Source organism: Mytilus edulis, chromosome 13 (genome assembly GCF_963676685.1).
Source record: "Mytilus edulis chromosome 13, xbMytEdul2.2, whole genome shotgun sequence".
Lineage (NCBI taxonomy): Eukaryota > Metazoa > Mollusca > Bivalvia > Mytilida > Mytilidae > Mytilus > Mytilus edulis.
This window is the reverse complement of record NC_092356.1, coordinates 43,203,707-43,275,795: the sequence shown is the minus strand read 5'-3', so window position 1 is coordinate 43,275,795 and position 72,089 is coordinate 43,203,707. Positions and strand designations below refer to the sequence as shown.

General features: G+C 31.6%; 3 protein-coding genes across 3 annotated transcripts; 2 read left to right on the top strand and 1 right to left on the bottom strand.

The window, feature by feature from the left end:
• The first annotated feature begins 16,007 nt into the window (after positions 1-16,007).
• Positions 16,008-29,419, top strand: LOC139501200 (uncharacterized). The gene is made up of 8 exons (XM_071290194.1): positions 16,008-16,164; positions 18,235-19,279; positions 20,287-20,579; positions 22,095-22,232; positions 22,985-23,083; positions 24,419-24,510; positions 26,685-26,800; positions 29,209-29,419. The coding sequence occupies exons 1-7, from the start codon at positions 16,017-16,019 to the stop codon at positions 26,790-26,792; spliced, it is 1,923 nt and encodes a 640-aa protein (XP_071146295.1). The 5' UTR covers positions 16,008-16,016; the 3' UTR covers positions 26,793-26,800; positions 29,209-29,419.
• A 4,970-nt stretch (positions 29,420-34,389) lies between these two features.
• LOC139500928 (uncharacterized) lies at positions 34,390-41,697 on the bottom strand. Its single transcript, XM_071289827.1, has 3 exons — positions 40,796-41,697; positions 39,565-39,643; positions 34,390-35,104 (listed from the first exon to the last, which is right to left on the bottom strand). The coding sequence occupies exons 1-3, from the start codon at positions 41,584-41,586 to the stop codon at positions 34,649-34,651; spliced, it is 1,326 nt and encodes a 441-aa protein (XP_071145928.1). The 5' UTR covers positions 41,587-41,697; the 3' UTR covers positions 34,390-34,648.
• A 10,738-nt stretch (positions 41,698-52,435) lies between these two features.
• Positions 52,436-62,100, top strand: LOC139500342 (uncharacterized). Its single transcript, XM_071289085.1, has 8 exons — positions 52,436-52,601; positions 54,794-55,838; positions 56,448-56,740; positions 57,733-57,870; positions 58,553-58,651; positions 60,210-60,301; positions 61,125-61,272; positions 61,978-62,100. The coding sequence occupies exons 1-8, from the start codon at positions 52,436-52,438 to the stop codon at positions 62,001-62,003; spliced, it is 2,007 nt and encodes a 668-aa protein (XP_071145186.1). The 3' UTR covers positions 62,004-62,100.
• Positions 62,101-72,089: the final 9,989 nt, after the last annotated feature.

Genomic DNA, 72,089 nt, shown 5'->3' with positions numbered 1-72,089 from the left:
AATATGTACCTAGTGTTCTGCTATACAATTATTCCTAATGTTATGCTATTAAAATTGACCTAGTGTAAAGCTCTTATAATGTACCTAGTGTTCTGCTATACAATTAGACTTAATGCTTTGCTATGAAAATGTACCCATTGGTTCGCTATTAAGCTTTGAGTAAGAATACACCTTCTCATACATGTGATTAAGAAGGGATACATCATATGTGTCTGTATGGCTTAGGGTGAAGCTTTCTCATACATCTGCTAGAGATCCCAAGCTTGTCTCATATGCATCTGTTTGAGTAAGGGCATAGCTTTGCAAACATATCAGAATATGGTTCCAGTCTAATCTAAATTTTATTGAGTAATTGTAAAGCTTCTCATTCACATGATTGAGTCCTAGTACTTAAAAAGTATTTCGATAATTGATCCCATGTATAATTGTAGTAATGTTCATAGTGGTCTGGTTTAAATAATGGACCTATTGATATGCAATAAGAATGGACGACTTAGTGTTCTGCTATAAGAATCAGCATAATACTTTGCTTTAAGAATGAACCTAGTGTATTGCTATACTAATGGACCTAGTCTTTGGCTATGGAAATGGACCTAATGCTATGCTATAAGAATGGACTTTCTTAGTGTTGTGCTATAAGAATGGACTTAACTTTATGCTTTAAAATTGGCTTTAATGTTTCACTCTAAATATGTACCCAGTGTTCTGCTATACAATTATTCCTAATGTTATGCTATTAAAATTGACCTAGTGTAAAGCTCTTATAATGTACCTAGTGTTCTGTTATACCATTAGACTTAATGCTTTGCTATAAGAATGGACCTAGTTTATTGCTATCAAAATGTACCCATTGGTTTGCTATTAAGCTTTGAGTAAGAATACACCTTCTGATACATGTGATTAAGAAGGGATACATCATATGTGTCTGTATGGCTTAGGGTGAAGCTTTCTCATACAACTGCTAGAGATCCCAAGCTTGTCTCATATGCATCTGTTTGAGTAAGGGCACAGCTTTGCAAACATATCAGAATATGGTTCCAGTCTAACCTACATTTTATTGAGTAATTGTACAGCTTCTCATTCACCTGATTGAGTCCTAGTACTTAAAAAGTATTTCGATAATTAATCCTATGTATAATGGTAGTAATGTTCATAGTGGTCTGGTTTAAATAATGAACCTATTGATATGCAATAAGAATGGACGACTTAGTGTTCGGCTATAAGAATCAGCATAATGCTTTGCTTTAAGAATGAACCTAGTGTATTGCTATACTAATGGACCTAGTCATTGGCTATGGGAATGGACCTAATGCTATGCTATAAGAATGGACTTAACTTTATGCTTTAAAATTGGCTTGAGTCTTTCACTCTAAATATTTACCTAGTGTTCTGCTATACAATTATTCCTAATGTAATGCTATTAAAATTGACCTAGTGTAAAGTTCTTATAATGTACCTAGTGTTCTGCTATAAAATTGGACTTAATGCTTTGCTATAAGAAGGTCCGAGGAGGTCGTAGTGCATTTCTTTTAGAACATAAATGAATATTAAAAAAATCCCACCTGCGCTTTCTCAATGAAATTTTTACAGTGTGTTGTACTACTTTTGGGACAAATTATATTAAAATTATAGAATATTTTATCGGCTCTAACTCAAAATATGGACAATTTTATGTTTAGGGCGTCTTGAAATCTTTTGACAGCTTCCGAAGTGCTAATTTTTAACCTTTTTTAGCTGTACCAAATCACTACTTTCCTTTAAAATTCAGGACCCAAATTTACAGTGTAATTTCACCCCCCGCCCCCTCCCCCCCCTACTTGCAATTTGAGGCATAAAACATGGAGAAATAAATTTGGAAGAGGTATAAAAACATTGGCAAGTAACCTTCTCATACATGTGATTAAGAAGGGATACATCAGCATAAATATGAAGCTAGTGTATTGCTGTTATAATATATCTAGTGGTCTGCTATTTAGAATGAACCTAATTATATGCTATAACAATAAAACTAGTGTATTGTTTTACTTATATACCTAGTGTATGGTTTTAATAATGTACTTAGTGTCTGGTATCATACATTTAGTAACAATTTACCTTCACATATAAGTGATTGAGAATATATGCATCATATTTGTCAATATGGCTTAGGGTACAGCTTTTCATACATCATTACCAATGAGGCTATTCTCCACTAGAGACCAAATGATGACGTTAAAAATAATTTACTGTACAGCTTTGAAAAATGAGACAAACCTAAACCAAAAGACCTTGAAATAACAGATGTAAAATAATAAAGCTATTTTAAATAATGGAATAAATGTAAAATCCAATGGATCTATGCAGAATCTCATTGGAATATCCAGAATCCAATAAGAATATGCAAAATCAAATGTTTGTTTTAATTCAAATTCCATATCAACTTTACAGTCTAGAGAATTAAGACTATGTATTTAATGAATCCTAATTTATTGTGCACATTTTGGTTATTCATATAACCGCTTGTCTTAAAGAAAAGGCAGCGACGGATTGCAAGTGAGTGGTTTGCAAACTAAAATGTCCAGTGCAAAACCACAAAAACAAGAAATATGAATGTGGGTCAAGGTCAAATGAAACCGGCCAGATAGATACGATACAATATTTCCATATACCAAATATGGTTGCTTAATTGCTTAAGTATCTGAGATATATAACACAAACATGTGACATGTCATCATGTTATTCAAATTAAAGGATTTTATTTCATTGACTACAAATAAAATCATTCAAACATTTTTATCATAGTTTAATCTACATTACTAGTAACTATTTTATAAACTTATAACAGTTAACTCGCATACATAATTGATTTTAACATACACATAACTGTATATCTATAATTTGAACTCCATTGGATTTTATTTTGTTCCATGGAACCATCCATGGATTTTTATTCGAAGCATATAATTTATTTGTCCCATGGTTTTTTTTTCTGTTCATGGGATAAATCAAATCACATGGGACTACACATATCACTTTGCCATGATATCGTATGGGATGATGTAAATTCAAATGGAATTATACAAAATCCCATGTTTTTTTAATACAAATTCCATATCAACTGTTTAGTCTAGAGATGTAAAACTTCGTGTTTATACGGGGCGCCGAATGGGACTCTTGTGTTTTTGTACTCAAAATTCAATTTTGTACGGACAAAAGTGACTTTTGTTCAACAAAAATAAGTTCAGTTTAACAAAATTTGCATCATACTACAAATTTAAAATTTTGTCATACAAAATTATCTATCAGCGGACAAAAGTCACTTTTGTCATGACAAAATTCATTTTTGTTACACAGACTTGAATTTTCTTACCTAATTTGAAAATTGGGCGACAAAAGTCAATTTTGTATTCAAATTAGTTTAGTTTGGTTTCTGTGAACTAATTTGCATACAAAATCGACTTTTGTTACACAAAATTGACAAAAATGAATTTTGTCTCAACAAAATTGACAAAATTGACTTTTGTCTCAACAAAATTGAATTTTGTCTCAACAAAATTGACAAAATTGACTTTTGTCTCAACAAAATTGACAAAATTGACTTTTGTGAGACAAAATTGACTTTTGTCTCAACAAAATTGACAAAACTGACTTTTGTCTCAACAAAATTGACAAAATTTAATTTTGTCTCAACAAAATTGATTTTTGTCTCACGAAAGTCAATTTTGTCTCACGAAAGTCAATTTTGTCGTCACAAAAATGAATTTTGTCGTCACAAAATTGACTTTTGTCTCAACAAAATTGACAAAATTGACATTTGTCTCAACAAAATTAACAAAATTGACTTTTGTCTCAACAAAATTAACAAAATTGACTTTTGTCTCAACAAAATTAACAAAATTGACTTTTGTCTCAACAAAATTGACTTTTGTCTCAACAAAATTGACTTTTGTCTCAACAAAATTGACTTTTGTCTCAACAAAATTGATTTTTGTCTCAACAAAATTGACAGAATTGACTTTTGTCTCAACAAAATTAACAAAATTGACTTTTGTCTCAACAAAATTGACAAAATTGAATTTTGTCTCACAAAAGTCAATTTTGTCTCACAAAAGTTAATTTTGTCTCACAAAAGTCAATTTTGTCTCACAAAAGTTAATTTTGTCTCACAAAAGTCAATTTTGTCTCACAAAATTGAATCTTACCTCACACAATTAACTTTTGTGATGTAATTTCCATATCAGGTAACAACAGTCAATTTTGTATGCAAATATGTTTATATTTGCATATGTTTATATTTGCATACCTTTTAGACAAAATTGACTTTTGTCATGACAAATATGAATTTTGTCTACAAAAATGAATTTTGTCTACAAAAATGAATTTTGTCTACAAAAATGAATTTTGTCTACAAAAATGAATTTTGTCATCACAAAATTGAAGTTCTCACAAAACAAGTCTGTAGCACATAGTTTTGTAAGACAAAAATGATTTTGTTATGACAGAATTGAATTTTGTACAAAACCACAAGAGTCCCATTCGGCGCCCCGTAGTTTAATGAATCCCATTTTATTGTGCACATTTTGGTTATTTATATAATCCCGTATATTTAGGTAAGGACGGCGGCGGATTTGCAAATGATTATTTTGCAAATAAGAGTGTCCAGTGTAATATAAAACCACATAGACAAAACATTGTTCAATGGAATATGAAATAGAGGTCAAGGTCAAATGAAACTGGCCAGATAAATACGATACAATATTGCCATACACCATATATGGATAACTTATTGCTTATAGTATCTGAGATATATAACACATGCATGTGACATGTCAGCATTTTATTCAAATTAAAGGATTTTACTTCATTGACTGCAAATAAAACATTTCAAAACTTTTTATAATAGTTTAAGGATGTTCGCTGGTCATAATTTTGAATTTTTGTCAGATTTTCGGAATCCTCTGGGGTTTTATCCATCTGAATGCCTTAAAAATTTGCCCGTTGACCCCCATTTTTCTTTTTATAAATCTTTTATAGGTATAATGATAAGCCATCTGTGAAGTCTTATAGAATTATCTATTTTTTAATAGTTGTTGAGAGCTTAAACCTGTCAATGATAAAGCTATAAGTCAAGAGAGAACATTTTACCGCCAACATTTCAATGGCTTATATCTCGAAAACAAACACATTGACCGATATATATTTTTTTTTTGCTCTTTTGATTCCTTTGTTTATCCCCTATCAATATAAACTAGTGGTTTGAAAAACTAATTAATTTGAAACTGATAAGCAAACTACCTTAATCTACATTGACTATTTTATAAACTTATAACAGTTAACTCGCATACATAATTCATTTTAACATACACATAAATGTATATTTATAATTTGAATCCCATTGGATTTGATTTTGTTCCATGGGATTTTATTTGTGTCATTCATTGATTTTTATTCGACGAATATAATTTGATTTATCCCATGCGCTTTTTTTTTTATCCCATGGGATAAATTAAATCCCATGGAACTACAAATATCACATAGCCATGATATCCTATGGGATGATGTAAAAACAAATGGGATTATGCAACATCCCATGATTTTAAGACAAATTCCATATCAACTTTTTAGTCTAAAGATTTAAAAGTTTGCATTTAATGACTCCAATTTTATTGTGCACATTTTGGTTATTTATATAGTGTTGTGCAAATTAAAGTGTCCAGTGTATAACCACAAAGAAAAAAAAATAGGGAATAGGAGTCAAGGTCAAATGAAACCGGCCAAATAGATACGATAAAAATTTTCATACACCTTATATGGTTGACTTATTGCTTATAGATTAGTGTATGAGATATATAACACATGCATGTGACATGTCATCATTTTATTCAAATTAAAGGACTTTATTTCATTGACTACAAATAAAATCCTTCAAACCTTTTTTTATATTGTAGTTTAATATACTTTAACTATTTGATAAACTTATAACAGTTTACTCGCACACATAATTCATTTAAACATATATACACATATTTGTTTTTTTTTATAATTGAATCCCATTGGATTTCATTTTGTTCCATGGGTCTTTATTTGTGCCATCCATGGATTTTTATTCGACGCATATAACTTAATTTGTCCCATGGGATAAATTAAATCCCATTGGATAAATTAAATCCCATGGGAGTTTAAATATCACATGGCCATGGTATCCTATAGGATGATGTAAAATACAATGGGATTATGCAAAATCACATGAATCCATGGGATAATAAAAAATCCGATGGGAAAATGCAAAATCCCATATTTTTTTTTAAATACAAATTCCATATCAACTTTTTATTCTAGAGATTAAAAACTTTGCATTTAATGAATCCCATTTAAATGTGCACATTTTGGTTATGTTTATGACCCCGTATCCTCAAGTAAGGGCGGCGTCAGATTTGCAAATGAGTGTTTTGCAAATTAAAGTGTCCAATGTTAAACCACAAAAACAACACAAATATGTCATGCATGCTAAGGAACAGAACACACAAAAAACATATGGACTTCCTGGGATTGGGGACTGCAAAATGAGTGTATATTGGATAGGGACAACCAAACGGACACCCCTCTATTGCAAAGGTGACCATATTTCTCTTCCCTCTTCATCCTTGAGAGTTCGACTATTTATAAAACAATAAACTTTTATTTATTAAAAAAAGAAAGAATAAAAACATTTCCTTACCTTTCCTTTTCAAAGTTTGCTTCTGTTTTGTGAGATTATACAAATTCTCGATATAAACGAATATTCGTCTGTTTTAGATCCTGAATGCTGTTTTCCTTGTCTTTCTTCCTGTCCTTTTGGTCGAGAGCTGAAAAAAATAATACTGACGTAAAAACATGAGCTCTATAATGCTTTGTCTATCGATGCTTAAGGATGTACTTAGGTGAACTTAAAATGAAATATAATTTAAAATTGATACTATAGGTAAGGGGAGGGTTGGAATCCCGCTAACATGTCTACTCTCGCCACCTTATGTATGTATGTGCCTGTCCCAAGTCAGGAGGAGCCTGTAATTCATTGTTTGTCGTTTGATACATATTTGTTTTTCGTTCATTTTTTGTACATAAATTAGGTCGTCAGTTCTTTCGTTTGAATAGTTTTGAATTATCATTTCGAGGTCTTTATAACTGACTATGCGGTATGGGTTTTTTCATTGTTGAAGGCCGTACGATGACCTATTGTTGTTAATTTCTGTGTCATTGTGGTCTCTTGTGGACAGTTGTCTCATCCACAATCTACGACATCTTCTTTTTTTATACTATCAGAAGAGCATTAGTTTAAAAACAAAATAAGCTACAAATATTAATAGGGTATGGAGCTCCTTTTCGAAATAGTATTTTCAAATGACAGGAAAAATCAGACTCAGTAATGTACCTTATATGTGCGTTGGTATTATTTGGGTCTCAGATCGAAAGAAAAGAAATCTAGATTGATATAAAAAGATGTGGAATGAGTGCCAATGAGACAGCTCTCCATCCAAGTCACAATTTGTAAAAGTAAACTATTAGAATCTGCTTAAATTTTAGTAAATTTACTTTCAGAGCTATTGCAGTCTTATATGAAAAAATAATGTGTGATAATGGTCAAAATATACACATGTATACAGTATCCTAAGAAAAAAACAAGAACTTAGAATAAGTGAATGCGCTGGGACGTTAAACAAAATCTTACTCTACAAGCATTAGGAAATTTGCTCCAAAACTTCATTAATGACCAGTATCATATTGATTGATTATTTTTTGCTTGACTTTCTGTCACGTCAGACACTTATTTTCGGACCTTTTGGATTATAGCTTTTTTATATAAGCTTTGGATTTCAAATATGTTGGCCACGAGCATCACTGAAGAGACATTGATTGTCGAACTGTGCATCTGGTGTAGGAAAATTGGTACCGTTAATGTTATTACTACCACTGGGTCGATGCCTGTGCTGGTGAACTGTTAGTCCACGAGAGTATCACCAGCCCAACAGACAATACTTCGGTACTGGCATGAAACTGCGGACTTTTGTGTTATTAAAATTTGCTGTTACAAAATGCTAGAAATTATTATAAATTAAGGAACGTATCTCCCTCATGCAAATCTCAGATTCCTTTCACGGATCTGGCTATACTTTTTGGACCTTTTGGATCATAGCTCTTCATCTTTTATAAGCTTTGGATTTTAAATATTTTGGCCACGAGCATCACTGAAGAGACAAATTGTGTAGAAAATTGGTACCGTTAATGTTGTTGTTAATACTTCATATATATTCAGGACGATCAAATAAATTGAAAAAAGTCTTAAAATCTAGAAACTTGACGAACAATTTGACAAAATGGGGGTTTAGGGCAGGTAAATCTAGTATGAACCACTCTGAGAGATAGTTGGTAACCAGTAGTTTTGAATACTGGCAACCAGTATTAGATACAGGATTTTCAAAACGGGGGCTCAGAGTAGGCAAAGATTGATAATGTAATAAAATTTAAGGCACTCTCTGGCAATTAATGTAACCTTTGCTCTTATTTCGTCACCTCCTCTCTGTTTTTGTTTTTCGATTTTCTTCTATTTCGGAAAGAGGTATGCTATCTTTATAAATGAATAAAATTGAGAATGGAAATGGGGAATGTGTCAAAGAGACAACAACCCGCCCAAATAAAAAACAACAGCAGAGGGTCACCAACAGGTCTTCAATGTAGCGAGAAATTCCCGCACCCGGAGGCGTCCTTCAGCTGGCCCCTAAACAAATATATACCAGTCCAGTGATAATGAACGCCATACTAATTTCCAAATTGTACACAAGAAACTAAAATTAAAATAATACAAGACTCACAAAGGCCAGAGGCTCCTGACTTGGGACAGGCGCAAAAATGCGCATTGTTCAGTTAGTGCCACTTTAAAAATAGCGATATACTTGTTATAACAAAGTTAAGTTGACAGCTTTGGCTCAGAATAATAAAAGTATAAAAGTGTTTCCTTAATATACATGTAGGCTATTGGCTTTTTTTTTTTTAAATATTTTACCGGAAGAGCTACAGCGGGTTTAAAAAAAAAGCCAATAACCTATTTATCTATTCAAGGTGCTTCTAATCGCCAGACCACCATGAAACGTCCATAATTGTATACGTGTGTTGAGACTGATACACTTAGAATTATTGTAAAATTCTCAAATGACATGTACTATTCTTGAAATGCTTTATTGAGTAATAAATAACTTATGTTAACCACCTCCTCAGCAGAGAATAGATATATACATTATCATTATTATGATTTTTAACCCCCTCCTCAACAGAGAATAGATATATATATATATAGATATTATGATCATTTTCTTTTTCTTATACTGGGAATAAATACTACATATATTCATTGTTTGTAAATGGGGTCAGATATATATTTGTATGTTTATGGACCCTCCTTTATGTATAGCCAATGTTTATTGTCTTGGTAACAATCCTATAATTTTAGATTTAAAACAAATGTACAATTAAAACTGATCTGATCTTTTTTTAAGAAAAAAAAAGTTAAGGAGGGGGGCGGGGGGGTTCATCCCGGTTTAACACGAGCACTTCAAAAATTCTTATTAGAAAATGAAAAAGATTTCAAAAGACACGTTTTGATCACTAACTAACTTAAAAGAAAATTTGAAATGATAACTTTATAGAGGAAAGGGGCGGATCCAGCCATTTGATAAAAAAAGGGGGTCCCAATCAAGGAGAAAAGGGGAAGGTTGGGGGTTCCAACTTAATATCCACATTCATATGCATTGATCGTTCCAAAAAGTGGGTCCCAATCCCCAGGACCCGTCCCCTGGATACGCCACTGGAGGAGGTATGTTGTCAAAAATAATTGTAGTAAATATTAACGTTTTCTTTTTCCCAATGCTGCATGTATTGTTTATTCTCGTAACAGTTATATCATTGTTTGGATTTTAAACTAACACAATTCTTATTCTTATTCATAAAACTATTATAATGATCTCGAGAAATATGAAGAGTAAATATCTACCTTGTACATGTGGTCTTTAGAACAGTTTCAAATGTAACATCATATATTTTGCTTCTTTAAAATTGTCCGACGGGAAGTAATTTTCTGGTCAAAATTTTGGAAAAGCATTCATTAAACCAATGAAAACCCACAAACAGGACACACCCTCGGACCTTAAATACTACTCACTATATTCATTTGACCACAGACATAATAATTGTTGATCAATTAACTTTCACCAATTCGAGAAAAAATCTAGCCTACGGACAAGTTATAGGTAAAAACGAACATTTAATTTAAATTGTCAAATTGAACTATTGTTTTTAAAGGATATTTTTTACAACATATATATACCAATGAAAATCTTAAATACGACCTAACCGGCGAAATAACCTTTAACGGGTGTACACCTGATATATAGAGTTTAACAATTTCCGGATTTGAATCTAATTATCATTTAGATATTTCCTGGCGCAAGGGGAAAGGTTTAAACTTTATACTGTGAAGACACAATTCCGACAGAGATAGACCAACATCTCAGCCCTGCATCAAATGACCTACAATATACGTATCATTTTGTTCCTTTCTAGAATGTGCATGTAATATTTGCAACTGGACGACTTCCAAATCGTATAATTATTTGATCAGCATATCTAAATGAAATGGTGGGAAAAAACGAAGCAAATCATTTACATAAAGCTATACCATAACCGGCAAATGTAACCGTGATATTTTTTTTAAAAGATAAACTGTAATGTTTTTCCTATTCTTTAACTTTTGCAGTAATTGCTTATAATTAACCACCCTATTATTCTCTCTATATATTTTTTTTTATCTTTCTTGTTCTTTTTTCGCTTTACTCTATTTTTCTCCTCATTATTCTCTATTTTATTCTGTAAACCCAATCCACACCCTCGTTAATCATATGGTTTAACCAGCTTATTTTACACTTTTAATATAGGGTTACGGGAGCCTGTAACTCAGTGGTTATAGTTTGTTGTTGTACATATCATATTTGATTTACTCATTGTTTTGTACATCAATCATGCTGCTAGTTTTCTTGTTTAATTGTTTTGCATTATACAACCGTATTGGTTGTGCTCATTGTTGAAGTCCGTACGCTGACCTATAGTTGTAAAACGTCTATGTCACCTAGCCCTTGGTGGAGTCTGGATAATTGTCTAATTGACAATCACACTACATTTTCGTATTGGAAATTCACAGACATGTTTAATCCGCCACATTCGGTGTGTGTCTGTCCTACATCAGGATTCTGTAGTTCAGTGGTGGTAATTAGTTCAGACATGTTCGTTATTAAAAAATTTCGTAAATTTTCAAAAATTAGGCCGTTAGTTTAGTCGTTTGAATTGTTTCATATTTTTCTCGTCGGCTTCTTATATAGCCGACTATACTATGTTGGTTGTTCTCATGGTTAAAGTCCGTATGGTTGTCTATAATATTGCTTACATTCACTTAATTATTTTGATCTCTAGTAGATACTAGATGTAAAACGTTAGCAAGAAAAAAGAAAAAAAATGTTCCCTTTTATTGTTCGGGATGTCGGAATAGGGTGGCTAAATCTGGTGTTCCATGTAAGGTGAATAACACGTTTATAATACTGAAAGTTAAAAAATCCTTGCCGTTACTACCAATTTTTATTTTCCGCGGTTAATTATTCAATTTTTCTACCTTTATCTACTATACAGTATACTTCACATCTAAAGGGATGGTCGAAATTACCAGTCTTAGTGTCGAGATGTATCATAGTCTGAATTTTACCCTTGTGTTTATATAAATATTTTTATTTCTGTAATCTTTATTTTTCTGACCATTTTCTCTATTCTTTATAATCCCCCCCATCAATCTCTTATCTTTTATAATTAAGCCCCCCCCCCCCCCCCACTTTAATCTCTTTTGTTCATTTTATGTCCATTATATGAGTTAAAGAAATTGAAGAATAAAGGTGGAAACAACTAGACACAAAATTATTTCTATATGAAAATTATAGAAACTGGTTGCTTCAGGCGGAAACAACTACAACTACTCTATCCTTTGAGGACAGCTGAAAGAAAAATTATAATAATTTGCTTTGATGTCCTCAATAAAGTGGATCTTGATCAAACTCCCCGGCAGTTCCAGTTCCGATCCGCATACGGGTCCGAATACTACTCTACACTAATGGACCGGAAACGATCACTGTCCGGAGTTAGGGTCTGGATGGGAGTTGTTCTTCATATCTGTATTATTTTTTTCCGGCTATTTTCCTCTATTCTTTATTTCCAGTTATTCTCTATCTTTGAAAATTTAGCCCTCTCCCCCAATCATTCTTTTTTGTTTGTTTCAAATTATATAAATTAAAGAAAATTGGAGACAAAGGCGGGCATAACTTGACACCACTTTACTAATATATGAAAATTATAGAAACAGGTTAAGTCACTGTTTAAAGTTAATATAAGAAAACATGAGCACTGTCAATAATATCGATAACGGACACTTCTTCTATCGATTGTAGAAATCTCTGCAATTTTTTTTCAACGTGACGAACACAAGTCTTAGAGAAAAAAGTTAATTCATCATTTTTTAATTCATATGACGTATTGCAAGAGAGAATTGTTGTTGTGAATTCATGTAGTTTGGTTAAAGTCATATGCAACAAGTGACTTGTGATAAATATAATGTTTATCCAATTCTTGAACCAATGCATGTAGATATCATAAACTAAGCTTAAGTCTTCTGTGCACGATTTTATCATTTTTTATGCAAAAATATCGTATAATCTCATTTTTTTCTCTCTCTGTCTGATCTGAAATAAAACTATTTGTAGCTCATTAAGTGTCGTTTTGAAGCCGTACTTCACCGATTGTCATCTTATAGTAAACAATCAACAAAGAAGCATGGATATTGAGCACGTGTATAACATGTACAATCAGATAATAGTTTATTTCAGTGACAGATCCATGCGTATTGCGATCAAAGGGCCACGCTAAGGGCACTTTGTATACGGAAAATATGTCGGCGAATTGCTTTCTGGAAACAAGCAATTAAAAAAAGTAAACTCCTTCTAAATGTGGACATATAAAAGAATTTTCTTCAGGAAAAAGTATATGTACATAAGTTGAATAATGACAAATATCCATTTTGTTATAAAAAAAACATATTCATCAATTTTTTTTTAATTTGAGGTTTCATATGACTTTATTAATAAGTTTATTTTAGATTAGATATTGAGTTAAATAAATATTTCTTCGTAAACGATTTTCATACTGTAGAATAAATATAATATCGGATGTTGAGGTGCATTTTGTAATTTTGTAATATATTTACGAAGATTTGATATTTGGCAAGTGGATTTATGGTATGTCACAATAACTGATTTATACACCGACACTTGTATTTGAACAAAATTACCTATATGCATATAGATAAATTTTATCGTACCTCCTGTACATTTCTAGAAATATGATTGGTTAAAAGCAACACTTTTCTTAAATTTCTTGCATATTCCTTGTGCATATCAAAATAAAATTTGTTTTGATTTGCCTTAGTGTCACAAGGGTAAAGCAATTATTGCATATCGCTTATTATATTTTCTAAACTTGTCTGCTCTTGATCTTGGAATTAAATATGTCATACCGACAATGTTCCTATGTCATATACAGTCACTAGAAAAACACATAGAGGTTGGTCCGATATGATCAGAAGTGGTTTATTTGATATCATCATACGGAGTACACTAAGATCTGTACTTAGTGTCTTTTTGTTGTTGGGATGTACAAGTACCCGGCCACCTCCACTTGTATGTGTACTATTTGTATTTTTATTGCTCTGATGAGTTAAACCTTTTTCAACTGATTTTTATAGTTCGTTCTTATGATGAACTGTTACATCTGTCTCAGGTTAGGAGAGGGTTGTGATCCCGCGAACTTGTTTCACCCCACCACATTCTTATGAATGTGACTGTCCCAAGTCAGGAGCCTGTAATTCAGTGGTCGTCGTTTGTTTATGTGTTACATATTTGTTTCCGTTCATTTTTATTACTTAAATAAGGCCGTTAGTTTCTCGTTTGAATTGTTTTACATTGTCATTTCGGGGCTTTTATAGCTGACTATGTGGTATGATCTTTGCTCATTATTGAAGGCCATAGGGTGACCTATAGTTGTTAATTTGTGTCATTTGGTCTCTTGTGGAGAGTTGTCTCATTGGCAATCATACCACATCTTAGAACAGTACAGATTGAAAGTTAACAATTGGGAAGTTCAAATAATCTTTCTTGTCGTAAATTGTTTTCTTAAGATAACCTCATTGTCAATTTTATATATTTAGGAAAAGGTAGAAAACTCAATTACCTGTATCTAAGGAATCATAAATTTCATTGTTTAACATTCTATGATGTAAATCACAAAACAAAATTACTCAAGTATTATTACTATGACATCATCTTCCAAACGGACCGTGCAGGACCATGAAGTAATGGGATATTATGAAAAAAGTGTTAGCTTTATTTTTCAAGAAAGAACCTGAAATTGTTAAAGATATATTACATACGTATCAAATAACAAAACATAAATAATCACACAGCGTTACTTATTTTTTCACGCGCATATTATTCTTCAAATCTCTATCTTAAACTAAGTATATTTAATTCTATTTACACATCATACATTTAATTGATTTTATATTATTTGTTTCACACATTGAGGAGAAGTGGATCTGACTTGATATTATCATTGACGTCACAGTACAGAAAACAAAATACCCTGCTGATAATATGTATTTTTTTTAAGAAACATCACTAAATATACAACCTGAAAAAGCAACGTACATGTAAGTAATCTTTTTTGTATGATTTTTGTTCAAGCATGATAGCGTTTTCATTTGTTTTCCAAATCGCTGTTATATATTAGTTGTAAAATAATTCCCATAACCGAATACCTTTCCTGTATAAAATGCAGTTTACATTTAGATTCATCAAAAACATATTTCATTGTTGTGAAATTTAAATAAATATTTCGGGTACATGTTGTATAATCGGAGTAGGATATAATCAGTAACATGACAGCTAGGACGACCATTTTGATATCGCAAGATATCAGAGCAGTGAAAATGGCGCTTGCTAGTTGTGACACATATATATCGCATCTGTCAACAGTTTGAAGATGGTGAACGCATTTGGGTAGTGTTGATTGGAATCATTGTACCCAATAACTTTGTTGGAGCAGTATTTTATGTAAGGAGCAAATAACTGCATATACGAGTTGGTATTATATGCATTTACGATGGAAATTTTGGTTTTTCCTTTCGGGATTTTGGAACTGAAGTGCTCTTCATCTTCGTAATTTATTTGACCTTTATAATTTTTGTGAATCGAGCGTCATAAAGTCTTTTATGTGTTTGGAAAAAAGATTATTTGATATGAAAATGAAAGGTTTCTGCTAAGCGTGTAGAATAGTAATAAAACATAGATGCATTTATGTTTATACGTGATTGGAATGTTTCACGAATATGACCTACCAAATTAGACTATATACCGGGTTTGTAATAACTGTGCAACACGACGGATGCAACTTGTGGAGCAGGATCTTATTTCCCTTCCGGATCACATGAGATCACTCTAAGGTTTTGGTGGGATTCCTGTTGCTTAGTCTTTAGTTTTCTATGTTGTGTTTTGTGTGCTATTATTTGTCTGTTTGTCTTTTTCTTTTTTTTTAACCGTGGCGTTGTCAGTTTATTTTTGATCTATGAGTTTGACTGTCCTTATATTATCTTTCGCCCCTCTTTTATTCTAGGAGGATATTTTCTAACACATTTGAAACTTCCCTGGCAATTTAAAAGCAGAGATATCTCTGTCAGCTGTCCTGGACTACTTTACCAGATGGTTTGAAATAAAAGGTGTTATTTGTCATAGCAAAATCTATTACAACGCCATTTGTGTTAAATACAAACGTGTAGAGGAAAATGTGACGCGAGGTTATTGTCAGTGAAATATTCAACTATTTAAACTAATTTATTGTTGCATTACAGCTTTTAGATCAGAATGAAACAGAAAACAAGAATTTATCCCAGACATGGTTCATCAGAAGTACAAGAGAATGCAGGAACGATTTCACCAATACTAGATCGGGATATCATCGATATGATCAATGTTAGACGTCGGTTGAACAGATGTGATACTTTGTGTAGAGGTATAATATTTTCTTTTCTTTACTACGTATAACATAATAAAATGAAGCTAAGTTTTCAGCATTCCATTACTTTTCTAATCGATGATGTAGTAGAGAATTGATAAGAAGTAGTGGATTCGAAAACCGTATAATCAACGAGCGAATTTTACGGTCGCGAGTAAAGTCGCGAGTTGATTATCGTTTTCGAATCCACTACTTCTTATCAATTCTCTAGCTTAACCCATTTCTAGTAAAACGACTATCTGTTTCATAATCTGACAACGAATCAACTGAATTTCTTGAAAATAATTTCGTATTTTGTCTTTTTTATTGTCTATTAGCTGGAACTGACTAGATCCACACGGTTCACATTTATATTTAACTTAATATACGTTCAATTTAACTTAAATGTGTTGTTATCTTCCCTTTTTATTACCAGATTTTGTATTTGTAAATGATTATTTCATTCAAGTTTGAATCATTACAAATAATGTATATCGTTTAAATTTTAGTATCTATAATTCATTCAAAAAGACATAATTAATATGGAATTTTTTAAATCCTTTTTGGAAAGTTAAAAAAAAATTTAATTACCAACATTTGGAAACCTTTAATATTTACATATATCGTATTTATCAACCTAATGAGTAAATTACCGACCGTGCAAGGGCTGTATAGCCAGTCAAGGTCGTTAAAAACTTCCATTTGAGCAAATCAATTGCGTTTATATCTCCCATTTGATTGAATGTACAACACATATTCAAAATGACTATAAACATTTTAAAACTAAATGAAGTGTGAAATTCACAATAACACCACTTCACTAAACATCAGTTGATGATAAAATAGATACAATGATTGGTCTTAATTGAAAAATTATATATAAATTTTGTTTAAACTGGTTCCCTTTCATTTTGTTTTGATTTTTGTTAACGTTATTGCATTTGACATCCATTGTCAATCAGTTAATGAACTAGTATTATTTGTGGTACGCATTCTGAAACCCAAGCAGAATTGCTTTTGCTTCAAATGCACAATATATAATTATGTCTATTTTGCCATTGATCATGTAAGCTGTTCATAGCCGTGATCGTCTAGTCGTTGGAACCGAAAGAAATTACTGTGATATTAACAGTGCCAAGTTCAAGCCTAGTACTCAGAATGATTTTTTTTGTGTAATGTTTTTCTCTACCAAAATATTGTTTTTAATCTAAGAGGTTACCTATCTATATTTCATTTTTACTATATAGTTGACGATTTTGTTTCTGGTTTCACCGTCAAAGAAGTAGTTTTACAGTGGTAGCTTATCACACTTTACTCACATACGAGATAGTTAAATGTTGATGTATATTAGGACCATTTATATTAAACAAAGAAAAACTAAGTGATCATAGTATGGTATCATTATAATCTAAACCAAAAGATGACGAAAAGGGAAAGGCCTTGTACATTAAAAGTGATAAGTGTAATGTGTACATGGATGTTTATTTTATCAAGGAATTGTACTAGTAAGTAATATCTACAATTCCTTGATTTTATAGTGCTTATATATTTCATTAGATAACAAAAAGACAGAAATACAGTTTATTGACATGCATTGACAGATATATCTATAAGAGTGATATTTAAATAATAATTTCTATCAGCACTCGTGGTCTTGTGGTATCATGCATAGACTACAGACTTTACTGTCAAATATATGCGCCAGTTCGATCCTATATTAGTCACTCGTTTTTTGAGAGGATAGAATATTATAAAAAGTTATGATATAAGTTATCTTACGTTAACATGGTGGTCACTGCATGGATTCTTGAAAAATAATCCACTGTTAGAACAATAGACTGACGTCAGAGAAATGGGTTAATTTTCTTTGAAACCTTTTATATTCGAGTACTGAACACATTGTTTAGACGCCTTTATGTTGTTCCAGATCATAGATTAAATACTTGACATTTATTTGGTCGTTTATTCAGTGTCTGACTCTCACTATCCTGTACATAAGAATAATTATCCCATGGGTCAAACATTTCATGACTGTTTTTCAATGAATAATATTTGTTTTATTTATCCTAATGCTTTTAAATTTCACAGGCAACCCTATTACTGACGCTGGAAAACGAACACAATTGGTAAAGATGTTGTCTGTCGTCATGATTCCAGTACTCGTAATAACAGGAATGACTGGAAATAATTTCGCTTCATCTATTGGTAATTACATCAGTTCAGCAAGTGTTCGAGATGTTCTCTACTTTAGCATAGAACTTGGAGCACTTTTGCGTATTATCCAGTTTGAACGTGATATGAGTGCGCTTTATGTAAGCAATATCAAACCGGAAACTAAGGACTTCCTTCTACAGCGATATCCGGACACTGACCTAGCTATCCAAAACTTATCATACTGGCCTCAAGGGGAAAATCTCATACCTGAAATGGAAACTCGAGAAAAGTTTTTATCTTATTTGAATAAGCATCGTTATCAGCTGGATGTCTTTGACCAATCAGTCGAAGCCGAACTCAATTTTTACTCTGGTAGTATTGATGTTCTATTGAGATGGCTTTATGACAGTGTCAGTGAATCAGGCACAGGTTCAATTTGGAAAGATGTCGTCGCATATCAAGAAATTATTGTAGCAAGTGAATTATTTGGAAGAGAAAGAGCTTTGGGTGTTTCATTTTATGCAACTGGCGGTTTTGAGACGCGCGAAGAATACTTGCTGTTTGTTGAAAAACAGAACAGGGCTAATGTAACATTTGAATCTGCAAGATTTTACTCAAAAATAGCATTTGATTTATATAATGTTGAATTAGCCAAAAATCCAAACGTAAGCGAGAGTATAGAAGACTTTCGAAACAGAATAAAATCTAATAACTATTCAAAAGAATCAGCCTCAATTGCTGAGGCAGAGATGTGGTTCGGTAACATGACTATTTATCAAGGTGTTCTAACCCGTACTCAGAAAGCTCTTGCCCTGAATATAGATGAAAATCTTGTCAAAGCGTCTCAAGACGGACTGAAAAGTGTCATAACAATTTGTATAATATTCGGCTTTATTCTAATTGTATGTCCACTTCTTGTGTTTGCTGTTTACACGTTGACGTCTGATATACAGAAGTATTCTATTTTGATAGCCGACAGGTAATTTATTTATCCATAGTTGTCAAATATTTGATTTCAATTTACGAGATGATCCACATTTGAAAATGCCTGTACCAAGTCAGGAATATGACAGTTCTTGTCCATTCGTTTTTGATGCGTTTTGTTATTTGATTTTGCCAAGTGATTATGGACTTTCCGAATTGATTTTCCTCTAAGTTCAGTATTTTTGTGATTTTACTTTCCACTACAAGGGTAAACAGTCCTTAAGGTGGTATGGGTGTCTTTCGCCATCTTGGATTGTAAATCACAGAGAACCTTAAGTCCAGATTTTCAAATTTTGATGCAGGAATGCAGATAACTTATGAGAATTTTCATTTTAAAGAACATCAGATAAAAACTTATAAATATTTATGTTTTTAAAAGTGAAGATTATTTTTGCTTCCTTTTTAAATGTTTTTAAATTGGCATTTAAAGGGGAGGTAACTCTCAAAAAGTACATATTCTGAAGGAGTCTACATGGAATTTTCCTATTTTGTATTTTAGCCGAAAAAAACCCTACGGTGACCCAATCTTTTCTTTTAATATTCTCAAAGCATTTTCAAAAAGGTATTTGTTTTATTTTACAGTTTATTTTAGGTTCTGATCACATTACTATGTTTTTTCCGGTTTAATCCATACAAAACCTGTAGCTCGAGAAAATGTGTGGTAACCTATCATTTTTATCATATTTAGTTTGATCATATATCAATATTTAATACGTTTTGGCAAAGTATGAACACATTCTATCATTTTTAATTTATACTCCAATAACTTGAGCTTGGGCCAATTAAAAAAGTTAACCACCCTCAATAAACTGATTTATGTACAGTTTAGGACACTTTATTATTTTTATATTAAATACGTATGAACCCTAATTATTTTTTATTAGTGTGAAATAAACAGCTAAGAATACACAACAAGTCTGAATTGTAATCGATCAAAATAAAAACTTATTTCAAACCTATTCAATAGTCCAAAAGACGTTTCTTATATATAAATTTTTACAGGACTCGCAAATTGAAGAAAGAAAAGAAACGTACAGAGCTGCTGCTCTATAAAATGCTACCGAAGTCAGTGGCTCAACAGCTGAGACAAGATAAGGATGTGGATCCAGAAAAGTATTATGATTCCACTATATGTTTCAGTAGCATTGTAGACTTTGAAAACATTTCATCGCATAGCACACCACTTCAAGTTGTGAAAACCTTGACAGACTTGTACAAAGATTTTGATCATAGAATCGCTATGTATGATGTGTACAAAGTTTATACTATTACAGATGCTTATATGGTAGTTTCAGGTTTGTCATTATTTTTAAACGAAGTCGTCTTCAATGGAGTAGTATTGATGTATTGCATACATTCTAGATATCTGTCATGATTGTATATAACACTGTTGATTACCCTTTAAAATAAGAAGATGAGGCATTATTGTTAGTGAGACAACTATCCACAAGAGAACTATAAATTTATAAAGCAGTCATATATTCCTATATAAACTATTGGATGCCGTTAATGCAACTAAAACAGTTTTTCCTGGATGATCCTGGATGGGGAGTTGTCCCTTTGGCATTCATTCCACATCTTTATATTTCTATAAAACAAACATGGTCCGAATAAACACTTAATCAGTAGTGCATTTATTTTAGACAGAAAATGCAAATTTCAAAAACGTACCTGTTCTATCATGAAAAGATGTTAACAGTGTAGTGTGCTACTATTAGGACACCTTATATCAAAATTATAGAAAAACTGTTGGCTGTAAATAAGAAAAGGGCACTATAATGTAAAGGGGGTAAAGCATACTTGTGTTTTTTTTTTATACAGATTGCAACAAGTTATTCTCTCAAATGCACCTTGAACTAAATGCACATTTCTATATCATGTTAGTGACCTCAGTCATGAAGTTGAGGAACATCATTTTCTAATAATTGATCAATGATAGTGGTTATGAAACGTATTTGTTGTATTAAAAAAAAAATCTTAAATTGTTCATTAGTATATACAGTTACTAGTAAACATGGTTAATAAATAATTAATACCTCAACAAAATCTGACAGAGTCGTATGTTATTTATAGATTATTACATGGCATTTTCCATATGGCCCTGGTATCAGCCCTAGACTCCCATATCAAGCCAGAGGGCTTTAGCCCGAGGGCTTGATATGGGTCGTGGGCTGATACCATGGACCATATGGAAAATGACATGTTATAATCTATTTATCACATATTTTCAAGCAGGAGAAAACAAATAGCTTACAACAAATTATGTTTGATATTTCATCAAAAATCAAAAGATATTCAACTAAAAAAATAAATAAATGTATCAATGTGAGTTAATAAAAAGTATCACAGTAGGTTAACAACGTTTTGTGAAAAGTTTCAGAAATAATTAACAATAAACATATTAATTCTAAGAATTGCAAATATTATGCAACTTTAAAGTGTTAAATTACAAATGTTAAAAAATGCTTAGGAAGAATCCTATATCGATACTCATTCCAGTGTAGCGTCGTATATTTTCTAAATTCTTCATGACGTCAAAATTTTACGGGAACTTTTGTGATTTCTACTTTTTTCTTCTACAGCACATTTGTAACTTTTTAAATTTCTTTTCATTGTGTTCAACTTGTTTACAAATAGCCTTTGATTGACAGATTACCGGAAGTTAAACTCGGGGGCTTGATATGGATTTTGAGGGCTGATATCGATATCGGCCCCGAGGGCTGATAACCAACCTTGACTTCCGGCTATTATTGGCCATGCAAAAACGTACATATCAGTACAAAATATGTGATAATTCATTTTATGTTTAGGTATTCCAAAGAGGAATGGCATTCGACACGCTTCACAAATAGGAACAATGGCATTAGACATTCTTGATCATATTCAAAACTGGGTGGTACCGCATTTACCTGGAGTAAGATTGGAAATCAGGATAGGCATTCACTCAGGTTTGTACAAACGCTGATGACTCATTTCTTGATAAATAATATTATTTTGAGGGTTCAAAATATCTTTAATATCTTTGTTTGTTTTTATGCTATATTTCAATAATATATCCATATAAAGATAAACAATCAAACGTAAAACATAAAAAAAAATACCGAACTCCTAGGAAAATACAAAACGGAAAGTCCGTAATCAAATGGCAAAATCAAAAACTCAAACACATCAAACAAATTGATAACAAGTTCAACTGTCATATTCCTGGCATGGTACTGGCATATTTTGATGTAGTAAATGGTGGAATAAACATGGTTTTATAGCAAGCTAAACCTCTGACTTGTAAGACAGTCACATAAAATTCCAATGTATTGATTACTTTGTGACAACAAACATACACAATAGGTAAAACAAAATAAGGGTACAGGAGTTAATGTTGTGTTATAATCTTAATCAATAGAAAAACAAACAAATATGTAACAAAGAAACACAAAAATACAAAGCACACTATTAAAAACGAAGACAAGAATCCAAGGGATGTATAACTACAAAGCAACCTCATATGTAACAAAGAAACACTAAAAGTCATAAAGATAAAGCACATAAGCAAAAATTTAAGACAAGAATACACACATTTACCATAAAACAATATAACAATGACATAGAAAAGACATACAAAATATACAACCGTAATAATGACTACCAAATATGTACCATACCTGCTTGTTTATGAAGTATAGTATTGTCTATTCTAATGCAGGACCCGTTATTGCTGGAATATTTGAAATAAAAATGCCAAGGTATTGTTTGTTTGGTGATACTGTGAATGTTGCATTAAAAATGGAAACATTGGGAGCTGGTAAGTAGATATACCAATGTTACATGACATAATTAAGGGTTGACATCAAAAGATCGATGTAGGATAAAAAACTTAAATCAAATAGTTTGGGGGTGGGGGGGGGGGGGGGGGGGGCAACATTGCTGCAAGTTTTGTTTATCTAAAATCGATTTTACATATATCCCTATTGGTCAATCAATGTTTCCCAAATTAAGTTAAGAGGGGGGTGTGGGGGTCAGTGAAAAAACTATGTGAATTAAGTTTTTTTTATCCTTCATTGAACTTTTGATGTCGTCCCTAAATCCTTAAACATTTAAATACCTCATAAAGAAAGATAAATTAAGTCAAATCACATAACGCACTCTTGTATACCGACAGCGAATTCCTTTCATTTCAACTTTATTTTCGTTTTTTTTCTTCTGTGAAACTAATGGATTTAATGACTAAATTATGTGAAAATAAGTAGATTGATATATGACATTTAATGGTTTGAACATTTACTGCAAGTATTTATTTAAATCAATTTAGTCGTATTAAAAAATGTGCCAATGTTATATGTTATTGAATAAGATTACATTATAACAGCACCTACTTTCGCTCCATTCGGATTTCTAGTTTATTTTGTGTGTTACTAAGATTGTTTTTTTTAAATCCATAAATGAGATTTGAACATTAGCAAACTTCTACTTCCATAATAGATAAACATCTAAATTAAAAATGTCTGACAAATGCTATGTCATTTAGTACGGAGAGAAGAGTTGAGCGCTCACAACTACGTTTAACCCGCCAAATTCTTTATGTATGTGACATTCCGTAATAAAGAGCCTTTAGTACCATGTTTATCGTTAGTTCACGTCTGTCCTATTTGTTTTATAATTAATTAGGCCGTAAGTGTTTTCGTTTATAAATTGGTTCAATTTTTTCATGTCTTTTATAGCCGAATAAATGGCATGGCTTTCTCATTGTTGATGGACGTACGGTGCCTAAAATTACTTAATATCACTTCATGTTAGCTCCGGTGGATGTCTTATTGGCAATCATAAAAGAGTTATCAAAGGAACCAGGATTATAATTTAAAACACCAGACGCGCGTTTCGTCTACATAAGACTCATCAGTCACGCTTAGATCGAAATATTTATAAAGCCAAACAAGTACAAAGTTGAAGAGCATTGAGGATCCAAAATTCCAAAACCTTGTGCCAAATACGCTAAAGTAATCTATTCCTGGGATAAGAAAATCCTTAGTTTTCGAAAATTCAAAGTTTAGTAACCAGGAAATTTATAAAAATCCCACATATCAATTTTATATCATTAAAGCTTTAAAACCAATCATAATTACTTTTACATTTTATTCAGTAAACAGAATACACATAAGCCAGACAACAAGAGACTATCTTTTGGCAACTGATGGATATGATATGGAGGAAAGGGATGATGATGTAGTCAAGGTTTGTTGTTTTTCTAACTTGGAATTTTGATGAAATATTTTTATTTTTTCAAGCTTTAATTCAAATATAGAATTCGAACCGGAAATCTGTTTAAGGTAGTGAGAATATTGTGTCAGGTTCGCAAACTATGGTTTTTTTTTATAGTTAGCCTCTTTGTTTTAAAACAAGAAAAACTTTTCCTCAAGGAAAATCCGTTTTAATATATTACACTACAAGTAAGCACAAGGCATGTATAGATATGTACATCTTAAAGATTATAGAAGTTAAAGGTTGCACTTTGGAAATACAGCAGTTTCTCAAACCTCGCTTCTTTTGAGAAGATATAATATTCATAGATAATTAATTCTGTTTACGTACTGGTTCCCAGATATGATCTCTATGTTTCATCTCGTAGAGACATTAACTTTGAAATGTTACCAGTAAATATGCATATGCATTTTGGTCAAATTGAAATCTGTCAAAGTCAAGATTGGGGTAGTTAAGAGTTTTAGTGTATGTTTAAACTCGTTGAAGTTGGGGGCATATACACGTTGAAAATATGCCAGACAGCCCTATATTTTGACCTTTGAACAAAAAAGTAATGCATATCAACTTTCCATTCTAGGATATATTTTTTTTCAAAACTTGATAGTAAAAGTGGTGCAGTTTTAGCCGTAAAAGGAGTTCATATGGGAAATTGCATTGTACATATTTACAGAAATTTATCCTAAAGTACGCAAGAAAGTATTTTTGAAATTTAATCATTTTCTCTTTCATTATAAATTTTTACTTTACTAATCGAATGATTTGAAAGAAATATTGATGCAGGACATGGAAAAGATCGATTACTCGAATAAATAAGGATTCATATTTAAATCAAAACTTAAAATACATGAGAAAGCAAGATTACATAAACAATAATTGTCTGTTTTTTGTCGAGCCTGCGACTTTTGGCAGAAAGCTCGACATAGGGATAGTGATCCGGCGGCGGCGTTAATTAACTTCTTTAAAGCTTTATATTTTAGAAGTTGGAATACCTGGATGCTTCATACTTTGTATATGGATGTCTCATATTACGAAGTTCCCGTCAGTCACATGTCCACTGTCCTTGACCTCATTTTCATGGTTCAGTGACTACTTGAAAAAAAAAGTTAAGATTTTTTGTAATGTTAAATTCTCTCTTATTATAATTAATAGGATAACTATATTTGGTATGTGCGTTCCTTGCAAGGTCATCATGCCCGTCAGATAGTTTTCACTTGACCTCGACCTCATTTCATGGATCAGTGAACAAGGTTAAGTTTTGGTGGTCAAGTCCATATCTCAGATATTATAAGAAATAGGTCTAGTATATTCGGTGTACGGAAAGACTGTAAGGTGTACATGTCAAACTGGTAGGTGTCATCTGACCTTGACCTCATTTTCATGGTTCAGTGGTTATAGTTAAGTTTTTGAGTTTTGGTCTATTTTTCTGATACTTTATGCAATATGTCTACTATATTTGGTGTATGGAATGATTGTAAGGTGTACATGTCTAGCTGGCAGGTGTCATCTGACCTTGACCTCATTTTCATGGTTCAGTGGTCAAAGATAAGTTTTTGAGTTTTGGTCTTTTTTCTAATATTATATGCAATACGTCAACCATATTTGGTGTATAGAAAGAAATATTCTAGGATCTATATGTCAGTCACGTAGGTTTTATTTGACCTTTACCTCATTTTCACGGTTCATGACTCAATATTAAGTTCTTGTGTTTTGTTTTGATTTTCTAAAACTATAAGCAATAGGTCAACTATATTTGTACATGCCTGACTGACATGGTTCGTCTGACCTTGACCTCATTTTCATGGTTTCTTTAGTCAATGTTTAGTATTCTTGGTTAATGTTAAGTTTATGTGACAGTTGTAATAAAGCTTTATATTTCGGACTATCAATATAATATCAATGATTAGTAAAGAAGATGAGACATATCAGAGTGTGCACTCTTGTTAAAGTGACACCTATTTCTGTCTTGAAGTGATTTATGTATTTTTCTTGAGGCTGCATAACTTTATATTTGAGGACCTGCAAACAAACCAAGAAAGAAAAGAGAATGTGATAATTTTAATTCGTAATATGCTTATACCCCAGAAATTGAAAAGTATTTCAACTCCTCAAGATATATTAGCAATAATTTATTTTTGTTTTTAATTCAGAAGGACAAGGAAGTGTGTGAGATCTACAAAGGAATTTTTCGTACCTACTGGTTGAATAATTCGGACGACTTCATGCCGGCGAAGAAAATATGTGAGATAGAAACGTAAAAACAGAAGTAAGCATAGTATATTTTTTTTAATGATAAACACACGAAAGAATTTGACCAAAACACATAAATCAAGGTAAAAATAAACGAAATAGTTATGATTTACATGAACTGCAAAAGAAGAAATGAGATCAGATGCGTCGACAAAGATCACAATAGGTAAATTTACAAATCAGACGACTAATCTGGTATTTGAAGACCTATGAAAAACATGTTGCTGCTAGCATTGTATCGATGGTCAGGAAAAACAGCAAATATTTAATAACAAAACCAATCGGTTGTATTTGAAAATACTCATTTTCCGGCTTGTTTCTTTGTCGAGTCATGTTTTTAATCACGTGTTTGATAGTCGGTGTTGTGTAAGTTTAAGCCTAATCGATTTATTTTTCCTAACAAACCTCTATATTCCAATTAACAGTTCCAAAACACGTTGAAAATCACTACCATTTTCCGACGTTAAGGAGACATTCTGTTGATAGTTATTAGTCAAAACAATTATTATGTTTTAAATAAACTTGCCGAAGTTTAATGTCAAAATGATTACACAGATAGTTGTTCTAATCATATTAATGAGGTTGCAGACAGCATGTAATGTTTATATGGTATACGTTGAAAAAGTAGTTCGTAATGTAATACTGAAAGATTTTAGATTTGATGACATTTCAAATCACTAAGGTGGTCCAGTTTTGTTTTTCACACTTAAGACCCAGTTCGACATTGACTTTATATGAACCTTTTAAACTGGTAATGATTTGATATTTTCATTTTTGTCTCTTTTTAAAGTATGAGGTAATACACAATAAAAAACGGGTATTTTGTTTTGACATCTTTTTAGTAATTTCACCACATCTCAGTATTTATATATTAATTTTTATCATATACTTAGCATTGATATGATAGCTTTTGCATATGTGTAATGAGCGGAAGTACACAAGCCATAATTTCCCACCCGGGCTGATAACCCATATCAGGTGCATCTCGTGCACAAAACCCATAATAGTGCCTCTCGTGCAAGTTACTTCCGGTGTTTTCGGTATCGGTTGTTTATTTTTCCATAGTGACGTCAGATATTTTTTATGACGACGTCAAAATTTACGGGAATTTTTGTGGGGATAGTTTAGTACTTGTTGACAAATGCCATTGACAATTATAAATCATTTTATAGTACAACAAACATGGAGTAATAATGATCATAAAACTCTTTCAAATTTTCAATGTTTCAAAATGCCTCTATAGGAAATGTTACCATTAATATATATGAAGGTAGTGATGCTGTTGTTGGACAATTATAGTATATTTGATTCATAATTTAACTTCTTTATAAAGTTTTTGACTGTTTTAGTTATTGTATTTGTTTATTTGCCTTACATAAAACTATTGTCGGAAGTATATGATAAAGCGATTAATACATGGCCTTTTCCATGTCAGCCTGGGTATCATCCCTCGACCCATATCAGCACCTCGACTCCGTTTCGGGCTGATATGGGGGTCTCGGGATGATACCCAGGCTGATATGGAAAAGGCCATGTATTAATCTCTATATATCAAATAATTAAAAAATTAGTCTTGATAACGTAGTTCAAAGTTAACTGAATCGTCAAGTAAATTATTACTGGATTCAAAAAGAGGTGCTCAAACCAATAATGTGACGCGCGTATTCGGTTACAAAAATTGTATCATAATGTAAAATAAAAAAAAAAAAAAAAATACGAAAACATTTGTCAAGTAAATAACAAATGAAGAAACAAAAATATCAAACTTCTAGGAAAATTAAAAACGAAATGTATGAATAGGTATTTCAAAATTTTACTTTCATTTTTGAATAGATATAGGATGATGTGGTGTGAGTGCCAATGAGACAACTCTCCATCCAAATAACAATTCATAAAAGTAAACCATTATAGGTCAATGTACGGCCTTCAACACGGAGCCTTGGCTCACACCGAACGACAAGATATAAAGGGCCCCAAAATTACTAATGTAAAACCATTCAAACGGGAAAACCAACGGTCTAATCTATATAAAAACGAGAAACGAGAAACACGTATAAATTACATAAACAAACGACAACTACTGTACATCAGATTCCTGACTTAGGACAGGTGCAAACATTTGCAGCGAGATAAAACGTTTTAATGGTACCAAACCTTCTCCCTTTTTCTGAAACAATAGTATAACATCACAACATAGACAAACACACGAAAAAAATATCATTTGGAAGGCTTTTTTCTGCTATATATTTGAACATATATCAATGTTGAGTAAACATGTTTAATATTCCAACTTGCAAAGGAACCTTTTTATTACCAAAGATTTGAACCTACATTTAAGTTTTTTGTGATTGTTGTTGACAATTGTATTAATGCTTTACTTTAAAAACGTACTGTCATTGCTGAATGATCACTTTTATTTTTCAGGAGGCATAACGTATGACAGTTTCAACCTGTTATACAGAACCTTTGAATATTTCATCGAATATACCTCAACAAATAAGTGTTCAACAATAAAACGTTTTTAAAATACGTTCAGACATATATTTCTGTTTAAGTGTCTGTCGTGTACCTTTTTTTTAGGTGGTTGAATATTATGTGATACATGTAACTATGAATATAAATGGTATGTTTGTATTAAAACTCCCTATTGAAAAGTTTACTTTGACGGCTTTATAAAAATAAGTAATATGATTATCAATCAGACAATTATCCACTAAAATTCTAATGAGGTGAATGCAAGCAATTATAGGCAACCGGACATCATTCAACAATGAAAAACACTCATAGCGCATAATCAGCTATAAAACATACCGACATGAAAAAATATGAAACAATTCAATTTGAAAAACTGACGGCCTAATTCAGAACTAAACAATTTATTTACATAACATTGAATCTCTTCTGTTAGATCTTGTGGATCGTTTGAATCTTGGGGATGTTTTGTTTATGAAAATGATTCCTTTCAAACTCAGATTCATTAAGTACATTGCAAATTCTTACCATATATCTAAAATAATGAACACCATTACTAAGAAAATGTGTAAGCTGAAAGACCGAACAACCATGTGAATTCGTTTACTAGAAAGGACCATAATTGTTCAAACTTATGGATTTATTAGAAGAATATGCAAAAGGTAAAATCTCTTAGAAAAAAAATCAAATTTGAAGACTCTTATCTAATGGCAAAATCAAAAGCTCAAACACATCAAACGAATGGATGAAAACTGCCGTATTTCATTTGGTACAGACATTTTATTACATAGTAAATGGGGGATTAAATCTGGTTTTAAAGCTAGCTTAATCTCTCACATGGATAGAAACATATGGCACGTCTAACACGAGAGACACACATTGATATATTACTTAGTACCTATATAACATACAGTTAATGAACCTGCTGACAAATGCCAAACGTAAATCTTTCTATGTGTTAAAAGGCACCATATGAACAGCTTGATAATGACATTATGTATTGCCGACTAACCAGAGAACCCATTTAACATCTCTTGAAAAGTTGTTCCAGGTTCAACCCATCACTTTATTCGACAATTTCCCGTACTAAGTCAGAAATATGACAGATTTGTTCCATTGTGTCGATTATTGAAAAAGTCGAGCTTGTCACTTTTTATAGACGTATCTTTTTTAAGTTACCTTGAGAAATCAATATTTTTGGTATTTTTTTTAATTTTTAAACAAGTGTTAAACTATGAAACATTTAAATATCGTTTCATTTCGGCCTCTAGTAAGTGTTCTACGACCAATCTTTCAGTGCTTTTAACAGGTTCCTTAACTACTATCAAAGAGCTTATCATAGACTATTGTAATACAATATATGAACATAGTGGAATTAACTATTTTTGGAGTGTATAAAATTCTGTTTTAGATAAATTACGTGCTTTTGATGGTTCTTTTTATTCTGTTGACAGATTTCTTTTTCTTCTACTCCTTCTACTACACTTCCACACTATCTTATTAAACAAAAGTTTAAATGGTCGTTTAGTAAATCTGAATGCAAATATATTTGCTGCAACTCATTTAAAGCCTTTTTCTAATGCGAAAGGTAAATATGCTAGATATACTTACTGGAGGTGTGCTGAGATGATTGAAACTGTTAATTTTCTCCTTGATAATATTTATGAACGTTTCGGCAACAAAGTTCATCGACAGGTTGTAGGTATCCCTATGTGTTCTAATTGCGCCCCTGAAATAACAGACATGTTTTTGTACTGTTATGAATCACAGTTTATGACTAAACTCAGTAAAGACCCGTCGAAATTGCATTTGATTGATAAATTCAACAACATTTACCGTTATCTTAATGATATTTTTTGTTTAATAATCAAGAATTTTCTAAATATACTGCTGAAATTTATCCCAAGGAACTCACTTTAAATAGATCAAATTTAAACGGTAATAACTGTTCTTTCCTTGATTTAGATATTTCGGTTGTAAACGGAAAACTCCACACTAATGTTTACGACAAAAGAGACGATTTTTCGATCCCTATTGTTAGTTTTCCATTTTTAGATGGTGATGTTCCTTTGTTACCATCTTACAGTCTTTATATTTCACAGCTCGTTCGCTATGCTCGTGTCTGTTGTGACGTTTTTGATTTTAATGAACGTAATCTATGTATTACTGGTAAATTATTAAACCAGGGATTTCGTTACCATAAATTACTTAATAGCTTTCAAAGGTACCAGGATTATAATTTAGTACGCCAGACGCGCGTTTCGTCTACATAAGACTCATCAGTGACGCTCATATCAAAATATTTAAAAAGCCAAACAATAACAAAGTTGAAGAGCATTGAGTATCCAAAATTCCAAAAAATTGTACCAAATGCGGCTAAGGTAATCTATACCTGGGATAAGAAAATCCTTAGTTTTTCGAAAATTTCAAAGTTTTGTCAACAGAAAATTTATAAAAATGACCACATTATTCATATTCATGTCAACACCGAAGTGTTGACTACTGGGCTGGTGATACCCTCGGGGACGAAACGTCCACCAGCAGTGGCATCGACGCAGTGATGTAAATAGTTATCAAAGGTAACAGGATTATAATTTAGTACGCCTTTACTAAATTTTTCAATAAATATAAAGATTTGGTTTTTAAATTTGGTTGTACCTGTAGAAAACATATTTCAAACGGGATAGAACATCCTCACTTTTACGGAAATGTTGTTAACCGTGCCCGGAAATTAGAAATGATCCTGGTAAACTTATCGCTCCTTTAAAAAAAACTTATTCTAAAAGGCCACCAATTCAACACTGTAATAAGATCATTGAATATTGTTTTTCTTGGTATAAATATTGATTTTGTAATCAGTAAATTAAAAGCAAACTAAATATTACTAGTATGTTATATACATATACACATTCATGGACCTACAATCTGTCGATACCTGTATATTGACATTGCACTAGGTCATGTTTTTCTCTGACTGTTTATGACGTCTTTACACTAAATCCATTTGATGTTGGATGTGTACGGATTGATAATTTAGTCTTAGATGCATGATTTTTTTTATTAGTTGTTAGTGGCTTTGAACTAGCTGTCTGTTAACTGCTAGTGCTCTCAGATCTGTACCTAGTGTCTTTTTGTTGTTGGGATGTACAAGTACGCAGCCACGTTCACTTGTATTTTTGTCCATCTGATGAGTTAATCCTTTTTTAACTGATTTCTATAATTCGTTCTTATGTTGTACTGTTATACCACTGTCCCAGGTTAGGGGGAGGGTTTGAATCCCGTTTACATGTTTAACTCCGCCACATTATGTATGTATGTGCCTGTCCCAAGTCAGGAGCCTGTAATTCAGTGGTTGTCGTTTGTTTATGTGTTACATATTTTTTTTTCGTTCATTTTTTGTACTTAAATAAGGCCGTTACTTGTTTTGTTTGAATTGTTTTACATTGTCATTTCGGGGCCTTTTATAGCTGACTATGCGGTATGGGCTTTCCTTATAATTGAAGGCCGTACGGTGACCTATAGTTATTAATTTTCTTTAATCTCTTTTGGAGAGTTGTCTCATTAGCAAACATACCATATTTTCTTTCTTATATCAAACAACTTAATTTTATGAATAAAATGGAAACTAAGGAACACATGTACATATGTTACAGTCATTGGATGGTGTAAACTTCCCACTAACACCATACACCTTTACACCATACACCATACACCATAACACCGTACACCTTGTTCCATTACACCATACACGTTACGCTTTTGCACGATACACGTTACACTTTTGCACCATACACCTTACACATTACACCCTACACCATTACCCATTCTATCTACACGATCCGAAATGACCCATTATGCAATTAAATTTTGAATATTAAGATTATTATAATTGTTTATGTTTACAATCCGAAAAAAATATAAAAAAATAGAGCTTTGTTTTCAACTAATGAAACGTCGTACACCATTCATTCACACCATTCCCGATCGCATGTTACACAAGCACACTATTTCCCATACACCATTCACCATTCCCCTTACACCATACACCATAGCACCATACACCTTACACATTGAACCATATGTCATACACCATATGTCATACACCATTTCACCATACACGTGTTTTGGGCAGTTTACACCATCCAAGGGCTGTACTTGATTTATATAAACAAAAAAATGACCTGAAACTGACAATACTATAATAATTGAATGGTTATATAACAGCATATTTGTTATATTTAGGGAAGGTGTCTTTCAACACAAGCGGCATTCCTTTGAAAATAAAATGTGCTCCTCGTCAAAGTGTAACTACCATAATTGCAATTATCTTAATAAACCCTGAATATTAGCTACCAAAACACATTTAGATAAGCTAAAGAAAGGGGAAAGGTACCAAAATGGATTAGAATTAATAAAGTGGAAAACAAATTGACAAAGTCATGGCGGAAAACAGAGAAACAGTACACTTAACAAAGAACATTAAAGACTGAGCAATACGAACCCCACCAAAAATCGGGGTGGTCTCAAGTGCTCCGGAAAGATGAAACGATACATACAGTGTTTTAACGGAAATTTAAGTTAACAACTGAAGAGATTATTTGAATTTTCCATTCGTGATCTTTCATTCTTATACAGTACCATTCAATAATCATCTGTATTCGGAGTTTATATATTCCAGATGATTATATATTTCAAAGCATATATCAAATCATGATTCTAAACACTTTAGAGGGTGTGAAACGTACATATGTCATATTTAGTATGTCTTATCTACAAGAAACAGATGTCTAAGTAACATGAACGCCACCATGAAAGGAATGATAAGAACATTCAGTTCGTTAAGTAGCAACCATCGAGTTACTTAAGCGCAAAAACATTTCGGCGATAAGCCGTACTTGGTGATGTAACACTCTAACAAAGGAGAACAGAAATGTGAGAACTACAATTGGAAGAGATAAATTATATCCATGATCATCAATGACCAAGAAGTTTGTTAACAATCAAACAAATGATGATGACATCCGTCAAACCTTTGAAGAGATGAATTCAAGTACTACTGGATAATCAGTCTATGGTGGTATCATTAGCTCAATAATCAGTACATAGGTACCGATATGAAATTATAACAATCTATTCTTATATTGTTTATTTATTAAGTTAAAATTAGAAAAACTAAGGTTTCCACTCCCTTTTCTGACACCTAAGCTAACTGTACTATTGTAGTACACGACACTGTAACAGTTAGCAGTTGTATGACTGTTTATTGTGAATTGTTTACTGAATTATTTGAAGATCATTACAGATTTCCGATGGCCTCTTGCTGGACTAAAATATATTATGTCAGGTGCCTTTTACTGTCCTATTGAGTTAATAAGAAGAACCAAGTCAAGGGTTATTTTTGAATAACCCTATCCAGTCTTGTTTTGCGTAACGCATTTAGACCCAGAGCCATTTCTGCCTTAAACTTTCCTTCTTGTAATAATTGATAACTTTTTCCAAATAAAAACAGTATATGCTTATCTTTTGACAGAGAACAGTATATTTGTTTGGTCTCTGATAGATCTTTTCTTATTTCCACTAACTTATCATTAGTTATGTTTTCACTAGAACAAATTTCCAGTGAAGTTAGAGATTTTATGAAACACATATCTGACTCGAATTCTGCCATCAATTTAGGTTCTTCGCTTGTACTTTCTAATACCCGGAATAGAACTCCATATTCATACATGTATTCACACTGCCCCTTCAAAATACTATGTTCTGCAAAAAAGAATTTCAGCTTCTCATATTCCAACTTATTCATTTTGAACGCAGCTGCTTGTTTTTGATCAATCTCTTCGGTAGTCTTCTGTAAAGAAAAACAAAAAGAACCAATAGCAGTATACCACATTGACTGAAAATGACCAATTACCCCAACGATGATCGATAAAAAGCACTTATAAAATAGACTAAATTAACAATTTCAAAAGTACTCTATAAAAGATGATTAAAGGAAGTAAGTACTAGTATTAATATTATAATGTTTCAAAAGTATCTTAAGTGGATTATATATATGGTGGATTTAGGATATTCTAATTCGGGAAAGTTAACAAGATCAATAACAACTAAAATTATGTGACGGTTTCATAAAATGTAGTATAGAGAAAAGAAAGTTGTATGAACATTACATTATACATAGTTGATTCAATTTTTTCAACTTAAAATATTGTAAAACAAAATATTTTACAGTTTACATGAAAATGTAACAGTTATTAATGATTGTAAAGCTTTTTGTAACTAGCTTTATTTTATAGAAGTGTCAAATGTTCCTTTCAAAGAAGTGTTGTATGAGTAATATAATTATCTGTATTTTGCTGATAACTGAGTCTAACCAAATAATCATTAAAAGAAAAAGCTACTTAGATTTTTTTATTTTATGGTGTTTTAATGCCACTTTTAAGCATCGCATTTAGGCAATTTCGTGGCGGTCAGTTTTTTTTTGGTGGAGGAAGCCGGAGTGCTTGGTGAAAACCACCGACCTTCAAAAAAGCTACTTAGAAGTTGTTTGGCAATTGAAGTGTATTACATGTTCTTTGAATATTTATGCATTTTCTCGTTAGTCCATTTTTCCTGTTTACTTTTGATTTTAAAACATAAAAAAAACATTGGAGGATTAATCACATCGGCTAATCTGTCTATTAGAAATATTATATCTTTTAAACATATCAAAGCTTATATTTCAAACTATTTGGTTGAAGTAATGTAAGGCACTATGAAGGGCATTTTTTCCTACAAGGAATTATTTTGAAATATAATTTGAATCGTTTAGAGCGTATGATTATCGTGTTTTGCTAATGACTTTTTTCAAATACAGTTTCCATCAATCTATTATTGTAAAGACAATCAGAAAACTTGATATAATCAGCTACATGTACCGAAATGCCTTTTTAATTTTGTTTAAGTTAAAACTGGTGGTTTCAGTAATATTGAAATATTTGAAGATTTTGTATTGCGGATGATTTTTTGTTTCACTGTACCATCATGATAGATTTTACCGCTAAGATTTATCAAAATTGTCGGGTGAAATAAAGGCTCAGAAATGAAACTATCAATTCCTTGTTTCCAACACCATGTTCAACTGATAATTGTTGTCACAATACTAAGTATATTGATATTGCCATTCAGAACATTTCTATCAAGTGGTTTTATTTTGAATTAATAGTGGCGTCGCAATGTTAAAGAATCAATTTAATTTCAATGCTAAGGACTTATTATTAACTAAATACATATAGAAGAGACATCGTCAGAAATAAATACGTATTCTTCTGTTCCTCTCTCTATCTAACTCCTAATCTGTCTATTAGAAATATTATATCTTTTAAACATATCAAAGCTTATATTTCAAACTATTTGGTTGAAGTAATGTAAGGCACTATGAAGGGCATTTTTTCCTACAAGGAATTATTTTGAAATTTAATTTGAATCGTTTAGAGCGTATGATTTTCGTGTTTTGCTAATGACTTTTTTCAAATACAGTTTCCATCAATCTATTATTGTAAAGACAATCAGAAAACTTGATATAATCAGCTACATGTACCGAAATGCCTTTTTAATTTTGTTTAAGTTAAAACTGGTGGTTTCAGTAATATTGAAATATTTGAAGATTTTGTATTGCGGATGATTTTTTGTTTCACTGTACCATCATGATAGATTTTACCGCTAAGATTTATCAAAATTGTCGGGTGAAATAAAGGCTCAGAAATTAAACTAACAATTCCTTGTTTCCAACACCATGTTCAACTGATAATTGTTTTCACAATACTAAGTATATTGATATTGCCATTCAGAACATTTCTATCAAGTGGTTTTATTTTGAATTAATAGTGGCGTCGCAATGTTATACAGACATTTATTCAAATAGAAAACTCTCTAAAATCAGTTTTTCTCACATTAATGCTCATTTATCAGAATTAAAGTCTTAAAGAAATCACTGTGTATACTCTAAATTTTTCTTTACTATACATTTTATACCCCCTCCCCTGTTTCAATTTTTTAAAGAATTTGAAAACAAGACTTTAATTATTGCCAGCTTACCCTATTTGCATATTTTCTGATAAAAAATGTCTAGAACCTGTTAAAAACTGTTTTGATAACATATTGAAAGCATATCAGAATATCATAAATGTAATGTTTAGCAGTCAATCATTACAACATTCAAGATTATATAAAGTATCCAATCCAGCCTCTATCTCCAGTCCACATCTTACTGTATGCCTATTTGTCAATTAAAGAACACATTTTCTGCCTCAAATGGTCAATTTAGAATTCTTGTCACAACAGTATTATCTTTAACCATATATCTGACACAATTTAGCTACTATATATACTAGAAGTGTTCAAACAAAGCCATATTTGCAATAGTTGTATGTATGCAGATACCAGTCTGAGATATAAATTCACTTAAAATGTTGTAGAGATGACTGCTAACATTTGATTTTTGCATAACTTCCAAGCATAGTTATTGTTTTCTATATCAAGAACTTTAAAATCATAAAATCATAGCATTTACAAGTTAAATTATTTGTTTTATGACCCAGGGGGTAGGCAATTTTCTATGTTTCTTGCCCCTGGGGCCTCAAATTTCTTAAATAATTCTGCTGTTTCTAGCAATTTGGAATATTTAGTACATATTCAGGATAGAACACACTATTGTAAGTTTTCTTGAGATATTTTTGTTTTTCTAGCTTGTATTTATTATGCCGTGTTGACAAAAAAGCAGATTTAGGTGTTGCGGCTTACTTTTAGGTTATCGAAAGGACACAAATACCCCATAAATAATATTCAGAAAGGATCTATGAGTTTCAAAGACTGCGAAGAGTAAATATAAGCACTTCTTAACAATTTAACTTACAAATATGCAAATATTATGATTTAATTTTGTATCCAGGACTTTAAGTAAACTATGCATACTGTAAACTGTGAATTTATGCTGAGTCATCATATTTAAGGCCCAGGATTCTATCAATCTTCATCAAATATTTATAAAACTTCTTATTTGAGTTAATTTCTTTAAAATCTGTGAAATAAAGCAAATTTGGTTAAATTCTGAATGTTCCCCTTTTTCACCCTATATAGGTTGCATTTCTGTAAATATTGACAATGCAATTTCCCGTAGGAACTCCTTTTACGGCTAAAACTGTACCACTTTTACTATGAAGTTTTGAAAAAAATCTTATCCTAGAATTGAAAGTTCATATGCACCACAATTTTTTTCAAAGGTCAAAATATAGGGCTGTGCGGCATATTTTCAACGTTTATATGCCCTGAACTTCTCAGAGTTTAAACTTACACTAATTTTCCTAACTACCCCTACCTCGAATGAAAGGTTACCACAGATTTCAATGTAAACAATATGCACGTGTTTATTTACTGGTAACATTCCCAAGTTCTGTCTCTGCGATATGGAACACAGAGAGCATAACTGGGAACCAGTATGTAAACAAAATGAATTTTCTATGAATATTCAATTACTCCCCAAAAGAGGCGTGTTTTGAGAAACAGCTGTATTTACAAAGTGCAACCTATAGAATCAATTTAATTTCAATGCTAAGGACTTTTTATTAACTAAATACATATAGAAGAGACATCGTCAGAAATAAATACGTACTCTTCTGTTCCTCTCTCTATCTAACTCCTAATCTGTCTATTAGAAATATTATATCTTTTAAACATATCAAAGCTTATATTTCAAACTATTTGGTTGAAGTAATGTAAGGCACTATGAAGGGCATTTTTTCCTACAAGGAAATATTTTGAAATTTAATTTGAATCGTTTAGAGCGTATGATAATCGTGTTTTGCTAATGACTTTTTTCAAATACAGTTTCGATCAATCTATTATAGTAAAGACAATCAGAAAACTTGATATAATCAGCTACATGTACCGAAATGCCTTTTTAATTTTGTTTAAGTTAAAACTGGTGGTTTCAGTAATATTGAAATATTTGAAGATTTTGTATTGCGGATGATTTTTGGTTTCACTGTACCATCATGATAGATTTTACCGCTAAGATTTATCAAAATTGTCGGGTGAAATAAAGGCTAAGAATTACACTATCAATTCATTGTTTCCAACACCATGTTCAACTGATAATTGTTTTCACAATACTAAGTATATTGATATTGCCATTCAGAACATTTCTATCAAGTGGTTTTATTTTGAATTAATAGTGGCGTCGCAATGTTATAGAATCAATTTAATTTCAATGCTAAGGACTTTTTTATTAACTAAATACATATAGAAGAGACATCGTCAGAAATAAATACGTACTCTTCTGTTCCTCTCTCTATCCAACTCCTTTTCTAGTTTCCGAATATGGTTTTGCATCTGATTTTTTTCTTCCCGCTCCCTGTAAATAGTCAAAATCAAAGTCTCAATTAATTCTTATTTTTATGATTTCTTTTGTTTGCATTAATGTAAAGTTTATTAACAGTTGTAATAAACAACAGTCTTTAATTGTTCAAAAAGAAGTTTATGCGATAAAAATAATAAATAATTAGATCTTCTTTTAATGCATCCTTGAACATGTATTTATATCATTAAAAGTAGACAAAACATCTATATCAAACCGTTGTCTACATTCTTTTTTGTGGTTTACACGAAAACATCTGCAATTTCTCTAGTTTGTCTGGAGATAATCTCCTCAATCCTTTATTGGAAGTAAGTAAAATTGTCTCAGAATTTTAGCCATAGAAGCCGTTTTCCTTTTAGGGCTCTCTATGAAGACATACATTTCGACTAAACTCAAGGTTTATTGAATTCTATTGCTGTTGGCAATTATGAATTTTCAGATAGAGGAGATCCTTTTAAATATTTGAATTTATATTTCAAATAGAGGAGATCCTTTTAAATACTGAATTTATATATATATAAATGGGTTCGAATCCCGGCGAGGGAAGAACCAAAAATTTGCGAAAGCAAATTTACAGATCTAACGTTGTTGGGTTGATGTTTAGACGAGTTATATATATATATATATATATATATCAATTATTTTATGTAATTAATCTACGGTTTTCTGAACCTTCGCAACATAACATTCAAAATCTGATTTTAATTGGAAAGAATGTTCTGTATCAATTTGGATCCTCAATGCTCTTCAACTTTGTACTTGTTTGGCTTTATAAATATTTTGATATGAGCGTCACTGATGAGTCTTTTGTAGACGAAACGAGCGTCTGGAGTACTAAATTATAATCCTGGTACCTTTGATAAATATTGAATGAACTTAAGCTAAAATCTTCAATACCCATTCATCATCACCTGAACTTCGTTTGTGTGTCGAATATCGTTCTTGTTTCAATAATTTTGACATATATATATAAATTGCAGTTTTTAGTATCCTGTTTAATATACGATTAAGGGTAAACTATGTCAATAAATAATACACATGCAAGTTTTATACTGTAATTGTTTTAGCAATAAATCATGGAATTTTTTAGACTATCACTGATGAGAAAACAAATCAGGGGGAACAAGTTCCATGTCTTATTTTGCTTACCTCTTGTGAAAATTTGCATCAATTTCTTCTATGACTGCATCGGTAAAGTGATTTTGATTGAAAAATGGAATTCGACCTGGGCTTGATAAAGCATCTTCAGTTTCTTCATTAATGCTTTGGACCTCTGATTGTAAAGCTTTCCATTCGGTAAGGAATGTACTATCGTGCGATTCTTGCGAAAGATTTTCAAACTTCGAATATCGATCCTTAATTTCATCCTGAAGTCGTCTGAAAAACGTCCTTTTTCTATCTAAATCTTGACTTTCGATTTCTTTAAAGTCTAACGCAGTTGTCAAGCTTATTTGTTTATATCGATCAATTATTTTATGTAATTCATCTACGGTTTCTTGAACCTTCGCAACATAACATTCAAAATCTGATTTTAATTGGAAAGAATGTTCTGTATCAATTGTTTCAAGTTTTTGTTTTACTACTCCAACCTGTGTTCCTAACTTGCCTTTAATTAGGTTCACTTTTTGACGACATTTATCTGCCACAGTCCTAATCTTTTCAGTTTTATGTTCATTATGAGTACTTGTCATACATTCCGCGCATGTTAAACAATCACATCTATTGCAGTAGTATGCAAATGTGTTCTTATGAGTTTCACAAACCGGGCGGGGTCTGAAAACACGATTTCCTTCCAACACTTTATGATCTCTTAAACTTGGAACTTTATCATGAATGTTCTGTCTACACTCAACACATAAATCTTGGTCACATTCAGCACAGTATAAAGATGCCGAAGCGGTTTCACAAAATCCACAAATTATTGCCGGACTTTGAGCCATGATACTTAACTTAAACTATATTATTCCAATGTTTTGAACGGTCTCTCTCAAATATGGCGGATAAGAAATGAGTCATATGCCGTCTTTAGCAATCAAAATCAATAAACTGTACACAATAATACGCACTAATAAATATTTACAAGACAATTTTAAATGTAAAAACAGGAAGTAGAATAATGGTACATGTTGAATGAATAACGTAATACATTTTGTTATTTGAAAATATCAAAAAATATAAAAGAACAAACTTCCTCTTTTACTTTTGTTATCTTTTAAATGGACAAATAAAATAAAGACAAGACTTACTGCAAATTTTAAGATATACAAAATGCTGTAAATTAAATTAAATACAGAAAATGTTTTTTTAGAAAAAGTCTTTTCAAGGAGTCATATCATTTACTTTGGTTACATGATAATAATAAAACTATTTTGTTTAAAGGGTTATTTGTTGATTGTGATTTCATACGTGTTTTTAATGGTCCCTTAATTTTTTTTCGCATCTGAATGCTTCACTACCACAAAATCATATCAAACATTAATTTTCAATTTAATTAAATTGATTTTTAAAGTACAGAAAAGGTATTTATAATGGTAGTAGGACATAAACCAACATACTTTCGTAACTAATATCTGATGTGGTTGTGTTTGTGTAGAAGAGTTGATAAATGAATCATTGAAGAATGTCAACATCTCCTTTTAAAAAAAAATACTGTTGTATATTCTTACTCTTTGATAATGCATTTGAAGAACGGTGACTAGGGGGAGGGGGGGGCTGGAAATAAAGGTGACAGGTACCAGTTTTTGTGTACCAGAACATGTGTCCCACGCAGAAATTTTGTTATAGTTAAGTATTGAGGTATACAATTGCATCATGTGGACTGAAAAAATAAATGAATGTAAATTCTAGGCTATTGTACTACACAAGTAAGTAGTTGCATACACAGGTTGGGGATTTCCTTCACATATAGGGCCAATCAGATGTCAAAATTGTGGTCTCCTCACTTGACGGCATCCAATCAAAGTGGGGGAAAATTCAGTTTTATGTAACAAAAATATCTTGAGATTTTGATGGTAAGGATAGGTTCGAACAAGGCTCTAATTCACTGAATATCTTTTCTCTCTTGAATTTTGGCTAAAATTCTTGTCGGCTTTTAGCAGGATTCTGCAGGTGAGGATTAGATTGGTATCAGAGCATCACATTTTTTGCCTTATTTGCAATGCATTTTTAAATTTTAAAATCTCCATGCTGGACAGACATTCAAATTTAAAGGTTTCTATATATTTATATAAGCACGCACACATCTTAGTTCCTTGAAACCATACATTTTATTTGTATTTAAGCTTGAATGAATTTTCAAGAAAATAAAATCACAAATCCATGAAATTCTAAAGATTTATTGTAAAATAACTGGTTTCTGCCACCATAAGCCTAAACATGATTTTAACATATCACAAAATGTGCCTTTTTAAGAGTTCTACAGGTGTGTGGTATTATATTTCTTTTATTCACAGTCAATGTATAGGTCTGTTTGCAAGCAAATAGTTTTTACATGGATTTTAAGAATTATCAAATATCAAGACAGATAACTCTGTATCCCAATGCAAACAATGACATTCAATTGATTAGTTTTAAAATGATTATGTTCACCAAACAATGATTTTATATCATAAATTATATAGAAATAGCAATTAAAAAGAGAGAAAAAAGTAAAATAAGCCTTAGCATAGTACAAGAAAAAGCTGATTATACTGTATATTACTTGTTATAGTGATTTATTTCATATGATATGGATATTTTGTTATTTATTTTCTTTTTAACTATGAATATCTGAATTCTTCTATTTTGATAGGTCTACTACATAGTTGATACTGTAGGACAGGCTATAGAAATAAGAAAACTGGTCTCTCTCATCAGCAATAGTGTGGCAATTCTAAAATTTCAACATGCGGCCTACACAGCTAGCTCATGTGGAGAAGAGATATGAGACTGATTGCGAATAAATGTACACATAGTTTAGTGCATCATGGATCTACAAAGTGAAACATATGTACCAAAAATATTAGTTTATTCATAACTAAGCCCTTTTCAGCACTGCAGTCAACAGAACAATGATAGTGACAAGAATTGAGACTATTTAATACCTCAAACAATGGGAAAATACTTCTTGAGATCAGTTGTAAGTGGTTTTATATCATGCATGAAACAATCAGCTTAAGTAGTTTAAAAACTGTTGGATAATTCATACACTGTACCAGAAAACTCACATAATAAAATTTATTAAATATGAACACAATCATTTTTTTTCAATTTTTTTTGCATTCAAAGCAGTTTGACGGCAAAAGACGCAAATAATTCTTTAATAAATTTGGTCTTACAAAGCCTATTAATGTTTTCTTTTGTGCTGTAACCATATAAAATGCATGTATTTTTAATGGTAAATGACTATAGAACTCAATCAGACTAACAAAATGGAAATATATTGTTTTCAATGAGTGGTTAAAGGTGGCAGGTACCAGTTTTTGTGTACCAGAACATGTGTCCCACGCAGAAATTTTGTTATAGTTAAGTATTGAGGTATATAATTGCATCATGTGGACTGAAAAAATAAATGAATGTAAATTCTAGGCTATTGTACTACACAAGTAAGTAGTTGCATACACAAGTTGGGGATTTCCTTCACATATAGGTCCAATCAGATGTCAAAATTGTGGTCTCCTCACTTGACGGCATCCAATCAAAGTGGGGAAAAAATTCAGTTTTATGTAAACAAAAATATCTTGAGATTTTGATGGTAAGGATAGGTTCGGACAAGGCTCTTATTCACTGAATATCTTTTCTCTCTTGAATTTTGGCTAAAATTCTTGTCGGCTTTTAGCAGGATTCTTCAGGTGAGGATTAGATTGGTATCAGAGCATCACATTTTTTGCCTTATTTGCAATGCATTTATAAATATAAAATCTCCATGCTGTACAGACACCCAAATTAAAAGGTTTTCTATATATTTACATAAGCACACACACAACTTAGTTCCTTGAAACCATACATTTTATTTGTATTAAAGCTTGAATGAATTTTCAAGAAAATAAAATCACAAAACCATGAAATTCTAAAGATTTATTGTAAAATAACTGGTTTCTGCCACCTAACGTTATAACATTTCTTTTTTAATTTTTAAACTAATACAATGCCAGTAAAACCATTTAATATTATAAGGTGTAAATACAAGTAACTCTGTTAAACCCTAATGCCAGCAATTTAATGGAATTCATATTAAAAATCTGTTCTGCTTGATGTTAAAACATTATTATTGAATGACATTTTATTACAAAATAAAGGAATTTTAGTTTCTGATAATCAAATATATATTTTACTGAATCTGCATTTTGACGTTTTATAGTTCATAAAAATTTCGAACTGACAACTTGTGTTTATCAAATATATGACTGTATGCTCTTAAGGTGGTTTCTAATACTACAGGGAGATAACTCTGTAAAATCAGCTAAACGTTTAATTACGTTGCGTTGTTTAGGGGATATTAAGCTTCTCAATGATCAAAATTAGTGTTTGTCAAACTGCTATATAACCAGTGTAATTTTTTTGATAAATTGGTTGGTTCAAATATTTTGAAATTTTTATATTTTTGTCAAAGGGTCAAAGTAAATACTTTTTTCAAAATTTTATGAAAACTGAAAGAGCCAAATTGATTTAAGTGAAGGTGTTGGGTACCACCTTCAGTATAAATGTACGCGTCTTTTTTAATATTCTTACTTCATGTCACCCTTTTTAACAGTTTTCATTCTTTTAATGTATCCTTCGTTAGTTTGTCAAGTGTTAATGTTTAGTATAAAGTTAGACAGTTAGATAAAGTAACAGAAAGAAAAAATAACACATTTTACAAACTTAATTGGTAACCATGACAAAATCTGTTTACATATAAATATTTTTGAAATTGTGGGATTGAGAATTATCTTCGTATTCTAATATTGAATGATAAAAATTATAATATCCAAATTTGTCATGGGGGATGCTGAATTGTTTTGAATAATTCTATAAAACACATGACTATGACAACATTTTTAGCTACCTTATAATATTTATCCATATAGTCAAATGTTTTGCCTGAATCAAAATAATTTCAGTTTAAAAACGCTTGCTCAAGTGATTTATGACTTTTTCACACCGGTAAACTACTGTTGCCTTTATTAAGTGCATTTTCGAATAAATTATAGATAACTATAGATGGTTCAAAACTTCAATTTCAATCGATTGTAAAATACATTGGGTAATTTATATAAACATGTATATAATAAGTGTTGGACGTATTTCAATATATTCTCATTCAAAACAATTTCTTTATGATAATTATGTACTTAATACATGTAATAGCTCTAATTCTGACGTTTTGAATGATACAAACAAGCACAGAAAAAAGAACGAGGTGCAATTAGGTACCTATTCGGTTTAATTTGTCTCTGAAATAAGGATTTTAATTTAACATTTCAATTCATATTCATCTTAATGCAAAATAAATAGTTCCACGTAGGATCCATGACGTCATAAAACATAATCGTGTTAATTTACACACTTATTTTGATGTATTTGTTGTCAAGGCAAAATGTCATACAGAAAACTGTAACCATAAATGTTATTTAAAAAGGCAATTTTACGAAAATTTGACGAACGTGTTTTTACTTGTCCAAATTTTGCATCTAATAGAGTATCGATGCATATAGTTTATTATAATTTCTTTCGATTTCACACGCATCAGTAAAATAAAAAATAAGAAAAAAACCCATTACAATCTAGACTCTTATGGTTATATCTAATGAGCTGATATAAATAAAGTATTTAAAATATTAATGCAGGTATTGAAGATTTTTTTTATATAGATTATATGCGCATATAAGAAATAGACAAACATGATTCGCCTACATTATTAATTCAAAAGAATGAGAGAAAAAACTTGAGAAAATAAAAAACAAATACAACAGGAATAACATAAATCACAACTATTCAAATTGCATAGTTGAACGTTATTATAGTAATCGTTTAAAGTATTTGAAAAATACATGATGCCCTTGATAGATATGAAATATACATGAATTAGTCATATCTATCAAAATCATAAATATCTGAAAAATTACTGAAGAAAGTTGTCCAATCGATCTACTACACAAATATTATATATAGAAAACATTAACTCGATATAAAGCAGCAATCCAGACTGTAATAAAAGCAGGATTAAACATAGAAGTCGTAGCAATAACATAATAACGAGATCTGGTCGTAATAACAAAATATAACATGCAAAGGGGGTTAACTGTGGTTTGCTGAATTGACTTTCGTTCGCTTCGTTTTTGTTTGCTTATTCAATGAAAAGATTGATATATGAATTAAGCAAATATCTTATAATACATTTTGATAAATTTTTCCTATTTTCAATACTTTATATCTTATAGCCAAGTTTGATGATGACTTTAATTACTCAAATATAACACGAACGTTAGACAAAAGGAAAGTAAGTTTTTCTGCCTTTTCTTTTCTATTTAGAAACATTCCAGCAACGCCTGCATATTGAGAATATTTCTCGATTCGATATTTTAGGGCTTGCGTTTTCGATTATAATTTACGTGTTATAGGGTTGCTACTCACATGGAAGCTATTTAATAAAGAATTCAAAGTGAAAAACTTGAAATAATTCCTTCAGAAATCTAACAGACACATTCACGAGTTGATTGACCGTTGTGAGATACTGGTTTCACAGATCACGACGGATATGTTCCAATCGTCGAAAACTTTTACATCATTTCTCCGAATGTGACATAAAAAAACGGGTTTTTTTATTTACACAGACAAGACTACGGATGTGTAGCAGAATTTATTTACCCGTCCGGAGCACCTAAAGCCCTGTTTCTAGTGAGGTTTCTGCAGCTTAATCTTTATTTTTTGCTAGTTGTGTTTAATTTACTGTTGTTTGTCTTTTTTGTTTTTGCCATGGCATTTCAAGGTTTATTTTTGACTTATGAGTTTGAATGTGAATTTGGTTCCATTCGTTTTCTGTTTTAGATGTCTTTACCAATATTTGCATGATATCCTTTCTAATGCACCAAAGTAAATTAATGAGTTGCTATGACTGGTTTCTTTAGTTTTTCATATATTACTTTTTTTTAACATTTGGCTTCAGATATATCCTTTTGTGTGGCTAATTGACCAAGCAAGTCTTCCTCTTTGAAATAATGGTAATTCAAATACATGAATCTTCGACAAACGAGACTTCTTCAATTTTAGAATTATGAATTATCATCACCTTATCAATTATGAAATACAATATCTGTTTCGCATTTTATGAGCAATATACCAAATTCACCTGCGTATTGGGTACACATTTCTAAAACTCATACAATATTCAAAAGCTATTCACAAAAATTATAATCGGAAAGTATCAAGAAGTTTAACAAAAAAAATCAGGTTTACTTCATAAATAATTTAAGAAGGTCTTGAGTTATGAATTTGCTGTTTTGTTCAGTCGTATTAAATTTGACGTAGTTTTGCATCCCGCCATTGTGTGTTTGAATTTGAAACTTTCAAGTTCCTGGAACATGCACTCGTTTATATCCATGAAAAGGTCGACTATACATATGTAATGGCAGAAGGTAGCTAACGAATATCACGATCGGATAATGATACTTTTCTTTTTACCCTTTAATCAATTCCGAAAATCCTTTATAGGAATTTCCTTTGGAGTTCGGTATTTTGTTTTACTTTTTTTCTCAAAGCTTTTCAATCTTCTAAACTTTGAATTTTTCGAAAAACTAAGGATTTTCTTATCCCAGTCATAGATTACCGTAGCCGTATTTGTCACAACTTTTTTGAATTTTGGATCCTCAATGCTCTTCAACTTTGTACTTGTTTGGCTTTATAAATATTTTGATATGAGCGTCACTTATGTGTCTAATGTAGACAATACGTGCGTCTGGCGTACTAAATTATAATCCTGGTACCTTTGATAACTATTCAAATTTTGTTAAAGAACTTTGAGTAGATTGGTAAAAACTAAATTAAGTTAGTATGTATTCAATTCAGGTACATTAATTAACCCTTAACGATACAATATTAGTATTATACATAATGTTTTTTTGATTCATGTTTTATATTAGTATGAAAATATTCGCAAACGCATTCCTATACAAATCGATTTGAATGATTAGCACAATAAAGTATGTGTCATAGACTTTTATAAAAAGTCAGGTGTTATCTTATCTAGTACTAAAAAGAAACATCAGGTTCTAATTTTAAATTCTTTATGAAGTAATACGTGCTCAACTTTATTTAGATAACATATAAGTAGCAGTTATGTAATTGCTACCATTTGCGCATTCTGTATTTTCTGTGTCATACTTTGTGCACTGTTATTTATCTTTTCCTTGTTTTTTTTACCATGGTATTGTCAGTTTGTTGTCGACTAAGTTTTTTTTTTTTATCATTTTGGAATCTTTTGCCTCTATTTTGAAATATAAGATATATGAGTCAGTTGTTGACAGGTGTTTTGATATTTTGTCTCTATAACATTCTAATATAATGATATAATTAGAGTAGAAAAATAGATACATGTATTATTATTTTTTTTATACATTCTGTCATTTGTCTCATATAACTTTTAAATTAGAAGCATGGATTAATCGGTAAATGAACATAAGCGAAACAGTTTTTAGTCTTGCAGTGTGACACAACTGAACTGTCTTCTTTATTTCCACAAAAGTTAGCTGCCATGACGTTAGAAATGATTTTGCAATTGTTTCATGGTTAAAGCTTTTAGCTGTATAATTAGGTTTCATCCATCATGTTTTTAAGAAAATGCGTGTTCAAAGTAAGGAATAGGACAGTTGTAATCCATTCGTTTGATGTGTTTGATCTTTAGATAGAAATCTTCCGTTTTGAATTTTGTTTAGAATTCGGGATTTTTGTTCTTTTACTTTTTTGTATATGATCGTTTCACTTTAATTACTACTTTGTTCTGATTTATAACTTTAGGCAAAAAAAACGTTTTCACCCTGCAACTGTACAACAAACCTTCGTTAACTGAACCAACCAATTTATATACTTATTAAAAAAAATTAATTAAATTTCAGTACATTTATATATTTTTGAGTTTAGTTATACGTCCATGATCACTGATATACTACATATATTTGATTAGGGGCCAGTTGAAGCACGTCTCTAGATGCGGGATGTTTTCGCTGTGTTGAAGACCCATTGGTGAACTTCGGCTTTTTTCTACACTTTTGACGAGTTGTTGTCTCTTTGACACATCCCCCATTATTATTTTCATTTTTATAGTCTCTTTGACATATTCCCCATTTTCATTCTCAATTTTATTGTGAAAGTGGAGATGTCATATGGCATATACAAAATAGATAAAAAAAAAAAAAAAAAAAAAAAAAAAAAAGAAATTGGAAGAAGCATCAGAATCACCTTTTAATGAATTTAAAATAAATGTCACAACAAAACTGTTGACGTAAACTCGAGATATCGGACGAAATGCTTCCGTTATTCTAATTGAACTTCATCTTTGTGGTTAAACAAAAGTTAAAACTGTGAAAACATGAGCCTTTGTCGATTAGTTTGTACACGTTACAATTTAAAGTAAACATATCGAGTAGACTTATTGAAATGAAAACATCTGAACAGATGCTTATATCACAGGTTAAATATTAGGACATACACGTAATCATTTATTAAATATTAAGGTACATTCTAGTCCAACTGAATTCGACCCTGTCAAAATATTCCAGCATCATAGATTATTTTTTTATGTTTGCGATGTCCGATTATTCAGCGCTTAACATTACTTGCATTGAATCTACCTACTAAAAACAGAGCTTTCTATTATTAAGTGGGTAAAACTATATAAAAAAAGTCTTTCATTGGACAAGCAGGTTTGAACCACTTTGACACGAGGTTCTGAAATGTTCTAATTATAAACCTTGCTTTGATACACATTAGAAATTGTACAAAGCACCAAAGATCCTTTATAATATACCAGTTAGTTACCAAAAATGAAGGACAGTTAATAGTCCTCAACGTATCTACTCCTTTTGTTAAGTAATAATACGGAAAAGAGTTCATGTATCGTTATTTAAGAAAGATGTACGTTTTTTTGTTTATTTACAAGGCGTCATTTCGTTTTTATGATTTAAATTTTTTTTTATCTTTCTAATGTCAATTTGTTGTACTTGCAGATAAAGTGTTGTTAGAGAAGGTTTTTATTATCAGATACCAATTTGAAATGGTTGAGGCGTTATTGTCATTGCTAATTGAAATATGACAGAAATTACGTTTTGATCGAATAGCGAGTCCGTATTGATAATAAGAGTTATGTGGGCACGTATTAACATCTTTAAATTTTATTTGTAAATTTCAGAGCAATGAACTGAGTTATTGATATAAAGAGGAAACATTGAGAAAATATGAGCGGAAATATTAACACATTTTACAAACATTTATGGTAACCATGGTTAATTTAAAACGTAAAGATACATAACTGTTGATGTCTATGACAAGCTGACATAAGGTAGGCATTTTGATTTTCTTTTCAAGCTGTTTTGAAATTGATATTTTAAAATTAAATATAACAGACATAATTTTAACAAAAAACAAAAGCACTGAGTTATATGTTTAATAAACATTCTGAGATAAAAATGTATGACTCTGAATATTAAATGGTAAAACATGTTTCCAGTCAAAGACAAGACACGTAAGAAAGTAATATAGGAAGAGTTAAAGCAAATATACAAACCAGATAATAAAATAAATTATATATAGACAATTTTTACAAACTTGTTTTAAAAAAAAATGTGTTATCGATGCATGGGTTCTATGTTTCCCTGTTATGTCAATTTACTCGACCTACAGCAGGCATTAGAAATCCTGGTTAATTTATAAGTAAGTTTAACAAATTAAAATTTTTATACAAACGTCTTTGGATTACAGAAAGTAACATGATTACGGAAATTGCACATATTTGTCCTCTTTCTGCATTGAATTAAATGTAAATTCCACTTATTGTCTACTCATTGATAGTGTGTCTGTAAACGGTAAGTCCTATTTGCTACATGTAGAATTTTAAAATCTCAATAATGAACCATCAAAGTTAGTTAAAACTATAAAATTTTAGAAATTGTAATTAATTCCATCAATCGTTTGCTTACTGCCAATTTAAACTCTGCAGTTAAATCTTTCTCTACTATAGGGCTCTCAGCTTTCCTTTTTTGTTGGTTTTCAAATTGTGTGTGTACCTATGTAAAAAGTAACATACATATATTAATCATGTAAGGCCTGAAACCATAAGTTCGAAACAAATTTGGTACGTATTGTATTTTAAGATTAACTAGAGAACCACTGAAAGCCTGACAAAAGCATGAAACAAGTAACTTCCTAACACAAAGTACTTTGTTATTATTCTGACGTTTGAACAACACAAACGAGTTATTTTTTCTTCTGGCAATGAATCTTTATATGCTCCCTTACTTTTTCTGCTTCCCTGTTGCTTTACATTTTTTCATGAAACAGAATAACCAGTAATTTTGAATTGTTTTATAAAAAAAGGAAATGCATAGCTGTAGCTCGTATGCTAAATACGTTAAAAGATATATTGCGAATAAACACATCCGATTTTAATAATAAAAAAAATTCTATGTGAATTATACAGTTCCTATGGAAAATGATATTTGTTTAACTATATGAATTGTAAATTTTTTACAGTTTTCAGATTAATGCTCTTAAATTAAAACCAGGTTTAGCGAGAGAAAACAATTGGGAGTGACAGCTGAATAACAACCAACCGCCAAAATGCCTGGAAAGAAAATAAAACCTTCTGACCGGGTGTCAAATATTCCAAAGAGGTCATCAAGTTCCAGTTCAATGCTGTCCCTTACACCATCACAGCTCAATACAGCTATCATGGAAATGTTGAGTATGAGACAAGCAGCTACTAGATGTGACGCAGTTTGTAGAGGTAACTATTATTCAAATATAACCGTTATCAACATAATGCGAATAATGTGTTTACCAAGCCTGTATTGTACTGACGAGATAACATATTCCCTAGCTTTTTGTTCTTTTAACTCTGTGTGTATCGACTAGAAGAGAGCACATGTGATAGCACTTGTAACTGAAATCTAGGTATCCGTAGCAGGAAACTCCGAAGCAGTGTCGACACCGCTACTTTACTCTTCTCTTCACTTAACAACAAGTTTTTTGGTTGGAGAATAGATAATACGCTGCCACAATTTCTGAGTCAAACCCAATTCTGTAAACCAAGTTATTTTTGCGGATACCTTATTTCGCGTTTCATGCTTTCTTGTTTACCTCGCTGCTATTCAATGTTGCTATTTTCTAATTTACTTAATGTAGTTTATTAAAGAAAGATCTAAGTCTTACATAATCGCGACGATCTTTATTTCCGTTACTTTTCTACTCGCCAAAATTCGCGAAAATAAGTTGGTTTACAGTTAATCATATTGAATATAAAGACACTAGACAAGAGTACGAATCACCAACAGAGATAAAGCACCATCAATTGAAATAATTAACTTTTGGCAATACAACCTCCCGTGTGAACTGGGAGTGATCACATTACTTTAAAATGAATAGAAGATTTCCTCACATTCCGCACACAAGCAGTCATTATTGATGGTGTTCAGACAAACAAAGTTAACATCTGGTGTTCCCCAATGGAACAGTGTTGGGTCCTATCCTGTTCCTTGTGTATATAAACGACTATAATCAATACATCCAACACAGCACCCTAAGATTATTTGCAGTATATATGACAGTATAATTTATATGACAATACGAAACAAAGAAGACCTTACATCAGCAGCAAAATGGAAGGACAGGCTCGTGTCATTCCATCCAGACAAGTGTTCAGACCTTCAGTTAACAACCAAGAAAAATCCCATTAATATTAGACTATACTCTCCACCAACACTTACTGCAAAAAGACACATCCACAAAATATCTGGGCATAACAATACAAACTGACCTAAAATGGAACAAACATGTAAATTTCTCGTTTTTTATATAGATTAGACCGTGGGTTTTCCCGTTTGAATGGTTTTACACTACTAGTCTAGTAATTTTGGGGCCCTTTATAGCTTGTTGTTCGGTGTGAGCCAAGGCTCCGTGTTGAAGGCCGTACATTGACCTATAATGGTTTGCTTTTTTGGATTGTTGTTTGGATGGAGAGTTGTCTCATTGGCACTCACACCACATCTTCCTATATCTATAAACAACATTACATCTGCAGCAACACAAAAGCTGAACTTCATTAAAAGATATTGAAAGATAAATTCAATAGCAGTTAAAGAAAAAGCATACATAGCACTAGTCAGACCAAAGCTAGAATACGGCAGCTGCGTTTGGGACTTACATACCAAATCACAAACACATCAACTTGAGATGGTCCAGCGCAGATCAGCAATGTACACATGCAACAGATACCATAACAGCAATCAGTCACTGAAATGCTGCAAACACTCAATTGGGCAACTTTTGAGAAAAGGCGAATGAGAACACGCATAATGTTCTTCTACAAAATCATACAACATATGGTAGCCATATACCCGACAGATCTACTCACAAAATCCGTTACAAGAACACGACAACATTCCCATATTTATTTTTTCAGACCCATACACACCACAAAAGACTCATACAAGTATTCATTTTACAATGGAACCTTCTTCCAGTAGCTGCAGTTCTGTGAACTACTTTTCAAAGTTTCCGAGACCAGATTCCAATATCTGTTCTCAATAAACATCGACACATCTAAATATATTCTACAATGTATATAGTTTTAACCAAAATGTATAGTACAAAAACAGAAGAAAAAGAATTTATGTTGATGTTTTTATTTTTATTTTGTTTATTATTCACTGTAAATAACAATTAGATCCAAAGCACGCGCGGCACAGTAAAATCGTTGCTTGCCCGGCACGTTATCATCAGTATTTTGCCACTCTGTCTTATCATAATACTCATAACATTTCTACATATTTTTCAATTCTTAGCTCACAAATATTTAGGCTTCAGTGCTCCTGATAAAAATTCCGTTAAAAACGCAACAAATTTTTAATCAATATATTCATTTGAGATGTGCGAACAAATAGTTGACATCAAAGTTATTGTATATATTTTACATTTAAGGTAACCCTATCACAGATGCTGGAAAACGCAAGCAAATGATAAAAATGTTGTCAGTTGTAATGATTCCAGTATTAGTTATTACTGGTATGACAGCAAACACGTTTGCCATAGCCATTGACAACTACATCAGTTCTGCAAATATCCGGGAACTCCTTTTCTTCAGCATAGAATTAGGAGCACTGTTGCGTACTATCCAATTCGAACGAGATATGAGTGCACTTTATGTCAGTAATATTAAGCCAGAGACAAAAGATTTTCTACTTCAGAGATACCCGGATACTGATCTTGCAATTCAAAATTTATCAAAATGGCCGAGAGGAGATGATATCGTCATGGAAATGGAAACAAGAGAACGTTTTCTCTCATATTTGAATAAACACCGATATCAGCTAGACGTTTATAATCAGTCCGTGGAAACCGAATTAGATTTTTATTCCAACAGCATAATGGTTTTATTGAAATGGTTATACGATGCAATTAGCGAATCAAGTACGGGTTCAGTTTGGAAAGACGTGGTGGCATATCAAGAAATAATTGTATCCAGCGAACTGTTTGGTAGAGAAAGAGCGTTAGGTGTGTCATTTTACGCTACTGGTGGTTTTGAAACAAGAGAAAAATATCTTTTGTTTATGGAAAATCAGGATCGAGCTAACGTCACTTTCGAATCTGCAAGATTTTACTCTAAAATAGCATTTGACATTTATAACATAGAACTTGCAAAAAACACCGAAGTTATTGTCCCGATAGAAGATTATAGAAACAGAATTAAGTCAAATAATTACACAAGTACACAAGCTTCTATCCATGAAGCTGAAAGATGGTTTGATAACATGACAATATATCAGGGAGTCTTGACACGAACTCAGAATGCTCTTGCACTGACCATTGACGAAAGTCTCGCCAAAGCATCTGAAGAAGAACTTCAAAGTGTCATAACTATATGCATTGTGTTTGGTGTCATTCTTATTGTGTGCCCTTTGATTGTATTTGCAGTGTACTCATTAACATCTGAAATCCAAAAGTATTCCATATCCATCGCAAACAGGTAGGACTAACTTATTTTTACTTTACATTTTGATATGAATAAATAATAAGCGGAAAACTTAAATGTGATATCAACTAAAGACGCGCATTGATCAAACATGTATTAGTGTCTTGATTGTTTCATAATGTGGAAACACTGTCAGAAGGTTTTGTTTTTTTTGTTTTAATTCATTCGATCTCTATTTCCTTTCGCATTTTTGTAAATTGGTAGATAGTTATTGACCACATAACCAGTTCAAAGTGGTTTATTCACGATGTAACCAGAAATAACGTATGTCTAATGTTGCATGTTTCTAAATGGCTGAGTTAATATGTCAATAAGACCCTCTCCATCAGTGCTAATTGACGCCATCTGTAATGATGTTATTTTCATACCTTTTATAAATACATTGAATTGTATAATTCAAAAAGGTTTTGACAATTCTTTTTCCTTATTTCTCACTATCTACTCCAAACCAAATGGTTAATATGATAAAAAGAAATGTTTTGTTTTTTTACAATTATTACATAAAAAAAAAAATACATTGTACAATTTAAAGAAACAGTGTTGTGCCAACGAATTTCCCTTTAATAAATATTTATAGTAAAAGTTACACTTATCTTACTTTAGAACAAAAGCCTTAAACAAAGAGAAGAAACGGACTGACATTTTGTTGTACCAGATGTTACCTAAGAGTGTAGCAGAAAGTCTGAAAAGGAGCGAGGAAGTAGATGCCGAGCAGTATGGAGATTCCACAATTTTCTTTAGTGATATTGTGGGTTTCACAAGCATATCTGCACAGAGCTCCCCGCTACAAGTTGTTGAGATGTTGAATGGACTGTATATAAGCTTTGATGCCAGAATTGAAGTTTACGATGTATATAAAGTTGAAACGATTGGTGATGCCTACATGGTCGTCTCAGGTGAGAACTACATTATAGGATTACAAAAAAAAAAAACCAACAAATAAATTGAAAAGACAATAGGATAATACGCTCATGAGGCACCAATCCAAGTACTAAAAACATGTAGAAGGCAATATAAAAGGAAGATGTCAATTTATTGTTGCCCCGGGTCTGTAAACGTTTTGAATAAATACGTAGAATCAATCAAAGATATGTCTGCATTTGAAAAAAAAATCGGAATTTTGGATCTCTCAAGCTCTTCGTCTTCGTACTTTATTTTGCTTTTTGTTTTATTAAAGCATTATCTGTTAGTTGTGATTCCTGATGGGTTTATCATTATCATCAAATTCTCCAATTAAAAAACAAACCATTTATATATGATCATGACAAACAACAATCACTGCAAAGGATCCAGATTGGGGACATTCACATACTATGTGTTTGTAATTAATTGATTGAGTTATACACAATAAAACAAGTACATACAATTTGAAGAATTTAACTTATTTCCGGGAGCGATCTATTTACAAGACTTTCTAAAGCATAAAGTACTGTCCAAATAATGTCAACGGTAAATTTATGTTTAGACGGTAACATAAACTTTAAAAAATCGTAAATGTGTAGCCGCATAATCGGTTTCAAAGTTATAAAAGGCGAGTTGATTTACAATGTCATTATACAATTTGAACCTTTATTCTGGCATTCGAATAAGCTGTTTGATAAGATAAGATATGTCCAAAGAATTTTGCAGATCAAACTGCAAAATCTTATTTCAAATAATTATTTAAATATCAATAACAGTTGTATTGTTTTCAAGGAAACCGGCATTATCGCATCATACCAATCATCTAAATTTACAACCCATATGCATAAGATTTGAAAACAAGTACATAACACATGTGTAAACTTTAATTTGCTTTACGGAAGCTTGTATTCGATATTTTTGTACATAAGTTTTATTACTGAATAAATGGTCTATGAACTACTACAAGAAGTTTTTGGTTAAATAGGTGTTCCTCGAAGGAATGGACGGAGACATGCACCGGAAATAGCAACAATGGCTCTTGATCTTCTGGATAATATCAAGAAGCTAGAAATACCACATCTACCAGGAAGTAAATTTAAGCTCCGAATTGGATTACACTCAGGTATACATATTACATATTTTATAACACTCACACATCAAATGGCTTATTCATAGACATAAGCAAAAAAAAAACTCATCATAAGTTATAAGTTCTGTTCATCTGTTAATGACAACAGTGGACTCTCGTAATCTCAAAGTCCCCGGACCAGAGAAATATTTCGAGATACTCGTAGCTCGACATGTCATTTGAAAATGTAAAGGAATGCTATGACGTCGACGATATATGGTCTCTGATTATCAGTTTCGTTTGATTACAAAAAAGTTTTCGATTAAAAAAAAGGAATAAAAAAGCAAATTGAGTATATTTTATGATCATAACAATCAGGGTACCAAATTGAACATTAATGTCTCTTAAGTGATTACTTGGGTATTATATATTAATATATAACATATATTTTTAGCGAGATCGCGATGGATTACAAAGCAGTTTCTAAATTAAAAAAAAAACAAATTTTATTACATGTTTATTTCATATTGATAATGAATGAAAATAATTATTAAAGAATTAAAGAATTAAAGTATTACTAAGAAAACATTCAACACATCTAAGGCTTTAATACTTACATATCCATTAAATGTATAGGATAAATATTCAATTTTGATCTAGGTTATATTTTGTGTTAACTTAACTTGCTTACTAACAATTTGTACAATGCTGTTTTAGTGTTTTTGTTTCAATTTAGGGCCAGTCCTTGCTGGAGTTGTCGGAACGAAAATGCCCCGGTATTGTTTATTTGGAGAAACTGTAAGCATCGCGTCCAAAATGGAATCACAGGGTAGAGGTATGTTAAAATCCAGGTTTCCATCAATGATAATGAAATTATAATGAAATAATTATGCGCATTTATATAAATTCCCATAAATGCGGAATTCTTGTTGGTTTACAAGTAGTGGTTTTAGTCTTGTCAATTTACTTGAGACCCAGCAAATAATTCAAACGACATTCACTCAGGAAGAAATCCTTAACAATCGTAGCTATGCATTGGATTAAAAATTAAGCCTAAAAGTAAAATTGTTTCCTTTGAAATGTTTGGCTAGCTTTAAAACCAGGTTCAATTCACCATTTTCTACATAAGAAAATGCCTGTACCAAGTCAGGAATATGACAATTGTTATCCATTCGTTTGATGTGTTCGAACCTTTGATTTTGCCATTTGATTTGGGACTTTCCTTTTTGAATTTTCCTCGGAGTTCAGTATTTTTGTGTTTTTACTTTTTACCATACAATAGATATAGGAAAATGTACATATGTGTTCATACAAACAACTTTACCTGCAAGATCTGTACTATTCTCAATAAAAGTCTTTTCTTTTCATTACTTAGCAGTTAAATCCCCTCTCATCAATTGTCTGACGTTTAATTGTCTTTAATTTTTGATAATATGCTTGGTCTATATGCCATTTTATGTTTCTTTGTTATTTATATGTATGGTGTTTTAGATTATACTGACTGCTGTATTTGTGACATTTTTACCTATTATGTCTATTTGTTTTGTTCACACATCGTTGTCAGGCGACTGTCATACAAGTGAGAAGTTTAGCTATAACATGTATAAAACCAAGATCAATCCACCATTTTCTGCATGAGAAAATGATTGTACCAAGTCACGAATATGACAGTTGTAATCCATTCGTTTGATGCGTTTGATCTTTTGATCATGCCATTTGGTTAGGGACTTTCAGTTTTGATTTTTTTCCGGAGTTCAGTATTTTTGTGATTTTACTTTTTACATAAATCAGTTAATAATATACGCTAATGCATGTACACACTATACGGACTAGATGTATATTAACAAGTGTATGTATTTATTAGAATCGACACTAAACAGTTTAAACAATCCCAATCACGAACTGGATGACCGATACGATGTGAACGAGTCCAAAGTTTCTACGATATCTATTTCCGATATAGATCTTAAAACAATAATTTCAGTAGTCTGGTCAGTAAATTAATCGATTGAGAAATTCTGACCGAGGGCGAATTTGTATTACGAATGATGCACGCATAGCAGCAGTATTTCACCTTGTCGACGCCCTTGGTCCTACTTCTTTTTGGGGTTTATGTGTTTCCCATCGGCTTGGTTGTCACCTTTGCATGTCTCTTTCTTATCAATTAACGAGATATAAACATTTGTAAGCTACTGTCACTCTAAGTTATCTGTCTAGTCCCAAGGCAATCTTTAAAACAACCTTTGACACATTTTATTGTCTCCTTGTTTTTGGCAGTTGAATCAATCATCTTTGAAAGAACAAATGGAGAAGAAAAATTGTATTATGCATATTCCATGCATGCAAATGGTCATATTTATATCTTATAAAATATAAATGATTTTTATTTGTAGGCAACAAGATACAAATAAGCCTTACCACTAGAGATTTGTTAAATGCCTTTGGTGGATTTATTATGGAAGAAAGACGTGATGATGAAATGAAAGTGTGTATTAAATATAATGATTTAATCAATTCAATAATTCATGTATTACCCTTTTGTATGTTTGACAAAAAAAAACCAATCCTTTCATTGTGATGTCTTTCGAAAGATCTAAATAATTTTCAAGAGACAGTATCTCACACCACTAATGTTAGGGTGTATGGCTGGAGAAGATTAATCTAACGGTTTAATACTGATTCTCTTCACTAAATATACTATCAAGACAAAATGTTTTAGGCAAAAACATACATAGACCGTTGGTTTTCCCGTTTGAATGGCCCTTTATAGTTTGTTGTTCGGTGTGAGCCAAGGCTGCGTGTTGAAGGCTGTACATTGACCTATAATAGTATACTTTTTTAAATTGTTATTTGGATGGAGAGTTGTCTCATTGGAACTCACACCACATCTTCCTATATCTATCAACAGAAAAAAAATATTGAATAAACATATTTGATTTAAAAAGTGCTAGTGGCAACTAAATTATGTCTATGCAGACGCTATTACCCATTACTTACATTCCACGAACAGAAACGACTAAATGGTAGCAGCGTGTGATATATCCATCATTACTCATCTGTCAAAAAGAAACTGGAAACACCCTTCCAAAAGATAAAACGAAAAGCGACCAAATTGAAGTATACATAATTATACATAATAAAGCTTAAGACAGAACTATAGAGTGTGTCCGTTACATTTTCGAAGATATGACTTCAACTTACTAATATTGAACCCGTGGTTAATATCTTCCATGTTCCACATGTATGCATCTTTATTCCTAATGATTAAAAGTCAATAACTATCAGCAAAAGTTTATATTACATTACAGCATGATCGAGATGTCTTGAATGCTTTTCATGGTTACGTTCGTACATACTGGTTACTTCATCGTGATGGTTTCTTATCTGATGACGATAATGATTCTTCTAGATCACCTTCACCAGAATGTCTTTTGCAAAACACTGAAAAATCAGGAGGTAAGATCGCATATTATTAAAGATTAGTGAAACTCTTCATAACTGTTGTTTTTGAAATAATAGAACGTATATCCATTTGATATGGTGATGTCCGTATGTCCACAAAACTTCATATTGAAGGCTGTAGTTGAATTGATCTTGATTTTCTTAAACAATGTTGTAGATGGAACTTATATATATATATTAATTATATACTTATTTTGGCTTGCGTAAGTTACTTGTTCCAATTGAGAGTAAATTTGGTTACTGAACGATTTTGAAACATCAACGTTATGAATGAAAAATTAAAAATTGGGTCGACAATACACCTAAACAAAAACACTACCAGAGACTATAACATTGCGAATTGAAGTGGGGAATATGTCAAATAGACAACAACTCGAACAAAGAGTAGATTACAGCTGACGGTCATCAATGGGTCTCCATCGCAGCGAGAAAATACTGCGACCGGCGGTGGTCCTAACCTGGCCCCTAAATACAATTGTGTTATAGTTCAGTAAAAATGGACGTCATACTAACTTCAAAACATATAAATTAACTCAAATTAAAAAAAACCATACAAGACTAACAAAGGCCAAAGACTCCTGACTTGCATGAAATGCTAATTATATAGAGCAATACGTGCCAATATAATTGACCATAATAATTATAAATAGAGTAATGAAACAAATTGCATTTGAACAAAGATTAACATTTCTATTTCAGGTCTGAAGTCGTATTTACCTCACTAGTGGTGCTATCTAAAAAAATATTACAGTCTCAATTCTGTTCATTTCACAAATGTAATAATAATGTTCATTAATGTGTTATAATAAAATTAACGGTACCAATTTTGTTGCACCAGATGCGTATTTCGACAATACATGTCTCTTCAGTGATTATAATGTTATGTTTTTCCGATCTAAATTCATGTCATCTATCTTTTTTTTCATTGGGGAACTTGATTCACGTTTAAGAATTTTGTCTTGATATTAAACGGTTATTTTGATAATAGAGACACATGTTTCTAAATTAGCAGACTAATATAAATGCAATCATTTTACATATTAGCCAACAGTTTTTACACGGTCTTAAGACTGAATACTTTTCTGACTTCTGTTAGTGTTTCTCAACACATTTGTTTTAAATTGCATGATGTAAGAATAAGAACATCTTTTATTGAACATTTTACAAGAGTCGAGTCAAACTCGGTTTTAGGAAACAATCTATTTTCAAACTTCCTCCATGTGTTTTGTTGTTCTAACTGTTAAATATTGTGTTCATATTAAGTTTATATTTTTCGAAAAGTGCGTCGGAAATATTCCTCGGTTCTTTAAACAGTGTCTATTGGTGCTGTCACGTATATAGTCTAGCAAAATGACCCCACATACATTGCTAGTTTTCGTTTTTGAAATTATATGATTTACGAATTAACATACTATAAAAGTCGAGTCAAACACAGTTTTAAAAGCACTCTTGTTGAAAACTTTTCCAATGTGGGTTTCTTTTCATATAACTTTAATTCAGTGCTTATATTTCTCAAATTGGACGTCGGAATTTTCCCCGGTTCAATAAATATGTCATCTGACGGTGACACATATACCATCTAAGTAAAAATAATGTAGATAAATTAATATATACTATATAAAAAAAGATATGGGGTATGATTGCCTATGAGACAACTATCCACCATAGTTTACATGAAGTTGATGTAAACTATTATAGACAACAATTCGGCATTTGACAATGAAAAAGGATGGTTATGGTTTTAATTTTTATAATTAACATTAGTCTTTTAGTTATATTTGAATCTTATTTGTACTAAGTATCTGTTTATTCATCATGATGGCAAACGTTAGATAATTGATGTTCATTTGGAATCATTCTCCATTGTTGTAAATAGTATGCATATTATCATGGTGTACATTAAAATATTATTCATGAAACATTCTAGAATGTCTTTGTTTATGCTTTTTATTTTATGAAACAAATAAAAATTAAATTCATTTAAGTGGAATTTTGAAATATGACTGAAAAAATATTTTGCTAATTACATGTAGAACGAGTTGACAATACATAATACATAATATCTGTAAACAATAACTTACGTAACACCACAATTTTGAAACAAACGAAGAAAAAAGGTAGTCAAACGTAACATTAAGAAAGTCTATGATGTAATGGGCTTCTGGTAGTAGACAAACTTGGCTGGTAAATGTAAAGGAAGGGTACAAATCAATGAGATAGCATCTTCGCTAGCCAAGGACGAAGAGAGCGAGAGTGGATCGTAACCCTTGAAGAGAGCGAAAGTGGATCGTAACCCTTGGCTAGCGAAGATGTGAGATAGCAACCCAACCATATAACAAGACATACATCATGAGCTGAACATATTGCCTTAGCTTACAACAATAAAGTTTTCAAAACATTAGTCAAAGAGGAGTGAAAGATCTAGCGGAAAACTCATAGATTGAAAATAAACTGACAACGCAATGGCTAAAAGCTAAAGAAAAAGAAACTTACAATTAATAGTACACAAGACACAACATAGAAAACTAAAGACTAAGCAACACGAACCCCACCAAAAACTATGGGGTGATCAATATACTATGCCTAGAACAAAACAAAAGAATTTTACTGTAGAAAAATGAACAGATATTCTATTTATAAGTTATAAATCAATGAATATAGGCGAACGCACACTTGAAGTCGATAATGCCAGGCATAAAAAAGAACGAAAAGTGACGAAACGATAATCACAAGTTCACCAAACACAACATTAAAAGCTAAAGACGAAACAACACAAACCCCACCAAAAACCGGTTGAATAATATATTTATACAAATTATCTGTCTGCTACATTAATTGATCTTTTTTAATCTTTATTAATATATTTAACAAATTTTTTTAAATACTTACTTGCCCATCATTTCTATAAACGGTTGACTCATTTCAACTCTTTAAAAAAACACTCTCAAACCAACAAAACAGCCAATAGGTATAAGAAGATGAGGTATGAGTGCCAATGAATGCCCCATCCAAGTCAAAATTTGTAAAGGTAAACCATTTAAGGTCACAGTACGGCCTTCAACATGGAACATGCAATGCAATGAATCTTTCATTTAAAAACATCTTCATAATTGTGTGCGTCAAATAAATCACTATATTATTTTTTTTTTTTTTTATCAGTACAACCAAAATGTATCTAAACATGGCGTTTCAAGCACATATGAAAAATTGCATGGTGGTCCTGTATATAATAGTTATAAGATAATTTATTCTGTTTTTACATAGCGTCCAAGCATCAGAAACAAATAAAAGAAGTCAGTTCAACCTTCACTTTTTCTAACAATGGATACTTTAACACTCTGGGTAACAGTTTATTTTCAACAGATAATAATAGACTGCAAAAACTGGATGTGCATTATATGTTTTTCATAATAAAAATATGTTACAATACAAAATGCTATCAGTGCCGTATATTCAAGTAGTTATGAAAAGAACAGTCGAATAAATAGTGGTTTATATGACAAAAATGAAAATTGACAAAACACAAACAACGATAACGAAACACTAAAAAAAAATCAAAGATTGACTACGACCAAAAACCCGATTAAGAATTCACATGATACAAAAGTGTATGCAGTACTACGGTCATGAGTTGGTACTGTAGTGTTAACGTTACAATATGCCATTAAAAAATTCAGGGATAAATCGCATTTGGTGTTGATATATTCTTACATTCCAGCAAATGAAAGTAAAACAAACCGTACTATGCTGTGCGGCGGCTAACAATTGCTTACCCACAGTTCTAATGGATAGTTATTTTATTGGCAATAAAATCATATTTTCTCATTTTTATAAACACGATAGTAACGGGAATAAAGAATAGTAGTAAGTCATCATAACGAACTTTATAGCTTGTATCCTGTTGGATACATATGCATTCATCAGAGCAATGCAAATCCAACTCTGACAAAATGTCATAAGTTCTGGATCTAACACTACGAAAATATGTCGGCTGTAATTTGTGAAACAGAGATATCGTAACAATCTACATTTGTAGCTGTGGTGTATATTTAATCTTAGATGCATGATTTGTTTTATTAGTTGTTATGGCTTTTAACAAGCTGCCAGTAACTGCGAGTACTGGCCCAACTCAGTACTTAGAGTCTCTTTTTGTTGTTGGGATATATAACTACCCGGCCACGTCTACTCTGTGTAGTATTACTATTTGTATCCATCTGATGAGTTAAGCCTTTTTCAACTGATTTTTATAGTTCGTTCTTATCTTGTACTGTTACGCCACTGTCCTTGTTAGGGGAGGGTTAAGATCCCGCTTACATGTTTAACCCCACTACAATCTGTATGTAAACTGAGCCAAAAAAGTTAAGCAACACTTTTTTTCATTTTTTTTTAAAATGTTTCTGACCAAATTTTATATAAACCTAAGGTCTACCTGTAATTTTAAACAGGCGTACTTTTTTCTGGGTGATTGATTTCGCGCCATTTAAGCTTTGCACGTGTAATTGACGTTTTACCTTCTGTACCTATACATTTAAAACGAAATTTGAAATGTTTTTCACTAACATTCAGCGACACACCATTGGCAAGAAAAACACATAAACATTAGAAAAATTGCATGGGGCTTCAACCAGGCCTACCCGAAAATGACCGCCAGAAAGCTTTTGGGATGGTTGATGCCGGATATCGACAAATTACAATTGCACAGGACAGACTGATATCTGGTAGACCCCAAAAAAAAGCTAACACAGAGGGAGGAGCACTACCTTCGTTAAACGTCAACACGGGACAAGTTTATTCCGGCCAGAAGAGTAGTGCATAGAGGAAGGGCAGCTACTGAAGGGCTTGCCAATCCTTTATTAATGCACGTGCAGTCAGGATTCTACTTCGTCAAAATTATCTCCCCATTACGCCAGTTCATTTTAACAATCGTAGAAATGGGAGCCATTGTAGGGATGACGCGCTGCCAATTTTGCTCTTGGAAACCGATAACTTTTCCCACATTGCACCATTACGATCCTTATATGTCAGTTGTATTTTAAAAGACAAACGTATCAACTAGCTAATGAGCATCTTTTAATTATCTTGTCTGCATTGATTCAACTTAAAACTATTGTATGATCGGTTGTCAGGTGGAATTTTCGAAAATTCATAAACATTTAAAAAAAGTCTAATTAAATATTTCGTGGAGGGGCAGACTATGTATTTTTAGTGGTTGAAAACAATAAAACCTAGTTACCACACACAAAAAAATATAATTTTTCGAAGATATGCATTTTCATCATCCAACTTGAAAGACTGTCGTCAAGTACTTTCAGTAAAATTATAGCTATTCGAACACACCTACTCTGTTTTTGTGATTCATTAGATTGGTATTTCACTTGACCCATATATTTCATCTGTATAGTACTGTGATTTTTTTTTATGTTATAAAGTCAACCTGTAGCTTTGATATATAAAAATGATAGAATCTGAAGCGAGACGATGTATGAAATGGTCTTGCTTTGTAAGATATCAAGACAAAATATTAAACTCAAACACGCCCTAACATAAAAAGGTGCACTCGATTTTCTCTTTTCGATACAATTGTGACCCATTTTTTGATTTTTTCTTGAGTCACATAATGGAAGGGCAGACACGAAAATTACTGAACTAATAGATTGATATGTTTCCGTCCGTAGAATTTTTTTTTTAAAATCGGAGGTTATGCATTTTCTACATCGAACTTGAAAGATACCCATGTCGTCGACTTGATATCTAATTGTTCTGCTTAATTACTATGTACTAGATAAATAGAAAACTTATGCAAATGGTGTTTTTAAAATAAAACACTTCGTAATTGAGAAGAATATTGTAATTTTGTTTGTTTCTATTAACTTTTACAAATTTTGTCACTATAGTAAACATTACAGTAAGCATTTATCGCCTTCTCTAACAAACAGCTTCGATTCTTTTGTCCTATTTCAACCGGGTTTCCGACTGCGTGGAGCATAGACGAGAAATTGATTTTGAATAACACTATACTCATTTCCGCATTTTGACGCTACTGCGCTCCATACAAAGAAATTCCTAGCAAATGTGAGTGATAAACATGCATTTTGCTTCAGATCTAACTTGTCATAATTCCATTTTATCAGTATTAAGATTATATGTTTTTATAATTTTGTAATAAGATAAAATTTTACATTTTGTTGCAAAACTTTTTTGGCTCAGTATATGTAGCTGTCCCAAGTCAGGAGTCGGTAATTCAGTGGTTGTCGTTTGTTTATATATTACATATTTATTTTTCGTTCATTTTTTGTAAAAAATGAGGCCGTTAGTTCTCTCGTTTGAACTGTTTTACCTTTTCATTTCGGGGCCTCGTATAGCTGACTATGCGGCATGGACTTTGCTCATTGTTAAAGACCGTACGGTGACCTATAGTTGTTAAGTTCTGTGTCATTTGGTCGGTTGTGAAGAGTTGTTTCAATGACAATTATACCTCATCTTCTTTTTTATGTATCGTACCGATGAGTTAATTCGTGATTGTGAACGCAGAGCGTACAATATGCTGTGATGATTTAGACTTTCTACCTCAGAACTCTGTTTGAGCAATTTTGTAAGGTGCACACCTCTGCTAATGAAGTGTCTTATAGTGTGAACAGACATGAGAGAAACTTTCAATTGATTTTTGTAAAAAAAGTATGGTTATGAACTCCAATTAAAAATCAAAATGGAAAGTTCATTATCAAATTGCAAAATCTAAAGCCCAAACACATCAAACGAATAGAAAATAACTGTCACACTCCTGACTTGCTACAGGCAACCTGGTTCATATCTAATAAAACAGCGCAATTGTATGACAGTTGCATAGAAATTCATTTTATTGACGACAATATCTGAGTGAAACAGGCATATTCATTTTAAAATTTATTGGCACACATTAAAGAACTGTATATTACTCATTTATTCTAATTTAATTTTTTTTCCATAAATATACAAAACAAATACTACCCTGAAAATTTGATACCACAATTGTCGCACAAACAGTTTTTATTTTCGAGCAATATATATCCTACCTATTTTCAAGTTTTAAAAATAGCTGTCATAATATAAAAAAAAAATCACCCAGTTTTACCTACCCGAACAAAACAAAAAATAGAAATTTATTTTAAATATCAAGGAGGACAACTGACAGCAAGTTAACACATTTTATTAACTTTAAGGGTAACCATAGCAACTATTAACATAGTCATATATTACTAATTCTACGACTTTTTAGGAAAAGCTGAAATAAGGTAGATATTTTAATTTACTTTGCATTCCGTTTTGAATAATTATGTTTTTATTCTATCAGCTACATAATTATAATCTCTACAAATCGGAAAGGTACATGTATCAGTAACACGTTACCGTTTTAGCTGAAAGAGTACACTACTATTTATGTTTTATGCATGAAGAAAGCATATTAATATTTCATTTCAATATATATCATTGTGAACATATATGTGTGTAAGCGAGTAGACATGATATTGTATGTATTGAAGATTTTTACTTATAAACTAAATGAAGACCCACATGATGATTGCTTATGTCTAATATTAGACAATCGTCTTTAAAATAATAAAACAAATATAAGGTTTATTTAATAACTGGTCTATAACCTCGGGGCAAGATCTTAATTAAACATCATAAGTATACATGTTTTTGTTAAAACTAACTTAAAATCAGTAATCCGATTTAAATTTATGACTTACTTCATTATATTTTTGTTCTTTTATTGTGTAGACCTTCATCTGAATCGTGCAAGGCTTTGTCACACTTTAAACGAAATAACAACTTAAAAATTGTGAAATGCAAATCAACGTGAACGTTATAATTAATGTATACTTGAAATACGAGTAACACGCTTAATCATTTAAAATTAAAACACTCTATATCAATTTTGTGACATCAAGAGAAAATGAAAGAATCATCGGTTTCAGACATTTTCTAGAAGTTTGTTAATCTTTCAATCTGAAGTTATTACAAACGCCATATAGTAGATAAGGTAGTTTTAGATTATTAAAAGTCAAACTTCGCCAAGAATCCTCACAGACAGTCTTATAAACATCTTCTTTTTTATGTTATAATGCCAAAGGACAAACTTCAAGTTATCGTAAACAACTATTATTAAAAACGTACATTTGAAGGGTACAATGTATAAGGCCTTCAAACATCAAATTAAACTATCGGTTAACCGGTAAGTTGGTCGAACGATTATTCGAATAACCGGTTAGTAAAAACTGTTTGATTTGGTTGACGCATTTTGCAAGGCTCAAAGTGTTAATTGTTCAGATAGTCATTGTGTTATGCGCAAGAAGCCTACAAAAGGCTAAAAAATATTACAAACATTTTTTTCAAGTCAAAACAAAGATGATTGATAAATTTATTCAGTTGGTCGTAAGGCTCAATGAAGACCCGCTAGGGACAGACAAAGAAAAAAATATATATTGTGCGCACATCTTAATTATATTGTGCGCACAAAATATTATATTGTGCGCACAACGTAAATATATTGTGTGCACAATATAATATAGTGTGCGCACAAAATAATATAGTGTGCGCATAATTTAAATATATTGTGCGCACAACTTAAATATATTGTGCGCACAACTTAAACATATTGTGCGCACAATTAAATATATTGTGAGCACAATTAAATATAATGTGCGCACAACATAATATAATGTGCGATAAATTCTTTGACCTTACACATGGTACGGGGCTTCAATGTCTCGAGCTCCTTTGTAAAGTGGTAGAAAGGAGATATGCATAAGGTTCGTTTTGAAATGGGGCTAGATTACATGGAAATACTCTAGCAAAAAATTGTCACTGCATTTGTATCGACTCCTGAATACTGGAGAAGTTACGTTTATTTCGTGTGAAACTTGGTTTACCAACAGATGCGATGGAAGCCTCCACTTTATATCGGAGTTTATTGGAACGGTTTGAAACAGACTTGGCAATACTTTCTTGTAACAAATATAAAACTACTATTTGCACTTATGCATTGTACTTTATTTCTTTTTTTTTTCATTGTAAAAGTGTAGAGTACTAGTAAGTGAAATCCACTGAAAACTGAATACACGTATACAAGGTTTTTTTTTATCATTAAAGATGACTATGCTTGTTCATGATTAAGTACGGTTTTGACTCAAAACGTACTGTTTTTTTATTGAAATGTGACGGTGTGTTCAGTCTAAGAAATTCACAATGAAGTTGTGATCAAATAGAGATAAAACTGAGTACATATATAAATCAGAAGATGCACTATGAGACAAAATAAGACAGCTCTCCGAGTCAACATTTATTAAAGGTTAACAATTATAGATTATAGTACGGTCTTCATTACGGTGCGTTGGCTCACACCAAACAGCATACTATAAAAGGCCCAAAATGGCTATAACAAAACGATAAACATATATGAACCACACCAATAAACGACAATTACTAAATAACAAGTTTCCGACACAGAACAGTATGCTAATTATGATTTATAATTTTTAAGAGTTGTGTACAAATATTTCAGGTGAAGTTATAGTTTCATTCTGATTAAAAGAAGAGAGGACAAGAGGTCACTGATCGTATCTATTTTTGATCGATTTCATTTTACATATTTACATAATATTGTTCGTATTCATTATGAAACTGAAATGTTACGAAGCAATTTAGGAATAGTCAATGAAATTGTAATCCTCAGTGGTATATATTGAAAACAAACGGAACAATTATGATTCAATTTTTCCAAATATGGTCCGTTTTGGGGCATCATTTATTCAAAAATGTGTGGCCCGATTGATTGCGACCGATGCGAGTACCAATGAGACAACTATATATATATACACCATAGCTCATACAAATACGGGTTATATTCTTCTCGTATATTTTATGATGGTTTGATATTAAACCTCTAACGGGAGGCATTGTGCTTGATATTCAAATGATTAAGACATAATCTTTAAATCAGTTTAATTGAGGTCTGGAAGCTGGCATGTCAGTAACTGCTAGTAGTCTTTTGTTGATTTATGTACAATTGTCATTTTGTTAAGTTTTTTTTGTAATGTATTCTGACATCGGATACGGACTTCTTTTAAACTGAGTTTTACTGTCGGTATTGCTGTGGTTTTTTTTATCTGCATTAGCTAGAAGTATAAAAGTAGGGTTGAGATTTCACTAAACATGTTTAACTCCGCCGCATTTTCGTGCCTGTCCAAGGTCAGGAGCCTCTGGCCTTTGGGTTGGTCTTCTATGAATTTTAATTTAAGGTTCTTGTATATATTTTGGATAGATAAAAGAAGATGTGGTATGAGTGCCAATGAGACAACTATCGATCCAAGTCACAATTTATAAATGAAAACCATTATAGGTGAAGGTACGGTCTTTAACACGTAGCTTAGGCTCACAACGAACAGCAAGCTATAAAGGGTCCCCAAAATTACTAGTGTAAAACCATTCAAACGGAAAAACCAACGGTCTAATCTATATAAAAAAACGAGAAACACATAAGAAGTTTAATATGACGTCCATTATCGATGAACTAGTACATATTTTTGTTTATGGGCCAGCTGAAGCGCGCCTTTGGGAGTGCAATTTTCTTGCTGAATTGAAGAACCAAATGTATCTGAGAAACAAACCTATGCAACATGCGCGTCATATAATGATTTTGTACATTAAATACAGTTAAACTATACCTTTATTATCATATCTAAAAAATAAACCAATTCTGAGATACTTAACATTGACCAATAAACCCTGAAAATGATATCAAGGTCAGATGACACCTGTCAAGTGGACAT

What these genes read in the sequence shown, in the direction of transcription:
- LOC139500928 (XM_071289827.1), bottom strand. Translation starts at nt 41,586, where the DNA reads ATGGCTCAAAGTCCGGCAATAATTTGTGGATTTTGTGAAACCGCTTCG. An exon ending in GATGCAAATTTTCACAAGAG is followed by an intron (nt 39,644 to 40,795) that starts GTAAGCAAAATA and finishes GACTATTTACAG; the next exon opens with GGAGCGGGAAGAAAAAAATC. An exon ending in ATAGAGAGAGGAACAGAAGA is followed by an intron (nt 35,105 to 39,564) that starts GTACGTATTTAT and finishes TTTTCTTTACAG; the next exon opens with AAGACTACCGAAGAGATTGA.
- LOC139501200 (XM_071290194.1), top strand. Translation starts at nt 16,017, where the DNA reads ATGAAACAGAAAACAAGAATTTATCCCAGACATGGTTCATCAGAAGTA. An exon ending in ATGTGATACTTTGTGTAGAG is followed by an intron (nt 16,165 to 18,234) that starts GTATAATATTTT and finishes TAAATTTCACAG; the next exon opens with GCAACCCTATTACTGACGCT. An exon ending in TGCTTATATGGTAGTTTCAG is followed by an intron (nt 20,580 to 22,094) that starts GTTTGTCATTAT and finishes TTTTATGTTTAG; the next exon opens with GTATTCCAAAGAGGAATGGC.
- LOC139500342 (XM_071289085.1), top strand. Translation starts at nt 52,436, where the DNA reads ATGCCTGGAAAGAAAATAAAACCTTCTGACCGGGTGTCAAATATTCCA. An exon ending in ATGTGACGCAGTTTGTAGAG is followed by an intron (nt 52,602 to 54,793) that starts GTAACTATTATT and finishes TTTACATTTAAG; the next exon opens with GTAACCCTATCACAGATGCT. An exon ending in CCGAATTGGATTACACTCAG is followed by an intron (nt 57,871 to 58,552) that starts GTATACATATTA and finishes GTTTCAATTTAG; the next exon opens with GGCCAGTCCTTGCTGGAGTT.